General features: G+C 43.3%; 2 protein-coding genes across 4 annotated transcripts; one reads left to right on the top strand and one right to left on the bottom strand.

Moving 5' to 3' along the window:
- Window positions 1-13,132: 13,132 nt before the first annotated feature.
- On the bottom strand, window positions 13,133-18,450 carry LOC112232237 (NEDD8-activating enzyme E1 regulatory subunit). Of its 2 annotated transcripts, none has more exons than XM_024399062.2 (20): window positions 18,270-18,450; window positions 17,691-17,794; window positions 17,509-17,569; window positions 17,367-17,397; window positions 17,193-17,264; window positions 16,786-16,865; window positions 16,520-16,629; window positions 16,290-16,399; window positions 16,121-16,183; window positions 15,966-16,029; window positions 15,735-15,826; window positions 15,538-15,597; window positions 15,289-15,422; window positions 14,891-14,966; window positions 14,633-14,672; window positions 14,327-14,413; window positions 14,104-14,196; window positions 13,837-13,960; window positions 13,562-13,611; window positions 13,133-13,427 (listed from the first exon to the last, which is right to left on the bottom strand). In XM_024399062.2, exons 1-20 carry the CDS (start codon window positions 18,317-18,319, stop codon window positions 13,318-13,320), a joined length of 1,611 nt encoding a protein of 536 aa, XP_024254830.1. In that variant the 5' UTR covers window positions 18,320-18,450; the 3' UTR covers window positions 13,133-13,317. The 2 variants fall into 2 exon arrangements, with proteins under 2 accessions (XP_024254830.1, XP_024254831.1); XM_024399063.2 differs by having other exon boundaries at window positions 13,846-13,960; window positions 18,270-18,446.
- Window positions 18,451-19,175: 725 nt separating this feature from the next.
- LOC112232238 (carbonic anhydrase 7-like) lies at window positions 19,176-56,957 on the top strand. 2 transcript variants are annotated; one of them, XM_024399064.2, is made up of 8 exons: window positions 19,176-19,456; window positions 19,815-20,012; window positions 24,340-24,458; window positions 29,107-29,202; window positions 29,969-30,031; window positions 30,167-30,322; window positions 32,326-32,427; window positions 55,973-56,957. In XM_024399064.2, the coding sequence occupies exons 1-8, from the start codon at window positions 19,420-19,422 to the stop codon at window positions 56,036-56,038; spliced, it is 837 nt and encodes a 278-aa protein (XP_024254832.1). In that variant the 5' UTR covers window positions 19,176-19,419; the 3' UTR covers window positions 56,039-56,957. The 2 variants fall into 2 exon arrangements, with proteins under 2 accessions (XP_024254832.1, XP_024254834.1); XM_024399066.2 differs by lacking the exon at window positions 55,973-56,957 and having other exon boundaries at window positions 19,179-19,456; window positions 32,326-34,164.
- The last annotated feature ends 15,132 nt before the right edge of the window (window positions 56,958-72,089 follow it).

Below are 72,089 nucleotides of genomic sequence, written 5' to 3'. Positions count from 1 at the left end.
AAGGCCTGACCCCTAACACTGTTTTTTTGCTGCATTATCTTAATAATGGTGCAGAGGAATATTTTATCTGAGGGGCGGAGTTGCAACCAGTATGCAAAACAAGTCTGTTGAAAACCAAGTCCATATGGGAGAAGAGCATTATAGGAGAATTATGGGAGCATTATGCCCCCAAATTCCTCGCACTAGTTTAGTTGAGTAAATCTGACTGAAAAGAGAAAGGACATCATGAATATTCATGAAAGCTTGTGACAATGATGAATGTTTGAAGGTGTTAAATAGCTAATCCTGCTATGCAAAATCTATTCCTGGCATGCAATCATAGATCAATGTCATTAGGGAATTGTGTACCTACAATATCTTCGTCTTAGGTGACCATTTCCCTGTCATGTGAAATATTCGGTGGTTGTTTTAGAAGAGCAAAACGGCACTAGAAAGAATAGATAATCATTTGGCTGTGATGTTCTGTCTTCCTCCTGTGATGTTCTGTCTTCCTCCTGTGATGTTCTGTCTTCCTCCTGGTAATCATTAGCACAGAGAGATACTGACTGAATCCAAGGTGTTCGGAGTCACACGACATGAACTAATATGATGATTTTGCATTTGTAGAGAGTGGAGACATAGAACTGAGAGAAGATGAGGACTTCATCTGTTTTTAGTTTTTTTATTGTGGAGAGTACCGCCCACCATGTTGTCACATGTCCAGAGGCAATTTGTTTAGCATAGTTTCATCCCATGTCGTACAAGGAATGCTATGTGGAGAGAGAGCAATCACTCATTTTATTTGAATGCTTTTCACAGCCTCTTAGGAGGGGGGAAAAAGCACAAAGCCAAAGCAAAAACAATTCCACAGTCATTGAAATAATGTATTTGAAGCTAAACAGTGCCCTATCCGTGCAGTTAAAATGAGAGCTGGGTTGTGAGAGGACTGAAGGCTCCGACTGAGGGCATGAGACGAGGGTATAACAAAAAGGACAGGGAGATGAGAGTGAGAGGGGGATAGAGGATAACAGAGGATAACAGAGGAAAGAGAGTTAGGCAGCCATTCGCTACCTTGTCCTTGGCTACCGTCTCTCTGACCTACACTGATCGGGAGAGACATGGTGGCTGAAAGCACTTTGGTAGTCTAGACAGAGAAGAAACACCACTCTGTCAGTGACCCCAGCACCTCCCTACAGCATTACAGATCATGCGCACTATTACATGTCCCTGCAGTAGGAGAGAGGGAAGACAGAGGGGAGGCACAGGGCAACAACGTGAGTTCAGGGGCTGAGTATCTCCCACCCACCAATAAGGGGAACTAGACCGACGGGTCCTTCTCTCTAACACAGGGATGTGCAACTCTCGTCCTCGGGGGGCCTGATTGGTGTCACACTTTTGCCCCAGTCCCAGCTAACACACCTGACTCCAATAATCAACTAATCATGATCTTCAGTTAAAAATGCAATTACTTTAAATCAGCTGTGTTTGCTAGGGATGGGGGGAAAGTGTGACACTAATCATGCCCCAGAGGACTGGAATTGCCCAGGCCTGCACAGGTAGAACCAGCATGACTCAGCTCTCTCTGGGACCTAACCCAAATTCACAGCTCAAACTCCAATGTAAAACTGTCAAGGAAACGAGGTCAGAACCCGTCTCTCGGCACCGCTCTCTGAAACATTTGTGACATTTGGGAGGAAGGAAAAAAAAACAGGCTCTCTGAGAGACTGGCTCTAGATGTAACTCTACAGAAAGCCATCTCAGCTGGTGTCTGGGACCGGGGTTACGTCTCTGCAGACTGAACCACCCGACTCCCAGTCAGATACACAATAACAGTCTTTCCTAACAATAACACAACTTATCCCTCAGAACTTTGCAATAATAGCTGTCTCGACTGGCTGACTTTACCCTGACCTCTGGTTGAGACTTTTGAGGGAAGGCGAGAGGGTTAGAATGATTTAAAGGGATACTTTGGGATTTTGGCAATGAGGCCTTTCATCTACATCCCCAGAGTCAGGAGAACTCGTGGATACCATTTTTATGTCTCTGTGTCCATTTCGAAGGAACTTTGACATAGTTTCGTGAGCCAATGCTGTCTAAAGTTAGCTCAATGACTGGAAGTCAAAGGGTATCTGCTAGCATGCTATCCACAAGTTCATCTGACTCTGGGGAAGTTGATAAAGGGCCTCGTTGCCAAAATCGCAAAGTATCCCTTAAATTGTGGGCTTTACTTTCAAATCACAGTGAAATGAGCTTACAAATCATTAGCGCCTTCTTAGCTGCTCGTAACAAGGCCTCGTTACGTTCCGTTAAACTATTCATTCACATGCCATCATTTTGCAAGGTGAAGACTGCCAGCTACATGGAATGCAATACATGCTGTAGTGATGAGACATCCTGTGTTTTTCTTCAAAGGGCCCCTGTGAGAAGGAGAGGGAAGGGGGTGGGAAGCAAAGGGGAGTGGAGAGAGAGAGAGAGAGCGACAGAGAGAATACCTGCATAACAGGGTAACTGTTGCATCAGCAAATCTTCTCAGGTTGCCCTGGTTGGTGTGTGTGTGTGTGTGTGTGTGGGTTCCTCAGTCTCTAGGAATCGTACTCATGTATGTGAAATGTTCTCTCTCTCTCTATAGCTGCCCCAGTAGCGATGGTCCACAGAGATGCTAACCAGACATCATCCAAGCTCTTGCTTATGAGATGGTACCAGGGTGCAACCTCTGCTCACATTGCTTTGGACTCCCCCTTGTGGTTAGAGGGTGGACATGAATGTTTAGCACGTGAACCCCTTACAGAGAATGTTCCCTTCCTACATCATACCACCTCCCGCTCTCTCTCTCCATCTCTCGCCAACATCTCCAGCCCCTCCCCCTACTCTGTCACGCTGACTGCTGCATTGTGGGTTTCTGCAGCTTTCAGCTAGCTAGCATGGTGTATCATCTTGGCTGATGCTGAAACACACGCACACACGCAAAGCACAAAGACATAGACCATGACAAACACACAATACAACCCACAAAAGCACAAAACATTCACATAATGCTTTGGGTTAATGCTTTGTGTTCCACATAAGTGATGTGCTTTAGAGTGGCTGTAGGGCAGGGAGTGGGAAGGCCCTCTGCCATAAGACTCTCATTACCACCCCCTCATAAGGATTTCACTCCACATCTTTTCCTCTCCCTGACTTAACAGTACATATGAATCTGATGAAACTGACCATTCTTCCTGTTTCTGAGCAACACAAATAAAGCTCAATATAAAAGTGCCAATTGAATTACACGGAAGAATGCTTGGAATGCTGGGATGTGAGCTTGAGGACCCCGAGGCAAATTCGAGGGAGCTGATTTACTCTATGTGAGGGAAGGAGGGCATGGGGCCAGGCAGATAGAGAGCTAAACAGTTGTGTCACGTGGGGTTTGACCCTCACCCTGCAGTCAGAGTTTCGTCTCGGTTCTTGTTGAGATTTTGGCGTTCCTATGGCCCCTTAGAATGGACATGGCCAATATCACCGATCTGTTCTGAATCAGGTTCTGATTGGCTAATCTCGGTTTCTGATTGGTTCATCCTAGTCCCATCCCTACACTCCTATTAGCCTCAGACCCCTCTGTTTACTCTTGCTCTGTCCTAACCTTATCCCTCTCTCTCCACAGATACACAAACATCTCTTTCTGACTGTGCATCCACGGCTGTCAGCCTTTTGTCTCCTGTGCCTCCTTCCCTAACCTCGTGGAGCACCAGCCATGTCACTCATCTATGGAATTCTCTGTGCCCCTCTCATTAACACCTTGTGGAGCTAGCCCTTGGCCAAAACAGGCCCTGACCTCAAAGGCCATCTGCTCTAAGTTAGACAAAGAATTTCAGCACAACTTCCATTTGTTCTCACATTGTCAGAGAGGCTCATCTGGACGGCTTATAGAGAGGGGGAGACCAGTTAAAGGACATTGTTTCCGAAGTGCTCTGAAACAATGCCTGTTGTTCACCTCGGGACATGCCACAAATAATTCCCCCTGGGAGTTCTTTAAATGGCTCGCATTGGTGAGATGTTTTTTTAATTCTTTGTGTTTTGAATGTTGCAGTAAAAAAGAATAGGTGTTACACAGAGAAACAAGTCTTGTTTTGTGTAAGGAATGGAGGGGGTGAGGAGAGAGGGAGTGAGCGACCCATTTGCGGCACACAGATGGGAGCGTATGAGAGCGGTGCTGTTCGTACTGCTGGTCAGCTTGGCCTTGGCTGTGTGGAGGAGACTGAGCTTCCCCTGTAGCAGCCTCTCTCCTGCCTACCTGCTGGCCTGGGTCCCCCAGCTGCTCAGGCCTCTTCTGAGGCTCTCTCCCTCGCAGGCCTCCGGAAATTTTCCACATAGCAGGTTAGACGCAGCCTTGCTCCCGGGGTCGCCGTGTTCGCCCCAAGAGGAGTTGTGGTGTGCACCCCCCGACTGCCTCCGAGCCAGAGCCGCCTTGGAGTTCATAGAAAAATACACAAATTTGTCAGTCACCTTTGAGCTCTTCTGAAAAGGGTAAATGATTTGTATACCAGTGGGTGCTGTTCATTAACATTCGATACACCACTTCTGTTTTACTGTGTTTTTTCTTTCAAATGGAGTTCCGAGCCGTCACCGGGAGATCTTTGTGATGGAGGATGAAGTCCATGCCAGAGAGTGGAGACTAGACTGGCACCTTATAATAAACAACTGTCTAGGACATAGCAACAAGCTCTCGATTCAAACGGTTCAACTCTTTACAGGCAACTGCATGGCCGTAGCCTACGGCAAATAAATCCGTACACGATCGCCAACAGTTATCACCCGTGCCCAGCCCCCCGCTGTTCGACTGACCATTAGGACGCCTGGCACCGAAACATTCCAGGCATTCCTTTGATGGGCAAACAGCAGGGGGATTGGCCTGATGGACTTCACAAAACCTAGATAACTTAGTAATGCACCAACACACAATAAGATAATGTTATAACTCACGCACGCATACCTGTCTATGAGGGTCGTTATAATATGGTTCCTGAGTTAATGACACGCTAGACACAGACAACACATGTCAACACTTGGAACGCCTTACAAAATACTTTTAAACTGGGAGAACTTGTCCCGATTGGTGTTTTTAAATCATTGATGAAGGATTTTGAGGCTGATTCGCTGACCTGTCAATGTTTTTAATTGGCTGTTTTATGATTTTGAAATACTCTTGTGAATTTTTTGTATTTTTTTTTTACTAGATTAGTTGTTGATGTTGTCTGTCTGTAATTGTGTAATGACTTGGTGCTGCCTATCTTGGCCAGGACGCTCTTGAAAAAGAGATTTCAAATCTCAATGAGCCCTTCCTGGTTAAATAAAGGTTAAAAAAATTAAAACATTTTTAACACTGGCATTTACACATATACATTAAACATTTACACATATACCGAAATAAACACAGCAGTAGAACACACACACACATCCCGTTGAGCAGTGCTCCAACCCACACAAACAAATCCCCCATACAAAGCAGGTGAGAGGAGAACTAGTTGTACTGTACTGTGTATATGTTCACCTGTACTTTATGCAGTTCCACAGTATACCATATATACATTACACCAACAGGATCAGGGCCTCTTACACCATGTCCTGTATATACAGTATGTATACATCAGAGGAGGCTGGTGGGAGGAGCTATAGGAGGACGGCTCATTGTAATGGCTGGAATGGAATGTATGTAACGGAGTCAAACGCATTGTTTTTTTTAACCCCATTTTCTCCCAAGTTGCTAATTCGCTGCAGCTCCTCAATGGGCTTGGGAGAGGCGAAGGTCGAGAAATGCGGCCTTCGAAACATGACCCGCCTAGCTGCCTACTTAACGCACTGCTCGCTTAACCCGGAGGTCATCCGCATCAATGTGTCAGAGGAAACACTGTTCAACTGGCTACCGAAGTCAGCTTTTCTATTTTTATTTATTTAACCTTTAACTAGGCAAGTCAGTTAAGAACAAATTCTTATTTTACAATGATGGCCTACCCTGGCCAAATTAGCCCAGCCCGGATGGCGCAACTTAGACCGCTGCGCCACTCGGGGCCCCTCATTCCATTCAATTGATTCTTATACCTCCTCCCACCGGCCTCCTCCGGTACAAATACACCACACCTCTGAGACTGTAACTGCGAGGCCTGGAAATAAAAAAATAAATGAACAGTCATTATGTAAGGCGACTGCAAATGGTAGACACAGTCTTACTTTAGAATGAGACACCTTCGAGGTATAGTGTGACAATCTGTAAACGATAGTACTGTTTTACAGGAGTTAAATTGGATATAAGTAATTTATGTTTAGAAAATGAAAATGTCCAAAACTGTAATCACATCTTTTAATATTATTAAAGGCATGTATCTCCTAAAACGTCTCTCTGTGATGTTACATACAGTATAGAACGTATCGCAAATGATATAAAACACTAAAGAACCTCAGGGACAAGATGATCTCTCTCAGATAAGAGGATCTCTGTTCGTCTCCACACTGTGGTTTTGTTTGAGAATAAATGTGATTAAAACTAAAGGAGTCATTCCAGTCATGTGCATAAGACATGTTGGTGGCACCAGGAGGAGATGAGAGAGCCCTGTGGATGGACTGTGTGTGTGTAACATGACCTGTGGGACTGATCCCAAAGATGAGACGACTGAGCCTGTCTGGAAGGCCCCTCTGAGGGTATGAACAGGGAGGAAGACCTGGGGCCTGTCTGAGCTCTACCTAGACAGACAGACAGACGGACGGACGGACGGACGGACGGACGGACGGACGGACGGACGGACGGACAGACAGACAGGAAGAGGCAGGAGACAGAAAGGCAGGAAGAAATCATGTTGCATACGACACAAACTAAGAATCCAAATTTAGTTTGCATCAGTCTGCTGTATTGTAGACACACCACTCACTAAATCAACACTCTCTTTCGATTCAAGGACAAGTTAACGCAGAGAGCAGAAATAAATCTGATGTAAGTGAAGGGTGCTCATTTTACGAGACCCCTTAGCGAAACAGAAATGAAGAGAAGTGGATGTTCAGCCAGTCTCTTCCTTTCCTTCCCCAGAGGTCGAGTGGTGAGAGTTAGTGTAGAGTACCTGCATGGGCTGGGCGATGTTGTGTGTTTTACTGTTTCACTACAGTCTAACGGTCTATCCTCATCACCACATCCTAGTAAGGGGGCAGGTGGACTGGGTGGGGGAGGGGGGGCTCACATGCTTTCCCACAATGTTAAAGGTGCATGAGCCCTGATTTGGCAGGCTAAACTCCTCCTGGGAGAGGGAGGCTCAACTGTGTGTTTCCACCATATAAAGCACGGGGCTACCATGGACAGTGCCTATCTTCATACTCACTTTCAGTATGGGCTCTAACGTACACACTGACGATCCCACCACAACATGTCTGGGAGCTACAGTATATGCTGAGCGTTGGGGTGAAATACAGCCTTAGAGTCATTAGAACCTTTTTGACGTTGATGGAACTTGTACCTCTTTGTGAATAAACGACACATCCACGTCTATCAGTCCACAGATTTCTTTCTGAACTCCCTGAAAGACTCATGTGAGGGTTAACACTTCCAAATCCCCCGCAGTCTTACAGTAAACAAACTGAGAGCTCTACTCAAACAGCCATGTTTTAAATACTGGCCCCAGGGAAGAGAGCACAGCGCTGGAGCAAAGCCAGACAAATATCCAAAATCCCAAGTTATAATAACCAGGGATCAGCAGAACAGAACCCCCCCCTTCTCTCTCTCTCTCTCGAATAAAATAATATAGCAAATCATCACTGGCATTGTAGCCTTTCTGCAGAGTCAATGTTTCTGATTCACAGATTGGTTTTTGAATTAACGACCAGACCACAGTAAAGCAGCGGACTCCTCTATTGTCCGGCCTCACCTGTGACGGGAGATAAAGCGGCTCTCAGGATGGGATGCTGGAGCCTTGATAAAGCGTGAATGGAATAGACAGACTGTACAAGGCCAGATGGGTGTGGGTGTATAGTGTGTGTGTGTGTGTGTGTGTGAGCGAGGGTGTGTGTGCATAGTGCATGCAAAAAGAAAGAGGGTGGGAGGGTGAGTAGGATGGTGAGTGAGCGGGTGGGTGGGTGGCTGTTCGTGTCACCAGACAGGCAGAGGATGGAACAGAGTCTCAGTCTCAGAGATGCGGCCTCACCCTCCGAATACCTTCTCAACATTTCACCTCTGAAGGAGGATCAATCTATGGGAAACGTGCCAGAGGTTATGTGTCTATTTAATCAGTACAGCTACATAGGATGTGCATGTGTTCTACAGGAAGCATCAGAGCATACACAACTCCATTAAAGGGATTCTCTGGTACTTTTGTATACTTTTTAGCAAGAAGTTCTGAAAGTAGCGGTCGTGAGCCAAAAATGGTCATTGAAAATCGCGTAATACATATGTGCAGATATGCGCACCACGTCATTGCTCTCTATCTCTGCTCTGCTGTGGGTGCATGATGTGCATCTTGCAAGCTGTCACTCATTGGCGAGGGGCTGAAGCTCATTGGTTAAACTCAAATTGCAAGGAGGCTGGCCCACTTGGGGGAAAATGTAGTGGAAATGGCGCAGCATAGCTTCCAGAAAAACAGTTGCTTTCAAACTAGGGTTTCCGTGGCTGAAACAGTAAGATTATAGATTATGCATGTATGAACTAGACGTTGACACATCCAGCCCATTAAAAAAGACTTAGTAGTTGCCAAAGTTACGGAGCACGTCTTTATGAACATCGCCCCGTAGCACTCACATCTGTAGCCACGAAATGCTTTGAAAGGCTGGTCATGGTTCACATCAACACCATCATCCCAGACACCCTGGACCCACTCCGATTTGAATACTGCCCCAACAAATCCACCGATGACACAATCTTTATAGCACTCCACACTGCCCTCAGTCACCTGAACAAGAGGAACACCTACGTGAGAATGCTGTTCATTAACTACAGCTCAGCGTTCAACAACCAAATGCCATACAGGACCCTGAGACTAAACACCTTCCTCTACAACTGGATCCTGGACTTCCTAACGGGCCACCCCCAGGTGGTGAGAGTAGGCAACAACACATCTGCCACACTGACTCTCAACATGGGGGCCCATAAGGGGTGCGTGCTTGGTCCCCTCCTGTACTCCCTGTTCACCCACGACTGCGTGGCCGCGCACAACTCCAACACCATCATTACGTTTGACACTACTGTGGTAGGCCTGATCACCGATGACAATGCAACAGCCTATAGGGAGGTGGTCAGACACCTGGCAGTGTGGTGCCAGGACAACAACCTCTCCCTTAATGTCAACAAGACAAAGGAACTGATCGTGGACAACAGGAAACAGAGGACCGAGCATGCCCCCATTCACATCGACGGTGCTGTAGTGGAGCGGGTCAAAAGCTTCAAGTTCCTCGGTGTCCACATCATTATGGACCGATTATGGTCCACACACACCAACACAGTTGTGAAGAGGCCACAACAACGCCTTTTCCCTCTCAGGAGGTTGAAAAGATTTGGCATGGGCCATCAGATCCTCAAAATGTTATACAGCTGCACCTTTGAGAGCATCTTGACTGGCGGGCATCACTGCTTGGGATTACAACTGCTTGGCATCCGACTGCAAGGTGCTACAGAGGGTAATGCGTACAGCCCAGTACATCACTGGGGCCGAGCTCCCTGCCTTCCAGGACCTCTATACCAGGCGGTGTCAGAGGAAGGCCCTAAAAATGTTCAAAGACTCTAGCCACCCAAGTCATTGACTGTTCTCTCTGCAAGTGGTACTGATTCACTAGGTCTGGAGCCAACAGGACCCTGAAAAGCTTCGACCCCCAAGCCATAAGACTGTTAAATAGTTAACCAAACAGCTACCCGGACTATCTGCATCGACCCTTTTTTCACTAACGTTTTTGACTCATCACATGCTCTGCTGCTACTGTTTACTATGTGTCACTTTACAGTTATATGTACATATCTACAATTTCCACATACCCCTACACATTGATTCGGTACTGGTACCTCTAAGTTATTGTTACTCATTGTGTATTTATTATTACGTGTTTAATTTTTCTATTATTTCTCTATTTTCTTTCTCTCACATTGTTGGGAAGGGCATTTCACTGTCAATCTACACCTGTTGTTTGCGAAGCATGCGACGAACACCATTTTATTTTAAGGGAACTAGTCATAAAATTGGCATTACCTTCATCCTACCACCTGTTTCTACCGCTGATATAATTCCCAGTTCCCACAGTTTCATGGTAGAATGTTTGTTTGGATGGTTAGCCACAGCAGTGATATGGAGTTACTGTCTCTTTAAACTGTAAATCCAGTGTATTATTATGCAATGGTCTGTTGAAGATCATAAAAACACTTTGACCCAGTCCATTTGTCGTCAACTGGGTCACACTGGTCTGACTGGAGTTAAGATTTCTCGAGCCTTTTAGTCTGGATTCCCTTAGTTTGTGTCAGATAAGAAAGCTCTGCGTCTGAGGGAGGGGTTTGGTAGTTTTGTCCTCTGTGTAACTGTGTCCTGAGAGCTATTGTGTACGGTCATCCATATTAATGAACACTAGCTGCTGTCCTGCAGTCGGATTCTATCCATGGGGAAGGTGGGAGACATGACTATTGCTCCATTGATGCCCTGTTCAGATAGAGCAATCCAAATGAAAAATAGAACATGCACCGCTCGATAAGGACAGTGGAGGGAAAACATGTTACTGTGTTTTAGTCATTTACCTGGCTTTTCCAAGTATTTCAATCTCTAAAATCAATTCATTCAATTGATATTAGTATGCTGATATGACAGTAGGATAAACATCGTATTAATCATGTCGTGTTCAAAGGCTATTTGGAACATGAATTGGCGTTTGGCAAGTAGGTACCCTCTGCAAAGTTTTAACATAACGCACAACCCTCAAACAAGACTTCTTACACTGCAGTTGCACATAGAGGAAAAATGCCGGAGACGTACACGGCTTCCCTTTGCCACCCATGGTGACAGTAAGACAGGACGATTAAATCAAGCACACATGTCACGTCACATAGTTACACAACAAAGACCAAATGTTTCACAATGGCACCATCTTGTACATGGATCTGGTCTGTGTTTAATTCTAGTACAGGCTGTCCCAATGCGCCAACCCATCAAGACACAAGCAACTGGCGGGCCCCGACAAAGGCCGCACAACGAGCATGAAAAAGGGAGTTGAAGCCATCTCTGTGTGTTTGAAATGGTCTCCACCGTCATGCGGGTGTGTTGACACAGCTGTGCAGAGCGCTGGACACACCAGTTAGGTTTGACTGATGTTCTCAACTGGGCTCATGTGGTCACCGGAGCTGGGAAACAGGTCCTTGAAGAGAGATAAACTGCCAGAGACATCACATCAGCGGCGTGGCAGATTATATAGCCGAGCTGCGTAGCCCGGGGAAGATTGGCAAGTGCCATGAAACCCGGGTGAGATGAAATAAAATAAATCATAAAATTGTACTCGAGACACATGGCCTTATGGGACAGGCGATTAGCAACTCAGATGAAGAGATGAGATAAAATCGCAACATTGAAATATCCCAAAATGTCAGGATTAGAAGAGACAAAAATGGTCTCTGGAGTTAGAGTTGGAGCCAAGCCATTTTACAAACAGTCTGTCCCATCCACAGATGGAGCGGTGAAGGTCAGAGAGTAACCATTAGTGATCCTGCTTCCTGCCGAGAGCCCATGCAGTCCAACCCCAACTGTGCGTGTAGATTAGATTCAGGCCTGGTTAAATAAAACTGGAATTCCAAACACAATCATCTTAGAAGATGAATTTTTCTGTTTGGGAAATGGCCTAAGTACATTTTGGCAGGCCGCTCGAACACCGTGATCTGCACCGTCCTCCTCGGGAAGGAGGCGGGGGTCGTACAAGGAAAAAAATCTGCAGAGGGCAAATTTCCACTCAGCTAAATCCTGCAGGCAAAAACACAACAAATGAAAAACATGTCAGTGCCCTCTAAGCAACCAACCAACCAACGCATACTCAAAAGCAGCCCACAATTATGTAACAGTGGCCTTCAGTATACAAACTCTCTCGTTATAGGGCCTTGGCTGGCTGCAACACAAATCAGATCATATGTAGGCAATGAAGTGGCCATAATTATTCTCAATGTTACTGAGCAGCAGCAATGTTTCCAAAGACTGGAACATTGAACAAGAACAGTGACTAATCAACATAACTGGTTGAGGCAGGCTTCTCATTAACGTCTTATAGCTAATGATGTCTGGTACAGCGTGAGCTATATAGTCAGCATTCAGGAATTATTCACTCAACACAATAATCCTGAGTGTGCCTACCCGAACATGTTCACCCTGCAAACATGGGAAAGAGCACCCTCTACTGAATGTAATCGGAATGATATTACACCAATGTCTCACTTTTTCATATCACGAACTATGCAGGCATTTATGTACTGCAACAAAATACAGAGCATTTTTATTTATTAGGGGGGAACAGCCGTAGTCCAAGACATCTTTATGGTGAGTTTCTGGTCCAAGTGTGGAGTCAGTAGAGTGCCTGCTCACCACAGAACACACACTACATTGTGATCAACACCACTCCACACACTCTATAGTCTGAACTGGGAGAGGAACCAAACCAACAATATATATATATATATATATATATATTTTACATCTAGAGACACTTGTGTCATGTTGGGGTTATTCTACCAGTCAACAGGTACCGATTTTCTTTCACAGTTTATATCACCATCAGGCCATGAGGGCCAATGTCTTGGGAATTGTGCCCAATCATGGTCAAATTAAGGTGGCAATTTTGCTTGTTTATCATGAAGCTCACATGATAGTCAACTCATTTTGATTTGGACAGGCCCATGTGACCCCTACTGCTGGCAATATAAAATGACCATATCCAGACTCTTGCCCATCAGGACACAAGCTGTTGGAGCACAATAAGAGTTCCTTTGGGGGATCTAGGACCACATGTATTTACCTCAAAACTTCATTGTCTGTTTAGTGCAGGATATCTTTAGAGGAAATAATTCAAACCCCGGGACATTTCTTGAATGGTTTGAATTTGGCAGATAAAAAAATACAAATACATGTTTGATGTCCTAATAAGCACAACAACATGTGAGCAAACAGTAAAAACAGCCAGGACACGAACATTGAAAAGTAAATCGGAAACAGTCGTTCAGTTTATCACAACATAATAATATGTGGAAACGTACAGTACGAACAAAGTGCTCCATCTACCCAAACGTTCAGTTATCGCTGCTACTACACTGCAACATTCCATTCATATATTTTACAGAGGGGTTAAGTGCAGGTCATTGAGGAGGAAAATAGCTTTCTACAGCTGAAACGTGGCAGTTGTCTGGGACATGGCGTTGTAGACGAACGTGTTGTTGAAGGGAACAAACTGACGAGTGATGAGTTTGATGGCCTCTTGTGCAGCAGAACCTAAGGAAACGCATTGAGAGCATATTGAAGACGGTACATTTGCACCAACTCCCAAGAAAACAAAAATGTTTACCCACAACAGAATAGCATGAGGATCCTAGACCATAATAGGATCCAAGTCCTGTAGAACTCACCTCCCAAAAAAGATGCCACTGTGTGTGGCTCAGCAGCACCGTAGCGACAGCTGTCGAAGAGCAAAGTGAAATGACATGTAGATTATTAAATCATGTTCCTCTCCTTGATTGATAACCTCTTATAGTCATTTTACGGTTCATGGAAATACTGCGGCAAAATTACAACTATGAAACACAAAAAAACTGTAGTGAGGTTTTGCAGTGGGCTGTATGTCTCATGAATTGTTAAAATGACCATCGTCTCTGCACAGAACAGCTGACTGGACACTACGCACAAAACGTACAACTCGTGGATGTAGTCATCCTTCACACTGACGTTGAGGCCGTACTCCTGCAGAAGGCTGTTCACACACAGCTTCAACTTGCTAATGTCTTCTTCTACTTGGTAATTGTAGACACCTTCAACAAAAAAAAAAGAGGAAAAAAAACATATCACCTGTCTGGAGATGGGCAGGTTAACATGGCAGAACACCATTTCGTTCTGCTGTGGTGTGACAAAACAGTTGTGTTGAGGGGGCAGAGCTACGCCAGCCGAGCCATACCTGGGTAGCGGGAGTGCTGCTGATAGAAACGGTCCACAGAGCGCAACATAAGGTACAACACCATCTCCCCATCTGCACCGTCCATGGAGCAGGCTGGAGAGAGAGAGCAGCATCTTAGTACACACTACCAACACACATTATTATTATTTTTTTTTAAAGGGACGCAAAAGCGAAACAAAAAAAGGCCAAATCAAGGAGGGAGTCTGTACGGTGTTGGACTTACTGATCGCATCTTTATTGACCGTCTCCACGCTGTATTCTTCAGCCAGAGACCTGCAGCGCACCACCCTCAGGAAGGCAGCGTTCTTGCCTGCAGACCGAAACACACAGCACAGCCACGAGGGCTCAACCTACTGCAGTGTTCCCTTTCATCATGGGTTCATCAAAGTGCAGCCACACTATTGTATGGCAAACATGACGCTTTGAGTTATTGTTCAATGAGTTAAGAGTATTCAATTTACATTCCTGCCATATTATACGTCCTCTTCACGTTATATATGATTGCTTGTGTGCTCGTCAGAATACTCACAGAATAGTTTGATGTCCTGCTCAGATATGCTCCCTGAGGGCTTTGGCAAGGGGAAAAAAAGACAAAGAAATCAACCCCCATTTAGCTAGATAATATCAGGAATCAAACCTTATTTTACAATCTATCAAAAAGGTAATAAAATGTTGATACTAATGCAGCACTACTGCTACATAAGTATTACTGCAGGAGAGTTATTATGCGTTTTTGACATTACATGAGATGAAATATCCCCGAGACTGCAGAATAAGGTCCACATACCTTTCCAACAGACTGCAGGAGAGACTCTACATGCTTAGACACGACAGAAGCATCTTGCATTGCCTTCTCTCTATAACTGAAAACATATACCTGCATTAATGCCTAGGTCAGAACTATGATGATTATGCCAGCAAAAAGCATACCTCGTGGAAATAAGGTTAAGGCCCAGTCAATCGTAAACAGTGGGAATCGCAGCGTCATATGGTTTGGCACATACAATTCTACCATTTAGCTATGGACATTGGATTTTTATGCAATGACTGTCCTCTCCACGATATGCCCCAACTCAAAAGCACCTGTGCTCGCTATTAACCCAAAGCAAATCATTGACTTTTAAAATGAAAATCGGGGGCTGGCTACTTGCTATATACATGAATAATATAATCATGACTCCCTACACATTCTGGAGGTTGATGAACTTCTCTGAGTCCGCAATCATGTCTGGAATGGAGCCACGTACAGGTAGGTTTCCGCCGCCGTCGTTCTGCACAAACTCCCTCACTGCTCGCGTCATCACCCAGAAGGCTGGAGTCTGCGTATAGCAGAGAAAGACAGAACAACAGTCAGCCACGTATTAAACATACAAATAAATCCTTCACGGGATGCTTCAATCATGGCCTGAGTAGACGTGTCATGTTTTGAGTAACCTGTGATGTAATGGCATTGCATTGCTCTCCATTGAAGAGGTCGTCAACGCCGCTCGAAATCTACAAAGATGTGAGAGGAGTTAGAAAAGTTGACAGAGTAGCAACTTCCAGTGGTCTCATGCAACCAGCAACACGGATTAACATAATAAAGCTGAAAGGAGTGTGGGGGGGGGGGGGTGAGGTATGAGAAGAGCTACCTTGGTTGGGTTAAGGGCTGTGTTGACGTTCTTGATGGCCTCCTCAAAGTTCTCCTCAACCTCGGGAGTTCCCTTCTCATTCTTCAGGATTCCTAAAGAAACCAAGTATCATGAGAACACAAACCATTTACAGAGGCATAATCTGGATAAGATAGTGTCTGTAGACAACTAAAATGAGGTGAAAATGTAAATGACAAATTTAAGTCAAGAAAAATCTGTCAAGTGAAATACCTTGCCGAATAAGCTGTTTGAAGGCCTCCTTCTCTTTGTAGTTCTTCGGTAACTGAAAATTGTGCTAGAAAAAAAAATGTATTCTTTGTCAGCGCTCTTGTACATCATAGGGTGCTGTAGAATGTGCCTTTGATTGTTGGTCACAGAAGTATTACCTCACTGAACCACTTTTCTAGGTATTTGGCAACAATGATGATCCATGGTGTATGACCGTGATCCTGCAGAACACAAGAGCATAAGAAAATACATGAACCAGGGAGGACCAAATTGCAACAGTGGCCTAAAGAAAACGGCCAACAAACATGGACGACAGCCCAAACACACCTTCTTCCCCATTCCCTCCAAGTCGTAGGACTGGATGTGGCTCTTGAGTTCTGCAAAAGGTTGGTCAAGCCTCAGGTCTTCCAAGGCATTGTCTGGATGAGACTCAATCACTAGAGGGAGTGATCGCAAACAACTTGTTTGAGTGTTTGAGATTAACTGCAAGAGAACAGTGCTTGTCACCATTACTACAGATTCAGCAATACAAGCATGACTCACAAGGTGTACTATACCTGTGTGCTCCTTCACTACTAGCCTCATGTAACCGACGAGGCCATACGTTCTACACACCAGGAAAGGTACGTTTGCATTCCACAACACCGACCCCAGCCTCAAACAAGTGCTGTGAAAATAAAATGTAAAAAATAATTTACATGACAAGAGAATGTTTTCATACTTGATGTTACTTTGTATGACTATCATAAATATCAAATAAAAATCTTTGTATAGAAATGTATGTTGATAGATAAATGTGTAGGAATATGAGGATGAATCACACCTTTCTGGCAGCTGGACACCAATCACCAGGGTAAACCTGTGGAAGAACTCTGGGTCGTTGTCCAAGAGCTTGTCTGGGCTCTATAATGGAAAATGAAAGACCAGATCAAAATAAGACAAACAAACAAGACTTGTATCTGCTATAAGTGCCCTGCTTGTTATAGAACACTCAGCAATCAATACAATCAACGTGCACTTTGTGGACAGTGAGACATCAACAGCTACTGAACTGGTGCAGCGTTACAGTAAAGTCACACCTGGATTGGAATTAACACAGATCTAACTCAATACCCTGAGGATTCTGAAGTCAAATCTAGGCTTTTGTTTTTCTGACAATATGACAAAATCTGTGCCAGGGAAAGCCCTCTTCATGGAGAACTGCTGAACTGCTCATAGTTGAAAACAAACCTCCTCCACAAAGTTGCCAGATACATCAGTGTTCAGCTCCTGTAGCAGCTCTGTGGCAGCCTGGGCTCGATTCTGGAAAACCACATCATCTCAGATGACTTGTTATGACATTATGCATGCAGGTAGAGCTGAGATATTGATAGAGTAGAATATCATTAGGTTATAATCGCTTACCCTTCCTATGCTGTTGTTGCTAAGAAAAAAGCTGAGTAGAAAATAAACGTTAATTGAAGGTAAAGACAGTATATTGCAGAAAACATTTTAAGATCAAAAGGGCATCAATGAGGTGATAACACTAAGCCTATCACTTTCATACTTATTCCCGACGTCTTCCCCGGAGACTTTGTGTCCATCGACAATAGTGAATGCTCCAATGCCTGATGAAGAGAGCAACTAGCTTAGGTAGGCTAGCCTATCATGGATGGCGCATTCCCTTAGAGCAATGTTTTCCACTCCTGGTCATCGGTATTTTCTAGAATCAAATATTGAAATATTTACCTGGAAGCACAAGGTTCTTGAGTATTTCAGTCCCGGATGCAGTGGAATTGATCAGGCATACGTGTGCATTTTCAAGTTCTTCTTGGCCATGGTCTCCCCACAATCTGAAATGGATAACAGGCCATCATGTCAACGACCATGTTGTCAATCTCCAATGCCTTGTTATTTAGCTGTTATCTCATCTGGTATGGTAAATAGATGAGAACAAGGAAACCTTTTTGAGATTCAGTCAGTAAACGACACCAATCCTGGCTGGTGTTGTTGATAGTAAATGACGAGGCTAGAAGCTAACTAGCAGATAGCTACTAGCTGACTGTAATAGTACAGCTAGCTAGCTAGTATATCAGTGAAGACTAGCTACAGTAGCTAGCTATTATAATTGTAAAGCATGATAGTTCGCTAGCTGGCCGAGTTAACGTTAGCCCAAGAGAATAGACTATCAAGCATAAAGAGTTAACGTTACTGGACTTGCTACGTTAGCTAGCTGCAGTTTGTCAGTGGATATATATCTAACTCGTGCAACGATATACGTTTAACAAATAATTGTACAATTTACACATGATTTCTATCCTTACATACCTCAATTGTCTATCGTATTTCTGCTCTTTAGCAGTTTTAGTCGCTGCCATGGTCCGCTTGGAGAAGAATCCCACCAGTTAATTTGATAGCTCTATTCGCTGATTCGATAGAGAGACAAGTGGGTGAACGCAGTTGTAAATTCAAAGGTGCACTTTCGATTTAACGACAGTTGACCACCAGATGGAGTAATAGAGAGTATTCAATCGATTCAAACCTGCGCAAAATGTTATTAATTATTTCTGCCACAGTTGTCACCACCCATTCAAACGAATCAGGGAATTTGATTTACAACACTTTTATAATATGGATGCTGCACGGTGCCATCGTTTTTTGGCTGGTTTGGGAAAAACAATTATACCTTGACTTTGTTAATACATTTTGAATGACATGTTATAATAAGATGTTTTCTTTTAGATGCAACTTTTTAAAATCTTGGTTATATAATCATTATTATAAACTGGGTGGTTCGAGCCCTGAATGATGATTAGCTGACAGCTGTGGTATATCAGACATACCACGGGTATGACGATACATTTATTTCACTGCTCTAATTACGTTGGTTACCAGTTTATAATAGCGATAAGGAACCTCAGGAGTTTGAGGTATATTGCCAATATACCACGGCTAAGGGCTGTGCATTCCGCATTGTGTCGTGCGTAAAAAACAGCCAGGTATATTGGTCATATACCACACCCCCTCGCGCCTTATTGCTTACATATTAGGTATGCGTTTAAACTGGACATGCAAAACAACACTTTACCCATTGAATTATGTGCCATGCATTATCATTAAAACATGTGAAACATGTTACTTCGTTAGTCCAGAGGAAAGTGTATCTTAATTGGCTACTGTACTAGGTCTAATTATCATAAATAAGGGGGTCTTTCTTTAGATGTTTTGAAGTACAGTAACATAAATCAAGCAGTGGAATTTAAAAGAGGGCGTGGCAAGGAAGGATCATTACGATTGCCATTCGTCGCCACCTGATCATCCTTCCCAACCTCAACTCCCAGACTTCATTAATTAACACTGCTCACACGCCAGCACTTGTTCTTCGTCACGTCATTTATCCCATCAGTTCGTGCAGTCTGGACTGTGAGGCGGAGTTAGTCAGCATATCGATAAAGTGAATCTAAGCGGAATCATCGAAATGACAGGGCGTCACTGGGGATACGGAGAGGAGGACGGTAAGTAAACCTACCAACCTGGGAGAGCATCACTATGCACGCTACTGTAGAACACACCGCATCTCAGCGTTGACCTTGTTTGGGGACGCTCGTGCGCTGCGAGTGACAGGCATTCGGTCATTTTTCTCTGCAAGACTGAATGCATATTTGACTAAATACTTTTCTGATGGCAATAGGCTATAATCACATTCATGTTTTGAACTATGTCACTTTGACATTATTATTATGAAGCGACAGGTGACAGATTGGCTGATTTAAAAAAATAAAATAAAAGTTTTTGTAAAATGGTGAATGACTGGATCTCCTTTCTTACATTACATTTTTGTCATGTCCAGCTCTGACCATCTTTGTTTCTAAGGTCCAGATGCATGGCACAAAAACTATCCCATCGCCCATGGCAATCGCCAGTCTCCCATAGACATAGTTCCCGAGGACACTGTATACGATGCCAGCCTGCCTCCCATATTCGTCTCCTACGACCACTGCAACTCAATCAACATCTGCAACAACGGCCACTCTGTGACAGTGGAGTTTGATGACACCGATGACAAAACAGGTAACGGAAGATATCGCTATAGATCATATAGAATGCAAAGAGAAATACAAGAAGTGGTGGAAAAAGTACCCAATTGTCATACTTGAGTAAAAGTAAAGATACCTTTTTATAATAGAAAATGACTCAAGTAAATGTCACCTAGTAAAGTTCTACTTGAGTAAAAGGCTAAAAGTATTTGGTTTAAAATATACTTAAGTATCAAAAGTAAAAGTGTGAATCATTTCAAATTCTTATATTAAGCCAAACTACAACACTCAAACATAACTTACAAACGAAGCATGTGTGTTTCGTGAGTCTGCCAGATCAGAGGCAGTAGGGCTGACCAGGGATGTACTGTTGATAAGTGTGTAAATTGGATCATGTTCCTGTCCTGCTAAGCATTCCAAATGTAACCAGTACTTTTGGGTGTCAACTAAAATGTACGGAGTAAAAAGTACAATATTTTCTTAAGGAATGTAGTGAAGTAAAAGTAGTCAAAAATATAAATAGTAAAGTACAAACTACATAAGTAGTACTTTAAAATATTTTTTACTTAAGTACTTTACACCACTGAATACAAGCAATATTGAGATATAGTATTGTTTCAGATTCGATCATCAACCCTTTAACTTTGACTGAGTGTGAAAGTCAGCCAGCCCAGGTGTTTTTTTTAATCACTGATGTATATCATTGTGATGGGTGGGTGGTTGCTTCTGGACACCTCCATCACTCATGACTATGACATTAGCCAACACAACCACTGTATTGGTAAGGGGACACCATTATGGTACGGGTACTGTGTAGTAGTACGATCATGCTACAACCACCACCCTTGCATGCACATGTGACACTTATTTAGTGGATGCAATTCTACCTACGTGCAGTATGCGGATGAATCGTTTATTACAATGTCTAGCTTACACTTTGCATGGTCTTAGTCACTGTTGTTTATGCTTCAAAGTTCACTGACAGCAGAATTCTCCACCGTCGTCCATTCTGAGCAGTGTAGTAGTTTGTGGAAGCCTAATGCCCTAAATGACACAGCATTTTAGTTTTATTGCCAGGAAACTTCAAATGTTCAATGTTATCCATTGGAAATATGTTTTGGATTTGCAGACTTCATCACAACCGCCATCAAAATGTGGTTGATGGATAGACCACTTAAATGTGTATATCATTAAGGCCCCTCCTACTGGACTGTATGATTCAGTGAGATGTGTTTTTGTGGATATAGTGAAGCCAGTATTTAACTGTAGGAGTGTCTTTCTGCCAGACCAGACATCTGACCACATCAGGTAATCTTTATAGTTGCGTCATATCTGTTTTTAAACTGACAGTCCAAGTAAACAAAGTCATTGACAAATAAAACATGAGGAGAGCTGCTTTGCTTCTGTGGCATCAAAAGGTCATTGGAACCAAGGGTCTGAATAGAATGACAACCAAGTAAGTTGGGGCTTGTATTTTGAAAAGTGGTAATTGAACACCTACAACAAAAAGGTGTTCTAACTCTATGATCTCGTACCCCTGCACATCGACTTGGTACTGGTACCCTGTGTATATAGCCAAGTTATTGGAAACTCATTGTATTTTCTTCCTTATTCTTTTTCATGTTTTTCTCTCTCTACATTGTTAGGAAAGGCCTGTAAGTAAGCATTTTGCTGTTAGTCTACACCAGTTGTTTACAAAGCATGTGACAAATCCATTTGAAAAGGCCCTCCACAAAAGGAAAATACAAGCCACGACTGATTTTTCTCAGTCTTAACAAAGTGTGGCTTGTTTGGCTAAGGTGTAGATCACTATGAAAACGAATTCACAGAAACCAAACAAAGAAGTTCCATTCTGCATGACATGGTCTTATGATCGATAGACTTCCCTATACTTTCACCATCGGGCTGGTTGGAAGTTCCATCACCTATGCATGCCCATTTGTCCTGTTTCCCTTTTGTGGTTGTGTGATTTATGGTGTGTGTACCTTTTTTGTACATGCCTAGTGTATCAGTAACTCAGGAAACGTAGGAACATGCTCTAAAGCACACATTACCCAGGTGCCATTCTTATCCACCCAACCGTTTCATGCGGATGAATTATTAGACGCATTAATAAAGTCACGACCGGGCTAATGGAAACTGAAATGCAGGATCAATTTGATAAATGTCAATAGACAATTTGTCCGTTCGACATGGTGTGATCATTTTTTGGAAGTAAAATGTATTATGCGAGAAATGGCGGAAAGGTCTTTGTGCAAAATATTGATCTAATAACCATCATATTGAAGCAAACGTGGAGTCACGTGTGGTCCTCCCACAATGACTCTGGAAAGCATGCAGTTTGTTAGGCTACTGATGAAATAAGTTACGATGATCTTCACAGGGTGGTGAAGTGCACAGTGATGAGCTTGATCAGGGTTGCAAAGCTACCAAAGTTTACCGAAGTTACCGGAATCTTCAGTACTTTATTTATTTTTTATTTAACCTTTGTTTAACTAAACAAGTCAGTTAAGAACAAATTCTTATTTACAATGACTACCTACCAAAAGGCCTCCGACGGGGGCTGGAATTAAAAACAAAAATATAGGGCAAGGGCGAACACTCCATAAAAAGAGAGACCTAAGACAACAACATGCCACCAAGCTGCGTTGTCATGTGTTGCTGCCAACACAACATGGTAGCAGCACAAAACATTGTACAAACATTATTGGGCACAGACAACAGCACAAAAGGCAAGAATACCATTTTGTAAATAACAGAAAATATAGGCAAATCTATTTTTTTTTAGTTTTGGATATATATTTTGAATTACTATATATGCTTCCATATTGTCCATGAATTTCTAGTAGATGTACATATGGTTCAAGAGAAGAAAAAAAACATCTAATCAAGCAATGCCATTATTTTTTATGTACTCTGCAAGTGCAACAATTGACTTTCTTTTACAACTGCCACCAGTTTGACAAGAATTACATTGACAAGAAATACACACTGACATAGCAAAATAAATGAGTGATTTTTTTTTTTTTTTAAATAAAGGATATTTCCTGCTGAAACCCTCCTATTTAACACCAATGGTATTCACAAAGTTGATGGTTTATATTTAGGATGTTTTATTGCTCTGTAATTGTATGTTTAATTTGAACATCTTAATTATATCACATGTCAAATATATGAAAATGCCACACAGAGAGCCAGAGATAATTAGACACCACAAAAAAAATCAGAAGTATCTAAAATGGCCGCTAGATGTCTTGAGATAGATTACATCAAATCCTTGCAAGATACACGTTCTGGTAGTTTAATGGTAATATTACTTGCCTTTGCAACACTACGCTGGATGATCCTTTCCAATAAATATCGAGGGTCTTATTTTGGTGACATGGTGGTCGACGTTTGGCTGCCCTTGGACAAATAAAAATAATCTTGCTCTTATCCATAATAATCTCATGTAGGTAGACTGCCAGAACTGTGTCTGCCAGCTGTTGGCTAGAGCACACGTGACAAGATCAGAGTGGGCACATTTGCTATATAATGCAACAGTTTTTGTGACAAAACAATCAGTAGAGTTGAAAATGCGATGGAAACCAATTTAACTTGTTTTATTTTATTAGGTACATGTCAATTTCACTCTAAAAGTTATTTCAATGTGCACCATGTCATCACACACACAATATGTCTATTTGATGGAAACCCATCTCTGGTGGGAAAATGATTTCAGAATATTAGCATAACAAAAATCTGTCACCAATTAGATGGAAGGAAACCTAGTTTGTGACATTCCGATCTCTGGCATTCTCTTCATCTGCCATCACAAAGATCGTGTGTGTGTGTGTACTGTGTGTGCTTTGCATGGCTTGGCTCCAGTGGTATCAGACAGAATTAGTCACTTACTGCCCTGTCCTACACTGTCACTAACTGAGCCCAGCCCTGACAATGTCTATCCTGGGGCCCTTATCCCCAGCACCACCCCAATTAGACCAGTTCGTTACAGGACAAATCCTAGGCATATCAGGACGCATGCTCACAATACACTCTCATTTGTTTTATGTCAGGTGAAGTAAGGCCTTCATGAGGACATAGTTGTTGTAATAAATTACCGATTTAGCCAAATTAGGAGGAGTAGTAAACCGTGTGGTTGCGGGGGAAGGTGCCTTTTGTGTCTGTCAGAGTGTCATTGATCTGTATCAGCTTAGCGAGAGTGATTTAGTGAGCAGTGGCAGGTGTAGCCAGGTTGAGTCGCTCTTCCAGGCCTGGTATGTGGTGTTTCCTGCCTGCCTGTCTAGTGTGTTGTGCCAGGCATAGGCGCATAGAGGCATGGCAGTGGCTGGCTGGCTGACTCTCGTCCTCTGCCCTGACAGTAATCAGGGCAGGCCCCCTTGACAACGCCTACCGGCTGAAACAGTTCCACTTCCACTGGGGCGGGAAGGGCAGCCAAGGCTCCGAGCACACCGTCCGAGGGAAGACCTACGCTTCAGAGGTGAGCGTTTTCCCCCTCCTAATCACCCAGACGGAGCCTAGGTAACCACATCTTCCCCGACATGCAGTGCATTCAGAAAGTATTCAGACCCCTTGACTTTCTCCACATTTTGTTACGTTGCAGCCGTATTCTAAAATGGATGTAAAAAATAATAATAATCACGTTTTTACCCTCATCAATCTACACATAATTTCCCATAGCAAAAACATGTCTTGACATGAGAAAAAGGAATATCAAATTACGTAAATATTCAGACCCGTTACTCAGTACTTTGTTGAAGCACCTTTGGCAGCGATTACAGCCTTGAGTCTTCTTGGGTATGACATTACAAGCTTGGCACACCTGTATTTGCTGAGTTTCTCCCATTCTTCTCTGCAGATCCTCTCAAGCGCTGTCAGGTTGGATGAGGAGTGTTGCTGCACAGCTATTTTCAGGTCTCTCCAGAGATGCTTGATCGGGTTCAAGTCCAGCTCTGGTTGGGCCACTCAAGGACATTCAGAGACTTGTCCTGAAGCCACTCCTGCGTTGTCTTGGCTGTGTGTTTAGGGTCGTTGTCCTGTTGGAAGGTTAACCTTCGCCCCAGTCTGAGGTCCTGAGTGCTCTGGAGCAGGTTTTCATCAAGGATCCTTTTGTACTTTGCCCCATTCATCTTTCCCTCGATTCTTACTAGCCTCCCAGTCCCTGCTGCTGAAAAACATCCCCACAGCATGATGCTTCACCATAGGGATTGGTGCCAGGTTTCCTCCAGACGTGCCGCTTGGCATGGCGTGAGAGTCCTTCAGGTGCCTTTTGGCAAACTTCAAGCGGGCTGTCATGTGCCTTTTACTGAGGAGTGGCTTCCATCTGGCTGCAGAGATGGTTGTCCTTCTGGAAGGTTCTCCCATCTCCACAGAGGAACTCTGGAGCTCTGTTAGAGTAACCATCAAGTTCTTGGTTACCTCCCTGACCATGGCCCTTCTCCCCCGATTGCTCAGTTAGGCCTGGTGGCCAGCTCTAGGAAGAGTCTTGGTGTTTCCAAACTTCTTCCATTTCAGAATTGTGGGGACCTGGGGACCTTCAATGCTGCAGACATTTTTTTGTACCCTTCCCCAGATCTGTGCCTCCGACACAATCCTGTCTTGGAGCTCTACGGACAATTCCTTCAACCTCATGGTTTGGTTTTTGCTCTGATATACACTGTCAACTGTGGGACCTTATATAGACAGGTGTGTGCCTTTCCAAGTCATCTCCAATCAATTGAATTTACCACAGGTGTACTCAAATTAAGTTGTAGAAACATCTCAAGGATGATCAATGGATACAGGGAGAACCTCAAGTCTCCTAGCAAAGGGTCTGAATGCTTACAGTACCAGTCACACCTACTACGCCTACTCATTCAAGGGGTTTTCTTTTCTTTTTTTTACTATTTTCTACATTGTAGAATAATAGTAAAGACATAAAAACTATGAAATAACACATATGGAAACATGTAGTAACCAAAAAAGTGTTAAACAAATCAAAATATATTTTCGATTTTTCAAAGTAGCCACCCTTTGCCATGATGACAGCTTTGCACACTCTTGGCATTCTCTCAACCAGCTTCATGAGGTAGTCACCTGGAATGCATTTCAATTAACAAGTGTGTCTTAAGTTCATTTGTGGAATTTCTTTCCTTAATGCGTTTGAGCCAATCAGTTGTGTTGTGATAAGGGATGGGTGGTATACAGAAGAGAGCCCTATTTGATAAAAGACCAAGTACATATTATAGCAAGACCAGCTCAAATAAGCAAAGAGAAGCGACAGTCTATTTTTACTTTAAGACATGAAGGTCAGTCAAACCGGAAAATTCAGTCGCAATCGCAAGAAAACATCAAGCTCTATATGATGAAACTGGCTCTCATGAGGACTGCCACAGGAAAGGAAGACCCAAAGTTACCTCTGCTGCAGAGGATAAGTTCATTAGAGTTACCAGCCTCAGAAATTGCAGCCCAAATAAATGCTTTACAGAGTTCGAGTAATAAGACACATCTCAACATCAACTGTTCAGAGGAGACTGCGTGAATCAGGCCTTTATGGTCGCATTTCTGCAAATAACCCACTACTGAAGGACACCAATAAGAAGAGACTTGCTTGGGCCAAGAAACACGAGCAATAGACATTAGACCGGATCTGTCCTTTTGTCTGAGTCCAAATTTGAGATTTTTGGTTCCAACGGCTGTGTCTTTTTGAGATGCAGAGTAGGTGAACGGATTATCTCTGCATTTGTGGTTCCCACCATGAAGCATGGAGGTGTGGGGGTGCTTTGCTGATGACACTCAGTGATTTATTTAGAATTCAAGGCACACTTAACCAGCATGGCTACCACAGTCTGCAGCAATATGCCATCCCATCTGGTTTGCGCTAAGTCCCACTAACATTTGTTTTTTAACAGGACAATGACCCAACACACCTCCAGGCTGTGTAAGGGCTATTTGACCAAGAAGGAGAGTGATGGAGTGCTGCAGCAGATAACCTGGCCTTCACAATTACCGACCTCAACTCATTTGAGATGGTTTGGGATGAGTTGGACTGCAGAGTGAAGGAAAAGCAACCAACAAGTGCTCAACATATGTGGGAACTCCTTCAAGACTGTTGGAAAAGCATTCCAGGTGAAGGTGGTTGAGAGAATGCAAAGCTGTCATCAAGGAAAAAGATGGCAATCTCAAATATAAAATATATTTTGATTTGTTTAACACGTTTGGTTACTACATGATTCCATGTGTTCATAGTTTTGATGTCTTCACTATTATTCTACAACATGGAAAATAGTAAAAATATAAATTAAATAAAAACCTTGAATGAGTAGGTGTCAAAGCTTTTGACTGGTACTGAATGTAAACAAGGTAAACTCCAAATTCAAATAACTTCACAGATCTTCATTGTGAAGGGTTTTAACACTGTTTCCCATGCTTGTTCATTGAACCATAAACGGTTAATGAACATGCATTTGTGGAACTGTTGTTAAGACACTAACAGCTTACAGACTGTAGGCAATTAAGGTCACAGTTATGAAAACATAGGACACTAAAGAGGCCTTTCTACTGACTCAGAAAAATACCAAAAGAAAGATGCCCAGGGTCCCTGCTCATCTGCGTCAACGTTCCTTAGGCAAGCTGCACGGAGGCATGAGGACTGCAGATGAGGCCAGGGCTATAAATTGCAATGTCCGTACTGTGAGACGCCTAAGACAGCGCTACAGGGAGACAGGACAGACAGCTGATCATCCTCGCAGTGGCAGACCACTTGTAACAACACCTGCACAGGATCGGTACATCCAAACATCACACCTGCAGGACAGGTACAGGATGGCAACAACAACTGCCCGAGTTACACTAGGAATGCACAGTCCCTCCATTTAGTGCTCAGACTGTCCGCAATAGGCTGAGAGAGGCTGGACTGAGGTCTTGTAGGCCTGTCGTAAGGCAGGTCCTCTCCAGACATCACCGGCAACAACGTCGCCTTTGGGCACAAACCCACCGTCGCAGTACCAGACAGGACTGGCAAAAAGTGCTCTTCACTGACCAGTCACGGTTTTGTTTCACCAGGGGTGATGGTCGGATTCGCATTTATCGTCGACGGAATGAGCGTTACACCGAGGCCTGTACTCTGGAGCAGGATCAATTTGGAGGTGGAGGGTCCGTCATGGTCTGCGGCGGTGTGTCATAGCATCATCGGACTGAACTTGTTGTTATTGCAAGCAATCTTAACGCTGTGCATTACAGGGAAGACATCCTCCTCCCTCATGTGGTACCCTTCCTGGAGGCTCATCCTGACATGACCCTCCAGCATGACAATGCCACCAGCCATACTGCTCGTTCTGGGCGTGATTTCCTGCAAGACAGGAATGTCAGTGTTCTGCCATGGCCAGTGAAGAGCCCGGATCCTAATCCCATTGAGCACGTCTGTGACCTGTTGGATCGGAAGGTGTGGGCTAGGGCCATTCCCCTCCAGAAATGTCCGGGAACTTGCAGATGCGTTGGTGGAAGAGTGGGGTAAACATCTCACAGCAAGAACTGGCAAATCTGGTGCAGTCCATGAGGAGGAGATGCACTGCAGTACTTAATGCAGCTGGTGGCCACACCAGACACTGACTTACTTTTGAGTTTGACCCCCCTTTGTTCAGGGACACATTATTCAATTTCTGTTAGTCACATGTCTGTGGAAGTTGTTCAGTTTATGTCTCAGTTGTTGAATCTTATGTTCATACAAATATTTACACATGTTAAGTTTGCTGAAAATAAATGCGGTTAACAGTGAGAGGACGTTTCTTTTTTTGCTGAGTTAATTTATGTTTTTGATTTTTAATACAATTGCAAAAATGTGCTTTATCGTTATGGGGTATTGTGTGTAGATTGATGGGGGAAAAAATTATTTAACAATTTTTTAGAATAGGGCTGTAACGTAACAAAATGTGGAAAAAGTCAAGAGGTCTGAATAATTTCAGACTGCACTGTACATCTGCATCTATATTTGCCAAGAAGTAGTTTTCCCTTCTCTGGTTCGGTTGACCTCTGTACTAGGCAACTGGTTTGTTTAGTACCTGAGACAAAGCTGTGTTTCCCTGAATGTGGGTGCTTGGTACAGGCTTGTCCCTAACCCTGCTGCCCCTCCTCCCTGTTTCCTCCTGCAGCTTCATCTGGTGCACTGGAACGCAGACAAGTACAAGACATTTGGGGAGGCAGCGGCAGCCCCCGATGGCCTGGCTGTCCTTGGCATCTTTTTAGAGGTGAGAGGATCTCCCCTGGGGTACCCCGCTTACCAACTCCCCCCCGCATCAGCCAGCAGCTGTTTATCTGTCAGCCAGTAAATTGCTTTGGAATTGAATCTCTTTCTGCTTCACCAAGTTCTGTTTTAACAGGGATTAGACTGAAGATCAGCAATCACTGAAGGAACAATGTAAAAACGGGTTACGATTTTGGTCTGAACAGAGTGGACGAAAACATTTTACGCGTGTTTGTGTTGAAAATTGTTCAGTCATACCAGTACCATGTGGAACATATGTGGCACACTTTTGTAGACAATGTATTGACATAACACAAAGTATAAAATGTATGTGTCTATGAAATATCTTACTCATAACAACATTGACAGACAGACTGACCAGGTGAAAGACATTGTCACTTGTTAAATCAGTGTAGATGAAGGGGAGGAGACAGGTTAAATAGATTTTTAAGCCCTTGTGAAAATTGAGACGTGAATTGTGTATGTGTGCGATTGACGGTGAAAGGGCGAGACAAAATATTTTAAGTGTCTTTGAATGAGGTTTGGCAGTGGGTGCCAGGAAGCAAAAGGGGGTGCAACTCAATATTAGGAAGGTGTTCCTGTACACTCAGAGTACGCATACAGTGCATGATGGTAAAAAACAACATTTGTAATATACTGTAATATATTTAGATGGTTTACGGAAAGCATCCTATTTTCTCAGATATGACAATCTGTTTGGGCAAATGTTTGAATGTTGAGCTAAAAAAGGGGAGGTGTTTTGTTTACAGATCGGAGGTGAACACAGAGGGTTACACAAGATAACAGATGCTTTATACAAGGTGAAGTTTAAGGTAAGTCATAATGCAAAAGAATGATTCACCTAACTAGTGTCTCGGAGGATTCAACAGGGCATTTGATAAAAGACAAATCTTAAGTGTGGCATAATCCACTTTTCTCATCCTATTCTTTGTTCTATTTGCACCCAGGGAAGCGTTGCAGATTTCAAAGGTTTCAATCCCAAGTGCCTCCTACCGAACAGCCTCCACTTCTGGACCTACCCGGGTTCACTGACCACGCCGCCTCTTCACGAGAGTGTCACCTGGATCGTTCTGAAGGAGCCAATCGTAGTTTCAGAGAAACAGGTGGGAGCCCTCGCCATCTGATAGGGGTGAATCGGTACTACCAATATGGAGATGTCTCTGCTTATGGAAATGTGGGGTCTCCGCTTAGGGAAACCACAGTGAACCACTGCTTTTGTCGTGATGTAAATGATGAACCATTTGAATGACTGCCATCTGCCCTGACGGTGGGTGCTCTGCCCTTCCTCTGCCCTTCCTCCAAAAGTTCAAGAAAGAAAAAGGCACTGAGGTTTTTACACTGATTTATGTGGGAGTGTCATTAGTCTGAAACACTGAAATTGACAAGTAAAAGTATGTCAAGGTTCACTTTGATGGCCCACTTGCAACACTATGGCTGCGTTGTGACAGCCCAATTGTGATATTTTTTTCCCACTAATTGGTCTTTTGACCAATCACATCAGATATTTTCAGATCAGCTCTGAAAAAGATCTGATAGCTCAAAATATCAATTAGTGATAAAAAAAAAATTAGACTTCAGCTGCCCTGTGTAAACGAACCCTATCTGTTTTTACAATATACCAATTCATTTCTCCCCTCACCTCATGGTTAATGATTTGAAACATCAATGTGAAGGCTTTATGACCACCAGTGACTGAGCTGGGGCTGTCCTTGAGCCATCTTTGATGTTACTGTGGCTGGGCTTTCTCCAGACGGAGGGCTTTGATTGGAGGATGCCAGGGCAGTAGGCTCAGCCATGGCTTTGAGTGGATTACTGCATGTGTGGTTTGGATGCCATGCAGTCCCTCTGTGTGAGGGGACTCAAAGGAGGGCTGCAGCAGTGGCCTGCTGTAATCCTAGTGGGAACCCTAGATTTGAAAGAACTCTTTGTGGATCCAGGTGTCACAAGTCACAGGTTAAGCTCCATTCAAACAGTGGTCATTACCCCGGAGCTCGTGACAGTCACGCACACACCCAGATTCTTTACTATGTAGCTGTGCAGTGCATGTTCTCTGAATTACTGTAGGCTAGATTCTCCCTTTGCAGGTGCTCATATAGCTTGAAAAAAAGATTAGAGAAGATAATAGACTCAATGGAGTAGTTGGCTAATATACCATTTCATTCATTTTAAAATATTTACAATGCACTTAGTAGTTCTAATTATACATTGGTGGGAAAAGTACCCAACCGTCATACTTGAGTAAAAGTAAAGATACCTTAATAGAAAATGATTCAAGTAAAAGTCACCCAGTAAAATACTACTTGAGTGGAAGTCTAAAAGTATTTGGTTTTAAATATACTTAAGTATCAAAAGTAAATCTAATTGCTAAAATATACTTAAGTATAAATCATTTCAAATTCCTTATTTAGCAAACCAGATGGCATTGTTTTTTAAATGTATGGAAAGCCAGGGGCACACTGCAACATTGACATCATTTGCAAGCGAAGCATGCACGTTTAGTGAGTCCGCCAGATCAGAGGTAGTATGGATGACCAGGGACGTTCTGTTGATAAGTGTGCATTTGTGCTTTTGGGTGTCAAAGAAAATGTAAAAAAATATAAATACTAAAGGACAGATACCCCCAAAAAACAACTTAAGTAAAAATACTTTAAAGTACTACTTAATACTTTATGCCACTGCCATTATAACAGGCTGTTTACCAGGGAGGTGACTGCATGCCTTCCAGGTCCCCTCCTGGGCTGACCCTGTTTTGTGTTCTCAGCTTTTTTGCAATGGCACTGGGAAAAGTAATTAAAGTCAGCTTTGGCCCATCGGCATGTGGTCTGCATACCTCTGTTCCTGGCCTGGCTGACTGGGCCTGGGAGCACGGGCCTGCTCCCTCGCCCTTAGTGTAGGACTCCAGGGGCACAATCCTTTGATCCCTGAGGCTGATTAACATGATGGATGGAAACGTTTTGGCCTTTTTTTAATTGTGAAATTCTTTGGGGATACTCAGCAGGGAAAAGCCCTTCTTACGTAAGAAGCTATTATTATGTTTTTCCTCCCTCAGACACTGCAGCCAGGGGCTATAAGGTGTTTTTTTCTGTCTCCAAACATCTCTCCGCAGATGGGAAAGTTCAGGATGCTGCTCTTCAGCGGAGAGGAGGAAGAGGGCAGGAAACGCATGGAGAACAACTTCCGACCCCCTCAACCCCTGAAAGGCAGGAAGGTGCTAGCATCCTTTGACTAACGTGACTGCAAATAACCTCTAGGTGGCATAGACCACATGTCCTCTATTATATGCCAGAGTGAATGTCTGAGTAGCGTTTATTCTCAACTTTGAATATCCTGGTCTGAGTTTTTTACTACTGCTGATGAACATAGAACCAGTGGTGTGAAACATCACATCTCCCTCTACTGGTCAATTGTTTTCAACCGCACTTTAATTGAATGCCAGAAGCAGATATCAACGTTTGAATCAGTCATTATGACTACTATGTGCCCTCTGCACAGCTCTATATTTTTAAACATAGTAGTCATCTGTAACATTTTTATGAAGTGAACGATATTGCTCACAAAGCTATCCAGGCATTTCCTTGACCGAACAGCGTAATGTATGTAACTCTGTAGCGAATTATTGATCTGATTGAATTTTGTTTGAAGATGTACGACGTGACCTCAAATGGGTGTAGTGAAAAGCGTTTAACAGTCCCCCTCCACACACACACACACACACACACAACATTTTCTGTCCATCCAGTGGATTGTTGTTGTTGAGGCTGCTAGTGTCTCTATGCAAGGTGCTATGTCTTCTTCCCAGGGGTTTAGCCACACCATTGGAAGACGACGCCAGTGCTCTGTAACATGTCGTCTGAATCCTGGTGGTAACCTATGTTGATCCATGTTTAGCTTGGCTATTTCAACTGGATCCACCTTGTCCTAGTTGCCGTAGATCCTTTAACCCAACCCTCACAAATGTGGGGGGAATTGGAGTAGCGAGCGGCTGCCAAATCTCAATTGCTCAACTCTAAATGGAAGAGTTTACGCCGTAATTTCCCCGTGCCCTGACAGCCCAGTGATTGAGGGAATGGCACTAGGGCGCTCTCTCAGCTGTATATCAGCTTTAAAGATGCCAAGTATACACTGAATAGAGGATTGTGCTCATGTTGGGTTAAAACTGTTCCTCTTTCGAGAAATGAAGGAGAGGGCGTACACACACAGCATATTCGGTATGTCAACGAGACACTTCTGTAATGGGTTTATGTCCATGTCTTTGTGCTGCTCATTTCTCCTGTGCCACAGAACAGCCCTCCTCCCCACAGTCCGTTCCTACACTACTGTACGATGTGTTGTTCCAAGCAGGGTGACGCTCCAATTCTTTTGCGATAATGGAAGGTCTCAGTGAGGGTCATAATCATTAATAGAGCCCCAGGTTAGAGGCAGCTGTAAGAGAAATTGCTCCTCTGTCCTCTTGGTGTGTTTTGAGTTATGGTTGTTTTACGTAAATGCTGTTCAATAGATAAAGGTGGACTTTACCAATATGGACAAACTGGTAGGGGGACATGCTCTGCCTTGTCCTACCCATGGGAATTAAGGCTTGGAACTGGCACTTGAGTTATCTATTTCAAACAATTGATATTATACAATATGATAAGCGTTATTTATGATATATTTACTATGTGAATCATTTTGCATGAACTGGTAACTCTTTAATTTAATAATTTTGTTTTTTTGTGTGAATTGTAGCTCTTAAAAATATTAGATTGATTCAGTACTGTTTGTTTCAGAAACAAAAGCTGTGATGAAAGAATGTATCAAACCTTTTGTTACCATTAAAAGGCGTGTGTGGAGTATACAGATTAACTTAAGTAGTATGTATTGTTTTATGACTATTCTGGGTCCCAGAATTAGTTGTCACTGCTGCCACCATGTGGTCTAACAGAGAGCTGAGAAGTAAGTGTTCTGAGAAAGTTCCCAATGAGCTCCGAGCAAGTTCAAAATGCATTACAGTGGATAACTTTTAAACACCAACACGTATGGTTTTTGCTGTCCGTTCATGACTCCACGGAAACATGTCAGTCAGTCCACTGAAATCAGTAAACGTAACAGTACATATGATCACTGATTTTCTTGACAGCCATTGATTTATGAGGAAATTCAGTATGGAATGAACCTTGAACCGGGTACAAATGTATGTGAACGTGTTCAAAGATGACGCTTCTCAAGACTCTCCGTGCTTAAACTCGGTCTCGCTAATCAGAAGCTGTGCGGATACGTAAATGTAATCTGTGTGCTCCTCAGCCCAGGGGTGAGAGAACAGACACCGGTCAGCGATTGACGTGCTTGCTCACTGATATATCAAATCAAACTTTATTAGTCACATGCGCTGAATACAACAGGTGTAGACCTTACAGGGGAAATGCTTACTTACAAGCCCTTAACCAACAGTGCAGTTCAATAAATACTTAAGAAAATATTTGCCAAATAAACTAAATTAACAAAATAACGAAGCTATATACAGGAGGTACCAGTACCGAGTCCATGTGTGGGGGTAGAAGTTTGTCGAGGTAATTTGCACCTGTAGCTAGGGGTAAAGTGACTATGCATAGCTAATAAACAGCGAGTAGCAGCAGTGTAAAATCAAATATTGGGGGGGGGGGGTGGTGTCAATGTAAATAGTCCAGGTGGCCATTTGATTAATTGTTCAGCAGTCTTATGGCTTGGGGGTAGAAGCTGTTACGGAGTCTTTTGGTCCTTGTCTTGGTGCTCCGGTACTGCTTGCCGTGCGGTAGCAGAGAGAACTGTCTATGACTTGGGTGACTGGAGACGTTCCTCTGACCCCGCCTAGTATATAGGTCCTGGAAGGCAGGAAGCTTGGCCCCATGCACTGAGCCGTAAGCACCACCCTCTAGCGCCTTATGGTCAGATGCTAAGTAGTTGCCATACCAGGCGGTGATGCACAGCACACAGTTGTGATTTCTTGCTTAGCTCCAGGCTGGTAGAGCCATCTGGCCAAGAGCTTGCTCCTGAGTGATTGTGCTGTGTGAGGGCTATTCAAAACACTCAGGCCCTCCAGTTAGTAATCACCCCAAGGCTCATTTCATCTCTCCCAGACACCTGCTAATGAATGTACTGAGAGGACTCTTAACTGTTTGCCTTGAGCCAGGCTGCCACCTTCATTTCCATGACCAGTGTTGCACAACAACCATGGACCACTACTTCAGATGCACCAGGCTCAAGGCAGGACAGTGTATTTAACACGCCATAGGCCTCATTGCATTGCAGTGCTAGAGGCGTCCCTACAGACCCGAGTTCGATCTCGGGCTGTATCACAACCAGCCGTGATCGGGAGTCCCATAGGGCTGCGCACAATTGGCCTAGCGTCATCCAGGTTAGGGGAGGGTTTCGCTGGGAGGGCTTTACTTGGCTCATTGCGCTCTAGAAACTCCTTGTGGCGGGCAAGGCGCCTGCAGGCTAACCTCTGTCGTCCAGGTGAATGTTGTTTCCTCTGACACATTGGTGTGGCTGGCTTCCAGGCTAAGCTGGCGGGTGTTAAGAAGCACGATTTGGCGGGTCAGATTTCAGAGGATGCATAACTCGACCTTCGCCTCCCCAGCCTGTTGGGGAGTTGCAGCGACAAGATAACAATAGATATATGTTTCCTGGGGAAAGGAGTGTCCATGTACCTTTTTTAAAAGGCATCTGCAATGGTCTGTGTGGACTGCAGGGGTGCACTGATAATGATCATGGTGCAGGGTGCCTCTTGCATCTATCTGTCCTGTTACTATGTTATGACCATGGTGACACCACTCCCGACTTACATCCAGTTATCAGTAGAAGCTGCAATGGGAACCTAATATCTGGAATCGCAGACTTAGGACAACCACACTAGTATGCTGAAACATTGGTGACATTGTGGGAGGCAATCCGTGGAACCCAGCAGCCTACCACTACATCTGTATTCAACTTAAAGATGTCCACAAGGTGGCAGCATTTACCATCACATACAACAGGAGTGCGCCAACAAGACTTTGAGACTGATTCGATTTGAAGAGCCTGTGATGCCATGTTGAGCTTTATACTAAGAGACCATATTTAACCTCAGGTTTCACTGCATCATGAACATGTCTTATACCCCAGTATTGGAAACCGTGACAACTGTCTGAAATAAATGGACCACAAATAAACTGTAATAAACGGCCTCACAATCTGCATTGCTTGCTGTTTGGGGTTTTAGGCTGGGTTTCTGTATAGCACTTTGTGACATCGGCTGATGTAAAAAGGGCTTTATAAATACATTTCATTGATGGATAGTATGTAGTCTGTTGCTAGAACTGACATGCTTTAGTACAGTATTTTCTGTAGGGGCTATTACTTGACCAAGGTCAAACTATTTGGTAGTGGTAGTACTTCTCTAAATCGACATGTCTTTGTCTAAGTAGGCTATATTGGATTCATTTCACATAAAGAATGGCCGGACAGTCATTTTGTTGATTTGAAGAATTTTAATACTGTCCAGTGTTTCTTAACTGGTCTCACTTGTCACCTGAGCAGTAACATCTATGGGAAATTATTTTGTTTGCAGGTACCTGAATAATGAATGAAACCGGGTGCGTAGTGTATATTTAACATATCTTTTGACATAACCCTCCAAAGATGGTGTCCAATGAGCTTCCTTAAGCCTGAGGATACCTGAGCAAGCGTGTCATTGATGAGCGCAATCAATGTGCCGTGTAATTGAAACTGCATTTTAGTCTTCCAAAATAGATCCTGTCAGATCTATTTTTGGCATCAGGATGTCTGTTATTCCTACTGATGATTCTCTGACACAGCAGCATCTGACCAGCCTTAATTAATAGATTGATTTTTGGGGTTCATATTTCTATCTGTAGGACAATGCGCCTTTTGTGTTTGAGCACACGGCCAGGTTGTCTTTTTATTGACCATTTAGGCAACACTTTACATTAAGTTGCTTGTATACTTGTGTGGTGCCGCTGTAATTATATAGTAACACCATGACATAGTTCTTTGGTAATTGCTTTGACTGCATAGTAATGTAGTTTAGCAGTTTAGTTAAGACTTTTCCTTCGCTACACATTGGACTAATGTCGTTTCATTTTTGTTTGTTTGTACAAGGGCACGGTCTTATCGCAGATGTCTTTATTAATACAGCCCTTATAGTGAGTACTACACAGACTACATTTTGTTTGTTTTATCTGATTTCATTCTCAAATGACATCAGCAAAGTGGAAAAGGGTTCTAAATCACGTTTTGTTACTCAATGTCGGGCCTGGAAGACTGTCTTAGACAATAATAGGCACTAGCTTTATCGCTTCTTCATCAGTTGACGTGCTGCAGTTACCATGGCGACAAAAAAACACAACACAAGCCCCGTCTTGTATCTCCCCCACTTGCCTCTGAACAAGTGATCTGTCGCTGTCACGCGCCAGAAAAGAAAGGATGCCGTCCCAAAATATCTCACGCCTGCCTCCCAAAATACTTGGTAACGCTGCTTCGACGCCTCCTAAAATACACGTGTTTTACAGTATGTGTTTGTATCTATATTTAGCGGTGTGTAGGCGTCGATGTGTGGTGCTCAGTGTAGGGTTCCTATAGAAGTGCAGCTCCACTGACTCCAGGGTCTCTCATATCATAACCTTGAGACCGGCCCTGTGGCTCAGCCACCACAGCTCCATCCCCACTAGGGTGTCCTAATGGGACACTGCAGTCAGGTGATCACAATATCAAAATACGCTTTATGCACAAAGTAGTGTAAAGCACATGGTGAGTACCCTCTTCACACAACCTACGCTGAACGTCATACCGGCCCTGGTAGCAGACATAAAAGAACTTACAGGAAGATATATGGACAATTGTTCTCCCCCCAAAAAAATATCTTAATTGGAAAATGGTCTAATACACAACAATTATTTGTGTCTGTGTCCCTGTCCCATCATGGATAGATTGGCAAAATGGAGCACATGCACTTTACCTTGGTCTCTATGGTTCATTCACCTACCCATCATGTGACACCACTGGTGTGAGGTCACAAACGGCTTATGCAGGCTGGCAGAAACTACACAGACACCCTTCAGGGAACCACCGGAAACAGGGAGACGGAGTGACCTCAAATGCACACTGATTCAGTGCATGGGGATCTGCTTCCATAGTGTTGCTACAACAGTACTGGTAACAGAACATGAGTAGCCTACTCCTCATTGTCCACGTCTGCTCTTTGCTATGCTGAGCTAGTCCTGACTGGGAGCACTGACATGTGAAATAGTGCCAAGGTTGAGTGAGATGTTTAGCCAGATGCCTTCCACATGATTAGTTTAAGAGAGATGACATGCTCACGGGGCTGATGCTGGAAATTGGCTTTCCCCTCTCCTTCCCAGAGAGAATAACCAAAAGCCCTGAGGGATGTACAGAAACAGCTTTTCTTCCATGCCCCACCCCCAACGTGAATACCATCCAGAGAAATGTTAAACTGCCGTGGGATGTTGGTTGTTTATTGTCACGAGTCTTGTCCTGGATGTAGAACTGAGCAATTTTAGTTCATATAACGAACTAAAATATAAATACAATATGCAACAACATATAAGGAAATCAGTCAATTGAAATATTCATTAGGCCCTAATCTATGGATTTCACATGACTGGGAATACCGATACCTTTTTAAAAAGGTAGGGGCTTGGATCAGAAACCCAATCAGTATCTGGTGTGACCACCATTTGACTCAGGCTGAGCGGCACATCTCCTTCACATAGAGTTGATCAGGCTGTTGATTGTGACCTGTGGAATGTTGTCCCACTCCTATTCAATGGCTGTGCGACGTTTCTGGATATTGGCGGAAACTGGAACACGCTGTCATACACGTCGATCCAGAGCATCCCACACATGCTCAACAGATGACATGTCTGGTGAATATGCAGGCCATGGAAGAACTGGGACATTTTCAACTTCCAGGAATGTGTACAGATCCTTGCGACATGGGGCCATGCAATATCATGCTGAAACATGAGGTGATGGTGGTGGATGAATAGCACAACAATGGTCCTTAGGATATTGTCACGGTATCTCTGTGCATTATGGCTACCCATACCATAACCCCACCGCCACCACGGGGCACTCTGTTCACAACGATGACATCAGCAAACCGCTCGCCCACACAACGCCCACCATACACGTGGTCTGCGGTTGTGAGGCCGGTTGGACGTACTGCCAAATTCTCTAAAACGACGTTGGAGATGACTCATTTTGCGTTTTTATAATTATGTTCAGTACAATTTAAGGTTAGGGGTAGGCATTAATTAGGGTTAGATGTGAGGTTAAGGTTAGGGTCTGGTTTAAAATCAGATTATATGAATATGCCAGCTAGTGACCACCACAGAGCTGCCTCTTTTATTTTTATGAGAACAGAATTCCCGAACTCCATACACATTTTTATGACATTATAGGAGTAGAAGCGAGAGACAGAGTAGAGGGCAAAGAAAACCATAGGGCTCATGCAGGGATTGAACAGGTTCCAGAGGCAGGAGTGTTACCCACTCGACCAGACTCCAGTCTGGACAGAAATGCTTGTCCTTGGTCTGTGTTCTACAGTATGACAAAGGATCCCTCTTGAACATGCCAATATGTTGACCCATGACCCTAGCAATAACAACAGGATTGCATAACTCAGCAATTAGCCTGAAATATTACCGCATGTTGAGAGTTTCAATTAGTAAACCTCTCACTCCTTCACTCCACATGAACCTAGTCACCTCCTCTCTAATACAGTTGAAGTCTAATATATAGGTTGGAGTCATTAAAACTTGTTTTTCAACCACTCCACAAATTTCTTGTTAAACAAACTATAGTTTTAGCAAGTCAGTTAGGACATCTACTTTGTGCATGACACAAGTAATTTTTCCAACAATTGTTTGCAGACAGATTATTTCACTTATTCACTGTATCACAATTCCAGTGGATCAGAAGTTTACATACACTAAGTTGACTGTGCCTTTTAAACAACTTTGAAAATTCCAGAAAATTATGTCATGACTTTAGAAGCTTCTGATGGGTTAATTGTCATCATTTGAGTCAATTGGAGGTGTACCTGTGGATGCCTACCTTCAAACACAGTGCCTCTTTCCTTGACATCATGGGAAAATGAAAATAAATCAGCCACATCAGAAAATAATATTGTAGACCTCCACAAGTCTGGTTCATCCTCGGGAGCAATTTCCAAACGTCTGAAGGTACCACGTTCAGCTGTACAAACAATAGTACGCAAGTATAAACACCATGGGACCACGCAGCCGTCACACTGCTCAGGAAGGAGACGCATTATGTCTCCTAGAGATGAACGTACTGTGGTGCAAAGTCCCTTGTGAAGATGCTGGAGGAAACGGGTACAAACGTATCTATATGCACAGTAAAACGAGTCCTATATCCTCATAACCTGAAAGGCCGCTCAGCAAGGAGGAAGCAACTGTTCCAAAACCGCCATAAAACAGCCAGGCTATGGTTTGCAACTGCACATGGGGACAAAGATTGTACTTTTTGGAGAAATGTCCTCTGGTCTGATGAAACAAAAATAGAACTGTCTGGCCATAAGAACCATTGTTATGTTTGGAGGAAAAAAGATGAGGCTTGCAAGTCGAAGAACACCATCCTAACCTTGAGGCACGGGGGTGGCAGTACCATGTTGTGGGGGTGCTTTCCTGCAGGATGGACTGGTGCACTTCACAAAATAGATGGCATCATGAGGCAGGGAAATTATGTGGATATACTGAAGCAACATCTCAAGACATTAGTCAGGAAGTTAAAGCTTGGTCGCAAATGGGTCTTCCAAATGGACAATGACCCCAAGCTTACTTCCAAGTTGTGGCAAAATGGCTTAAGGACAACAAAGTCAAGGTATTGGAGTGGCCATCACAAAGCTTTGACCTCAATCCTATAGAAAATTTGTGGGCAGAACTGAAAAAATGTGTGCGTACAAGGAGGCCAACACACCTGACTCAGTTACACCAGCTCTGTCAGGAGGAATGGGCCAAAATTCACCCAACTTATTGTGGGAAGCTTATGAAAGGCTACGCGAAACATTTGGCCCAAGTTAAACAATTTAAAGGCAATGCTACCAAATACTAATTGAGTGTATGTAAACTTCTGACCCACTGGGAATGTGATGAAAGAAATAAAAGCTGAAATAAATCGTTCTCTCTACTATTATTCTGACATTTCACATTCTTAAAATAAAGTGGTGATCCTAACTGACCTAAGACAGGGAATTCTTACTAGGATTAAACATCAGGAATGAAAAACTGAGTTTAAATGTATTTGGCTAAGGTGTATGTAAACATCCGACTTCAACTGTATGTGACCATCAGACAATGTGGCCTGCCTCTGGGTTCAAAGAAAGTCATCAAATGGAGAAGCAACAATATATCCTACTGCATGGACTCCAACCAACATGGTTCAACATGGCTCGTCACTCGCCACACCTGCTGTCTCCTGAATCCACCACGCTTAGGTGGGGTCAATCACGCACCCAGAGATCATTCTAAATTTTCCAAGACCCAGGTTCTAAAATAGTCCCCATCACCTTTTATAAATCAAAGTTTGTCTATAAAAAGCTTTGGCTGACCAGCAGCCACATTGCCTTATCTTTAGCTTTATTTATGTCCTGCTGTTGACAGCACCACTTGCAAGCTTTCCAGTCACTGTTCAATAGGTCACATGTCGGTAAGCCCTTGTTGCTGAAAGCACCGTCTATTGAAAACAGGCCAGCCGGGCTGCCTTACAGCAATACTGCCTGCAGCAAAAGCTCTCATCATTATTACACGAGCAATATTCTTGTTCTCAACTTCTTTCCACCGACATGCCTTTTTTAGGGTACTTTATTGATGAGAGATAAGCACCTCCTCTGTCATAAAAACATGTTTGACAGTGTTATGGTTATCGTGTATACGATACTGAACAAAAATATGAACGCAACATGTTTCATGAGCAGAAATGAAAGATCCCAGAAGTTTTCCATGCACACAAAAAGTTTATTTTTCTCATGTTGTGCATACTTTTATTTATATCCCTGTTTAGTGAGCATTTCTACTTTGCCAATATACTCCATCCACCTGACAGGGGTGGCATATCAAAAAGCTTTTTAAACAGCATGAGCATTACACAGGTGCACCTTATGCTGGGGACAAAAGGCCCCTCTAAAATGTGCAGTTTTGTCACACAACACAATGTCACAGATGTCTCAAGTTTTGAGGGAGCCTGCAATTGGCATGCTGACTGCAGGAATGGCCACCAGAGCTGTTGCCAGATAATTTAATGTTAATTTCTCTACCATAAGCCGCATCCAATGTTGTTTTTGAGCATTTGTCAGTAAGTCCAACCGGACTCACAACCGCAGACCACATGTATCCATGCCAGCCCAGGACCTCCACATCCGGCTTCTTCACCTGCGAGATCGTCTAAAACCAGCCACCCGGACAGCTGATGAAACTGAGGGGTATTTCTGCATCCCTGCCCAGTCATGTGAAATCCATAGATTAGATCCTAACTCATTAATTTCAATTGACTGATTTCCTTATGAGTTGTAACTCAGTAAAGTTGTTGGAATTGTTGCATGTTGCGTTTTATATTTTTGTTCAGTATATTTTAAATAAAGGCTATAAAATCCCTCCATAGGTGATTTACCATGACTATACAACTTTGTGTATACGTTGTCTGATATCTATTACTCTAAATATGCTAATTTAATGTGAACGGCCCAATGCATCTGTTTTTTTTTTTTCACAATATCAAATCATTTCTGGGTAACAAGTAAGTACCTTACCGTGATTGTTTTCAATCAAAATGGTCATAAATAAATAAATAAAAAGCTTTTTAGCAAGAGTAATTTCTCAAACAATAATTTAGCTAGAACTGTCTGTGTGGTCTGAGTGGGGAGGGGGAAAACAAAAACTAGCTGTTATTGGCAGAGAGATTTGGAACTCTCTTTGTTATTAGTCAGCTAACAAATTTACTGTCCGGTAGGTCAAAACTCCATCTAACCAAAACAGATTGAAATTCCAGGCTGTCTTTTCAAATAGATCTTACACTAAAAGAGCATTATCATTAATTTCACAATATTATTCCAACCTCATAGTGTGGAAATATATATAAAAACACAGGTAAATCACGTGTTTGACTGGACTATGACTTTATGGAGAAGCAATGTCCCGAAGAAAGGATTGCCATGACTCCATTACAGTCAAAACAAGGTCAAACAAAATAAAGCCCTGAACTTCCCCTCTGAGTGCTTTGTGCTCAGTGAGTGAAACGACTGAAGCCTTTGGCTGGCCTTGCGGAGTGCACCGAGGACTGGCACCAATGACTGCCTAACACTCACCCAGGAGCCTTGACAGGCCTGTTTACCTGAGGACAGGGATGTAAAGTCCCTCTTCAAGTTTCCAGGACACATACTTGATAAGGCGACAGCAGCAGGCTCGTTTTGGAGTAGCAATTCAGTGACTGTACTAATGTGAGAGACATCTATCCGCCATCACTAAGTGGAGAAAGTGGAGACTCGGAGCACTGGACGTGACAACTGTGTTAATTAACGCCATAGAGTCGATTTGATATGTTGCGTTGGTGCTTCGTAGCCATGGCAACAAAAGGAGTCGTCAGCTGACCTGAGGTTGTAGAGGCTAAGCCCCACCGCAGCCAGGATGACAGGAGGCCAGGTGTTGGAATTCCTGAATGGAACCCAGTACGGGTGTGGATGATTGGTTAATCCTGAGAGATCCACAGGGCCCAGCCGACACACTGAAGCTGCTTGATGTAGTTAGTGTAGTAGTGTTTAAACTTGATGATCAGACACCAGCAGCACCCTGGGTAGTGTGTTATATCACGTCCACATTACGGCCTATATAGCATTTCAGATCAGTTCACAAGAAATGGAATAGGGTTATATGCATGTTACAACAATGTTTGTCTATTAGGCCATTTTAGGGCGGCTGCCAATATATTTAAGCACTTTACTCACCCTAAAGAGTCATGGACAATACTGTCTGAGATCACAGAACTATAAAGGCACCCGCATTCTAGGTTCGGTTTGCTCTGCTAGGCGAAGCGAACGCCTGTGCCTCGCATACTCCCTTAAAAGACCTTTAATTGAAAAACTAGAAAAAAATCGTCAATTTTACTGTTTGTCCCTTCTGAGACGCTGAAGCAACAACATACCCAGTAACACATCCTCAAAATAGTCATAATTAATCTAAAATCAATCTATAAATCTGTCATTTTGACATTTTAGCAAAGGAGGCCTTAGTCACGTAATTTGACATATAACTAAAATGTTTGCAGTATTTCTTGAGTGAAAACAAATGTGCATGCAAACTAGTTGTCTCTCGGTGAATGACAACAAACACTTCATTGAAGAATTCCATCCATAGTTCCCACTCCTACTTGGAGTAGTACTGTTGGCCAATCACCGACAATGGGGGCGTAGACTTCTGCTACTGAACTTCGATTTGCCTCAAAAAAAATGCTTTGTGTGGGTGAACAGCCGGGGGGGAACCTGCCGAACACCAAAACGAACAAAAACGTCACAAAATATCATCCTAATATATGCGCAAAATGTTTCCGACTGGGATCCATATGACAGGCTTTAAGAGTGCTTTTGGCTTTGCTGCCCCATCATCTTGGAACACGTTGCAGAAGGACTTAAAAATGAGATCATTTCCTTCTGAATGATGATTTTTAAATCCTGGATTGGAGGGCTGCTGACGACTGACTGCACGTGTTTTTAAACCTGCTCTTTTAAGCTCTCCTATGCACTTTGCACTGTTTTAACTTCCATTTAATTGTTACCTTTTATGTGTTGTTGTATCTATTGTGTAAATACATGTATGCTGCTCTCTTGGCCCGGGGCTCACTTGAAAAAGAGATGGAGATCTCAAATGTGACTTCTCTGGTTAAATAAAGGAGAACATTTAAAGCAAAGCAGCTTTGTGGACATGTAACCCGACACTGGCTACTCTAGGTGACATCTCGCTCGTTGTAATAGTTTTATTTTGTGTAGCCTTCAGCTTTGTTTTGTCTCCGTTTCATTTTGTTGTTGTCATTATTGGTCTGTCTGCTCTTCAGTTGTTTTAAAAGCCTTCGTCATAGTCATGTATAGTACATCCAACTCCGTCAACGTCTGTAGGTGCGTGTGCTCATCTCTGTGTGTGTAAAGTTGCATTTGGGCATAATATTTTTGGGATGTGCACAGGCTCTGTGGCCCACAGGGCTCTGTGAAGGGAGAGGTTCTGTCAGGACCGGCGTAGCTCCATGATGTCAGCAGAGGAGAGGGAGAAAGATTTGCAGGAGTTCTGAGCAGCGGCAGCCTTTACAATTGCCAGGCTCAACTTTTAATGGAGCTATCTGTGCCTCTGTTGTTACTGGGACAGAACCGTCAGATTAGAACCATTGATAGTCCCCTCACCGTGGGAGGTACTATGAAGCTTGGTGTTTCAAATTAAAGAGCCGTTGGAAAGAGGGTCAGAGGGTGAGGGGGCGATGAGTTTAAAGAGGGGGCTTGTGTAAATGGAAAAAGTGGGTTCAAGACCTGCATTTGTCATTTCAAATGACGCCACTATAGTAGGTTCTGTCTCTCGCTCATATTCCAAAACAAACAGATGAGTAAGGAATTCTTAGCGCTTTGCTTTTAATATTCTTTAGACAGTCTAGTAATGATTGTCTTTTAATTTCACCAATTTAAAATCAAAATGCTCTCTTCTCTGTTGGCGTCGTTGATTTGATTTAAAACAGACTGACCTACTATAGCTCCCATTCTGATGATATCGAGCAATATCATATTCATGTAGCCAGGCGTATTGTTTAAAGTGTATACGTTGATTGCACGCATACTAAGGTGCTGATAAACATGTACCTTGAAGACTTATGCCTGGTCTATCTTGAATTTCCCTTGCAGTAGGAGATGAAATATCACACAGACTGCCTGTGCCTTGTTCTGAGTGGAATCGCCCACACAGAGACAGAGGATCACATCCCACACAACTCAAGGCTTCTTCTGCTGGTGACCTTACACGTTGGCACTCCACTACACACTCCACAGACTCAGACAGTGGGCGAATAATGTGGGATACTACTGTATGTCAGTGTGACTGTGGAGCAGCTTAGTTCGAGGTGTTACTCTTCCACTATCGCATACTCAACGAGTGAGCTGGAAGTGCTGGGAAGAGTGGGCGGCCATGTTGGATAAAGTGAGCAACTCTTGCTCTTTTGCGGTGTGGCTGAGTTGAGTCGAGCCATCAGTAAGCCTTGAGAGGAGATGTGAGTGACTGTGGAGGCTGACTGTGTGTGTGACAGTGCACTGCAAAGGAGTATGCGTGGGAGTAGGAGAGAGGGGTTTGTGTAGGCAGGTTGTGTAGGCAGCAAGTGACTGTTCGGGGTGTTTGTAGTGTTTGAAGTCAATTTATGTGCTGTGTTTTGTTGTTTCGTTGTTGGCAATTATCGATGACGGGTGACAAATTGGTCATTTGGGTTATGGCACTTACATGGGAATTATATGTCAAAAGAAAAAGAGTAATTAACATGGTTATTCATAATTGGAGACAAAAAAAGCATTATGAGTGAGGTGGGACAATTATAGGTTTTGTTCAGTGTTGTAAAAGAACAGCAGCAGGCCATGCAGAGTGTAGCATTTTATGAGTAATAGTGCACAGGTACATCTGTTGTGTTCCCACAGCATGCTCTCGTTATGATGAATTGTACTGACTGCTTTCCTTTCTGGTGAAGTCCAAACCTCTGTCAGTTACTATAGGAGCAGATGGGAGGAATCTAAAATGGAGTTTCTGTTTTACTGGGGATTGTTTCACTAAATTACGATTCTTTCTTGACAGACAGCAACATTGAGTAGATGGCCAGACCAGTGCACATGCTATATGGTTCTGGGTGCAGAGATCACTAAATGACAGACCGTAAATATCTTACTATAAGAGAAAAATCATACAGATACTGCATGTTGTGCTGTATGTGGTATGTGTTGGACGTGCCGGCAAAAGCCAGCGATGCAGAGGTCCTCTCATGCTCCTGATTCTTTTCATAGCACCTATTCAGAAGCATCTTTCTGGCTTCCCAAAGAAAGCTGCTTAGCTCTCAATGTCCCCCATCTTAATGTGAGCCATTTGATGTAATGAAACCATTGTCCCTGAACAACCTTCCCTCTCTCCACAGTCATCCTCTCCTCTTCTCTCTCCACCTAGCTGTGAATCACACGGGTAGGCCTACTTTCTTCCCTCCCTGCCATGTAATCACACCGCTCTTTTGTGAAGTGAAAATGTCACGCATTCAAAGAAGAATGATGAATGATACTCTTCTTGGAGTTATGTAGTAGTCGACTGAGGAGAAAAAGGCTTGCCGTGTCATACAATTGAGGCATAGGGCAATCTTCAGGAGGGTTACAATAATCAAACAACAAACCAAAAATCTCTCCATGTTTTCATCCCTCCTGTAATTATGGGTCACGATTATCTGCGACCTTTTACAGTTGAAGTCGGAAGTTTACCTACACTTAGGTTGGAGTCGTTAAAACTCAACCACTCCACAAATTTCTTGTTAACAAACTATAGTTTTGGCAAGTTGGTTAGGACATCTACTGTATGCATGACACAAGTAATTTTTTCAACAATTGTTTACATACAGATTATATCAAATCAAATGTATTTATATAGCCCTTCTTACATCAGCTGATATCTCAAAGTGCTGTACAGAAACCCAGCCTAAAACCCCAAACAGCAAGCAATGCGGTGTAGAAGCACGGTGGCTAAGAATAACTCCCTAGAAAGACCAAAACCTAGGAAGAAACCTAGAGAGGAACCAGGCTATGAGGGGTGGCCAGTCCTCTTCTGGCTGTGCCGGGTAGAGATTTCGACAGAACATGGCCAAGATGTTCAAATGTTCATAAATGACCAGCATGGTCAAATAATAATAATCACAGTAGTTGTCGAGGGTGCAACAGGTCAGCACCTCAGGAGTAAATGTCAGTTGGCTTTTCATAGCCGATCATTAAGAGTATCTCTACCACTCCTGCTGTCTCCAGAGAGTTGAAAACAGCAGGTCTGGGACAGGTAGCATGTCCGGTGAACAGGTCAGGGTTCCATAGCCGCAGGCAGAACAGTTGAAACTGGATCAGCAGCACGGCCAGGTGGACTGGGGACAGCAAGGAGTCATCATGCCAGGTAGCCCTGAGGCATGGTCCTAGGGCTCAGGTCCTCCGAGAGAGAGAAAGAAAGAGAGAATTAGAGAGAGCATACTTAAATTCACACAGGACACCGGATAAGACAGAAAAATACTCCTGATATAACCGACTGACCCTAGCCCCCCGACACATAAACACACTTATAATTATAATTCACTGTATCACAATTCCAGTGGGTCAGAAGTTCACATACACTAAGTTGACTGTGCCTTTAAACAGCTTGGAAAATTCCTCAATTGTTTAAGCTGAAATAAATCATTCTCTCTACTATTATTCTGACATTTCACATTCTTAAAATAAAGTGGTGATCCTAACTGACCTAAGACAGGGGATTTTTAACAGGATTAAATGTCCGGAATTGTTAAAAAACTGAGTATAAATGTATTTGGCTAAGGTGTCTGTAAGCTTCCGAGTTCAACTGTACCTATGACGATATTATAGTGTATTTTGTGACATATTGTTGGTAGCCCGTCAGTGGCTTTTGCCATGTTCTACTATTCATCTGACTGAGGACAAAAAGAAGTGCTAGACCAAAAGCTAAGCTAATTGTATTAGCAAAGCCAAGCGGTAGCATTCTCACAGGGCAGCCAATACTGATTGCCTTGATGCAATTAAACAAAGGTCTATTCCAAAGCCCATGCCTGTAACACTACTTTGATAGGGAAGATGCAGAGCCCATTAGCTGCTATGTGAATTTAAACGTCAGTGCCTCTGTGAATGATTGTGTACTACGTCACAAGGCTTCAAGGTCCAAATGAATTAAGAGCACCATCCACATCTCGCCCACAGCATCGCCATCCAGCAGATAGCATGAGTGACGCACAGACCTGGTCCAACTTGCTGCTTACTTACAGTATCAAACATCCAAAAGGGGTTATTTTTCACACAAAAAAGAGTGACACGAAATCAGATGGACTCAGACATAAAGCTGTTCCTAAGTGTTGTTCAGCAGTCTAACAGGCAGTAATGTACTTCTCTCTTTTCAAAGGACTTTCTGCTCATACTCTGTTGCTTGGCAAACAATGCCTGAAGTGGGTCTGGAGACTGGAGAGTGCCTTTTATTTAGCTGCCTACTTTACACACCTCTGTGCTTTGATGAAGTGATGACCTTGCCCTGCTGGAGCACAATGCAAATGCCACATGTGATGTTACGTGAACATGTACCGTGGAAACGACTGTAAAAATCATTATGAAATACAAATTCATCATTTGTAGTGTACACGTTCTTGTAGTATACATATTATTTAGCCTGTTGTTTTCTTCAGAAGTGGTGATATCAATGGTTGTAGGCTACTATTTTCTATTGATGTGTGAGGGCAGGACACGAGTGCTGAGAATGCTCTCCTGTAGTTCTAGGACGTGATGGCTATAGTAAACACGGGATTTAACGCCACTCAGCGTAGCCAGTGGAGCGACACCGTTTCTGAAATAAACCCCTCCCACGTCTGTGCCAGCCCCCTTCGGCAGGATCTGTTTCTGTCACTAAATGGGACCTTATTGGAGCCAAACCATGCCTTTCTCTTTCTGGGAAGGCTATGACGTCACGAGGAGCAGCTGGGGACAGTTGGATATACATAGTTCCATGTAGCACAGTTAGGCTACCACAGAGCAGAGGCAGCCAGCTGGAGCATGGGGTTCATTGTCATGCAATACCAATGCCTCAGTCACTTTTTCAACGTTTCCTGTCACTGAGTCTGCTTACAAGTTCATCTGGAAAGAGCTTGAATAGCCAGGGCTTTTCATAGGTAGGACACTAATAGGAATAAGAAAATAATCAATTATACCTATGTGTTTTGTCAGCGAATCCAAGCATGTTGTAATCAAAATGCTCAATTCAGACACCCTGTTTCTTGATTTGAACTTGATTCAAGTAAGACTCTGCATTTTAATTTTTTAATTTCAGACGAGGGTAATGTAGACAGATGCAGACACATTTGAAGGAGAGAAGTCATTTTCGGCAGACCTATTCTGTGTGTCGCAGAGCAGACCCAAATCACACCCCCAAAATTGGATTTCATGCTTGTCCCTTTCCCAAACCCACAGGCGATAGAAATGCTCGATATGATTAAATATACTTCAGATCAGGGAAATGACAGGTTTCCTGGTAGAGAGAGGAAGGCTTTTCCAATTTTCTGTCTTCTAACCTTCAGTCGACTTCTGTAATCTTGCCCGTTGTAAACAGGCCGGTGCAATGGAGGTAGGTTGAGAGTGACTAAGTGGCCAAAGCCCTATTAAATTAATCAAGGCAGTGAAACGGCCCTCTCTTTCTGAGATATTAAGTGGGTTTATAAATAGGCGGTGGAGGTGATGGTAAATTCTTTCCAAGTGTGTAACTTTCTATCTGCCCAGAGTTTTGTCCGTATTGGCAGTGGTGAGAGCAGCTAATTTTCACACTGCTGCCAAGGCTGGCATGGCATCAATTTAAGGTCATTCACTTCCTGCCCTTACCAGCTGCAGATAGACAGTAGAAGTGGGTCCCCCACTCACGGTCAAGCCCAGCAGAGGTACCCCAGGGATTCCCTAACGAAACATTCAGTATGGCCGCTTTTAAACTGTCTCAGGAACTCCTGCTAGGTTCTAAAATGGTTACTGTGATGTCAAACTTTCCCCGTGCTTGACTTGGTGTGAAATAGGTTCCGGGGACTCATTTTGGGCTACGATAGTGTTTATATTTAGGTGCAAGAGCTCCACAATACTTTGAGCTAATATTCGATAAGAGAAACAGGAGCTCAAGCAGTAGAACATTATGAGGGACCGGTACTCCACCTCCGGTGAGCTCCTGCCCGAGTCAAGCACTGAACTTCCCCACATGCTGCTGATATACAGATAACCCCCATTACAGATGAGCACATGATCATGATTGGCCAAAGTCAAATTGCTCACTGAGAGAATTCAAAATATGCTTTTTCAGAGGAGAAAACACACAACAATGTTAAGTGACCCAGCAATGGAAACAGTACGGAACGCAAGCAAAGTCACAGAGCATCCATATGTGGTATATTACCTCTCGTTTTCCTTGAGCCAGTTGGCGGGGACAGGGTCGAAAATGTCTCCTTCATACGTGTCCCTGCCCCATAGCCAGCTGAACTACTCTGGTCCACAGAGACACACAATATGGGCCCAGAAAGGCTAAATATAGAGCAACAGTCCCTCACAGCCATACTAATGCTTGACCCTATGTCAAAAGCAGGCTCGTTGGGCCTTTTCTACGGGGCCTTTGCGGTTATTCTGCTTCCGAAGTACGTAAGCATATGCTGTTTTTAGCTGGGTCACGTGTGTATTAGTTCCAGTGTAATTCCCTTGTGTATGATTCCATGCACATGTACTGTTGGCTACTATTAGAAGACGACATGGAGGAAGGAGCAACTTGCCTGCCCTTTCTATATATAGTATACTGGATTTAAATGTTATTTTTATACATCCTAATGCTTCCTGTTGTTGTTATTATTATTGTGTTCTTCCTAGTACAGCCTAGTACGCTTGTGGAACACGGCTGAGCGGAGCGTCTGTGGATGTGAACTCCTTTCTGCTTTGATACACCACAGCCCATTTAACCCTGCATGGGAGATGACATCGCTAACCCATCTGCTAACCTGCACACAGATGTATACATGAATAGCTATAATCTCAGCAATAACATAAACCAGATGCATGAAAGGGTATAATGTGGCTGCTGGTCTTTGTTTATAGGGCCGCCAATGGAGCTAGGGCCAATTCCTCCAAGGGTAAATGTACCATTAGAAAACCAGAATGCATGAACTTGGCTAAACATAATTTTTAAAATAAATTTGTTTTGGTTTGCCGCTGGGCGTCATTCAGAGGACCTTGAGCATTGTGCTATTTATGGCATCCCCTGGGTGTATATATAGCCCAGCACGCTTGTCAGGTCATCAAGGTCACTTAAGCTATTGTCATCATCCTGTAAATTGGAGGCACATTGCTAAATGTGATTAAGACTGCTCTCTGGATAATCCTGCCTGTCCTATTACATGTACAACCATTTTGAGGTGGTTATTATAGATCCACAAGGGATGGAATGATAAAAGGCCTGGCAGTGCAGTCAAAAACGTGATTTCCTGTATTTTATATACATTTCAACACTATGAGGTTGGAAAAATACTGTGAAATTGTGAAAATTATGATAATGACATTTTAGAGGTTTCTAGAGCTGTTTAAAAAGGCCCCCTGAAATTTCAGCCTGTTTTGATGGGATGGACCTTTGGCCTGCCTGCTGACATCACCAGGCGGTGAATTAGATAATAGACCAATAAGAAAGAGAATTCTAAACGTCTCTGCCAATAATAGCTAGTTTTCAGTTTTCCCCTCCCCACTCAGACCACTCCCAGACAGCCCTAGCAAAATTCTTGCTTGAGAAATTGCTTTACTAAGAAGCTATTTCTGTTATTTTATACAGTTTTATTAGAAAACCATAAAAGTAAAGGTACGTACAGGGTATTAAACCTGGGATTGCTTTAACAATATATCAACCTCGATGTGGTTAAGCCTCCTAAAAAGCATTGTGAATTAACAGTAGGCTTCTCTTTTCAGTAGATTTACAGTGGCTTGCGTAAGTATTCACCCCCTTGGCATTTTTACTATTTTGTTGCCTTACAACCTGGAATTAAAATAGATTTTTGGGGGGTTTGTATCATTTGATTTACACAACATACCTACCACTTTGAAGATGCAAAATATGTTTTATTGTGAAACAAACAAGAAATAAGACAAAAAACTGAAAACTTGAGTGTGGTTAACTATTCACCCCCCCAAAGTCAATACTTTGTAGAGCCACCTTTACTCTCTTGGGGTATGTCTCTATAAGCTTGGCACATCTAGCCACTGGGATTTCTGCCCATTCTTCAAGGCAAAACTGCTCCAGCTCCTTCAAGTTGGATGGGTTCCGCTGGTGTACAGCAGTCTTTAAATCATACCAGAGATTCTCAATTGGATTGAGGTCTGGACTTTGACAAGGCCATTCCAAGACATTTAAATGTTTCCCCGTAAACAACTTGAGTGTTGCTTTAGCAGTATGCTTAGGGTCATTGTTCTGCTGGAAGGTGAACCTCCGTCCCAGTCTCAAATTTCTGGAAGACTGAAACAGGTGCTTCACTGTGGGGATGCTGTTCTCGGGGTGATGAGAGGTGTTGGGTTTGCGCCAGACATAGCATTCTCCTTGATGGCCACATGCCTCCCACATGCCTTTTGGCAAACACCAAACGTGTTTTCTTATTTTTTCTTTAAGCAATGACTTTTTTCTGGCTACTCTTCTGTAAAGCCCAGCTCTGTGGAGTGTAAAGTAGTCCTATGGACAGATACTCCCATCTCCGCTGTGGAGCTTTGCAGCTCCTTCACAGGTTATCTTTGGTCTCATTCTTGCCTGTCTGATTAATGCCCTCCTTGCCTGGTCCGTGAGTTTTGGTGGGCAACCCTCTCTTGGTAGGTTTGTTGTCGTGCCATATTCTTTCAATTTTTTAAATAATGGATTTAATAGGGCTCCATGGGATGTTCAAAGTTTCTGATGTTTTTTTATAACCCAACCCTGATCTGCACTTCTCCATAACTTTGCGTCTGACCTGTTTGGAGAGCTCCTTGGCCTTCATGGTGCCGCTTGCTTGGTGGTGCCCCTTGCCTAGTGGTGTTGCAGACTCTGGGGCCTTTAAAAGGCCTCTGGGGCCTTTATATACAGGTGTATATATACTGAGATCATGTGACACTTAGATTGCACACAGGTGGACTTTATTTAACTAATTATGTGACTTCTGAAGGTAATTGGTTGCACCATATCTTATTTAGGGGCTTCATAGCAAAGGGGGTGAATACATTTGCTTTGCACACACCACTTTTCCGTTTTGAATTTTTTGAAGCAAGCTATTTTTTTTTATTTCACTTCACAAAAATACATTTACATTACAGGTTGTAATGCAACAAAATAGGAAAAACGCCAAGGGGGATGAATACTTTTGCAAGGCACTGTATTACAATGTGAAATGTAATCAGTTGAATGATATGGTGCAAAGAATAGATTCAATTTGTCATTGTGCATTTAATTACCAGGTTTAAAATCAACATTAAACAGGAAAAACCTACAGATTCTTACAAATCATTACTTGTCAATATTTTAAATAGCTACATGCTAAAATAAATAAATAATAAATAAATGTAACATAATGCATAGCAGTATGATGCAATATTAATGATAATATTGTAATTGCGAGAACAACTAAGTATTGTGTGTGTCACAAACTATGACAGATACTATAACTAAAACTCTACAAATGTGTCATATATTCTGTAGATAAGCAATGTCAAAAGTCTACAACTAGGGTGGTTCTTGAATTGAGGTGGCATTTAAAACCATGAAAAACACTTTAAAATTACAAATAGTTACATTTCAAACATGTTTTTGTCAATGATCAAATATAATACATGCCATTTATACTGCCTTATGTTTATGCATTATTTAAAGTATTTAGGGATTTAAAATGGCCTTGTCCTAGTTGTGACCCAGCAGAATTGTAGTCAGAGCCATATATTACGAGAGTTCAGCCAGGTTTTTATAATGGACGCCATGTTGGTTTCAAGATTTCTTAGTCGTATGTACGGGATACGCATGTTATACATAATATGCATTGTCCAACAAAATACATGTTAGCACCTTTATTCACAATGTTTTGTTGATGTAACTATACGAGAGTGTCTCCCGACAATTCCCTATGAAATGACCCACCCCTCATGACAAAGTACTACTGAATTACTACACAAAACCTATGTGTGTAGTAGGGAGTGTGTAGTGAACGTGTAGATTATGCACTACTCAAGATACACAAGTAGAGTTTTGTAGTATTCCGTAGGAAAACAACAGTATTTCCGTGAGTAATCATGTAGAGATTACTACTACTTATTGTTGGTACTAAATAAGTAGTCAAAACACGACAGCTTTACTACACAGGCTTGTCTATAGCAGTCAAGTAGAGTTTTTACTACTTGATGTTGGTAGTAAATAAGCATCACAACACTACAGCCAGACTACCCCGGTTTTTCGCAACCTCAGAAGAAGGCAAAACAGGAAGTCGTAGCGACTGTTTTTGACAATTCCGAATGTAATCCTCTCCCATCCTTCGTCATTCTGTTTTTCATAGCACTTATACTGGCACCGCTTTTATATTTTATTTTTATTTATATGTTCATGCCGTTGCTTAGCCATTTTCTAGAACTTTTTACTACATCAAAAAGATTGCTAACCAAAACGGTATTAGCTGATAGCCGTTGTCATAGAGCTGTATTGAGTTTAGCTTAGCTGTTTGCTAGCCACATGGAAATGTAGATATGTAGCCTGTTTATGTCATGCTAGTTAATCAGTGTGTGGGTTTGTATGCAAATGTTGGGTATGTTCATATCGGTATATTTACTCATTCTACTTACCTCTTTTCACATAAGAAGAATGCTTTTCTGTGCTGTCTTATGTGACCTCTGTTAGCAGATGATTGATAATGGCTTATTATTGGTCGTCTCTTCTGCTTCTCTTTATTTTCTAAAGGAGACGTGGTGGAGAAATGTGGCTGCAACAAAAAAAGAGGATCTGAAGAAATTGAGGCAAATCTGAATGAAGACAAGGCCTCAAATGGATTATCAAAACAAGTGTAAATGTGTAATTTAATATGTATTTCATCTAATACAAATAAAACATGTATATATCATTGTTTGATGACATAACAACAGTTATACAGTCGTGACACAGTAGTGAAACAAGATCTCAATAGTGATTTTGAATAGGCAAACAGAAATACATTTTTTTCAAAAGGGTTTATGTTGGAAATGAAAAAGGATCTGGAGCAATTCAGTAGTGACACAACACTACACACACAGATGGCAGTAGTAATTCAATAGGGATGGAGTAGGCATACAGTACAGCAGTAATGTAGTAGATACCCAAATGCTCAGTAGTTATACAGTGGTCATTAAGGGAGAATTATGTAGTGATTTGAGTAGGAAATCATTTGTGTTCACCAGTAGTGAAATGTCCCAATGTATCACTCATTACTACTTAAATTACTACATAAACCACTAGTAAGTTGTGTAGTAATTCAGTAGTACTTTTTCATGATGGGTCTGTAAAAATAATAAAATAATTAAAACATTTTTAAAAAATTAAAAATAATCCCAAATAAACATTACAACGTAGATGCGTCGATTATCACTTAGCAATGGCTATGGAGGAAAAAGTGGCACTCTCAGAACGTTCAGAAAGAGATCACATTGGCCAAACTCTATATACAGTATACTGTATGACTCTGGTTGTTTTCTGACATGTTTTTGAGGATTTAGAGATATCTATCTATTATATTTACTGCTTGAAAGTAAACAAAAGTATTAAACATACTGTATAGCTCTATAAAATCAAAGTATGCTATTAAAATACAAATGTATTTACCAATATAATGTGTCCCTCAGTTTTATGTCATTGGTGTTACCGTCTTGAAAATCATTGATTACATAATGGATGATTAACGATAGGCATGCGTTCTATGCAAAATAATAAACGACTTGGAAGGTGTGGTCCACGGCGCGCAAGCGGATTCCCTCCAGTGGCAAACTGTTAACGGGGGAGTGGTCTATTTTAAAACAATTACAAGCTAATCATACCCTTTTAGTATATCATACATTTGAGGATTTCATTGATAATTTGGTGTGTATCAATCCAAAGTGTCACTTGGTGTTACTCTATTTAAATGAAGGGAAATTACATTGGGAGCAGAATTATTAATCATATCACTTTAGTAAGGGATTTTTAAAGGGTTAATGACCTTTAGTATATGTGGCCTCCATTTCAGAAAATCCTCATTTGCCTAAAATGTATCATTGGTGTTATCATCATTGGTGTTACTACTCCTACTGGTGGTATAATGTTATCATAATTGTGAAAATTATTTAGTCAAGTCATTAAGCTGCCATTAGTTGATTTAGACTGAGAAGATGTACCCAAATACATTTACTGTAAATAAATAAAAGATCATCTAGAAAAATTAAGTTGATTTTTTTTCCCCAGATGCACTGCCTAAATACCACCACAATCCAAGAACTACCCACTAGGTAAATACTATGCACATTACTGAATAAACATTCTCACTATGTCATTGCTCTACTAAGGGCAAAGTCAGAGACATATGCAGGCAGTACCCTCACAGTGAGATCCTCAGGGGCTCTCTCTCCTGGTTGGTTTTGCACGGCGGTTTGGGGTTCTGGTAGGACAGCCTCACAAACACAACGATTAGAATGATTCCTGGGATAAATAATAAAGATAAAATCAAGCCCACCGTACTAAAATCTCCCATGACTCACTCAAGTGTAAGATCCTGACAAAAAGATCCTAAGTGAACTCAAATCATCATGACACAAAATTACACAAAGGACCATTTTGCTTCTCCTTTAGGCTCGGTTTCTGTACAAGCACTTTGTGACAACTGCTGATATAAAAGGGGCTTTAGAAATACATTTGATTGATTGATTAACCTTGCCATTTTAACTTGGTAGCTTAAAGGTGTTCAGTCTACAATCCAACAGCAGCTACTCTTAACTATGACCCCCAGGGTTCCCAGTAGGATGCCGACGGTGGACTGGACAGTTGGCATGCCTTGCTGCTGCTGCTTAACGGCGGTCCTGCAGTTTCCTTTCACATTGCACGGGCACACCGCCACTGTGATTTAAGACACAGTCAACACCACTCACACAGTACAGGGACATATTCAGCCCTCATCAGCAAATCACAGCTACCCTGAGCAGACCACAATGACAGGGAGAGAACGTCTCCATGCCCCTGAGGCCTCAGGGTTTTACTAAATCAGTTCAGTGTGCTGTAGAGGGAGGATCACCAGGCAGACTGGGCTGAGACCAGGCTGCGACAGGGTGAGAGGATGCACCTGCGGCTCAACCTGCCCTGAGACTGAGTCAGTCTGAACATAATGTCTCAGGATGACAAGTACTCTATTCCAACATGCTGCCATACATCAGGTGCATAAGGAAACAAATCGACAGGGATCTATGAGATGTCCTTTTCTATTTACAGAGCAGATGCTTTCGACAAGATTGAGTTGTGGAGATATTCTGAGGGGAGGGAGGGCCAGGAGAAAACACATGAACACAGACCCAGCATATGCCCAACCCAGTCCTATTTGCTTTCAGAGAAAGGACAGACATTACAGAGTAACTACTGCTCCAATGGCCCAGTGTGAAAGGAAAGCCCAGAAGTGACATTGATTGTAAACACTGCATGTTTCTCTTGATAGTTCAATAATCCATTGACATGACTGTAATAACAGCACAGCTACCAGAGCGAACAACGGTGGTGCTGACAGAAATGTATACTCTACTGAAAGGAATGGACAACAAACAATGGCCATCTATTATTGAGTCCTCGGTTGCAGGACTCACTGCCGAGTTCCAAACTGCCTCTGGAAGCAACATCAGCACAAGAACTGTTCGTCTGGAGCTTCATGAAATGGGTTTCCATAGCCTAACAGCCTCAGACAAGCCTAAGATCAACATGCGCAATGTCAAACGTCAGCAGGAATGGTGTAAAACACGCCGCCATTGGACTCTGGAGCAGTGGAAACACGTTCTCTGGAGTGATGAATCACACTTCACCATCTGGCAGTCCGACAGACGAATCTGGGTTTTGCAGATGCCAGGAGAACGCTACCTGCCCCCAATGCATAGTACCAACTGTACAGTTTTGTGGAGGAGGAATAATGGTCTGGGACTGTTTTTCATGGTTCGGGCTCGGCCCCTTAGTTCCAGTGAAGGGAAATCTTAATGCTATAGCATACAATGACATTCTAGACAATTCTGTGCTTCCAACTTTATGGCAACAGTTTGGGGAAGGCCCTTTACGGTTTCAGCATGACAATGCCCCTGTGCACAAATGTCCATGATTTTTGAATGAGATGTTCGACGAGCAGGTGTCCACATAAGTTTGATCCTGTAGTTTACTTATAAGACCAATTTGACTGACGATACACAGAGGTATCTAGTCCATTTTGGCTAGCGTCTAAAAGCAAAGTAAACATCAGAGGGAAATTCCAAAAGCTCCAGAGCCCGTGCGAGAACGAAAAACATTACCTCAGATATATTTTTAAACATCTGCTTGGACTCAGTAAAAAGTCCTTGGATACAGGCCAATTCATTGGAAATGTAATTCACAGCCATGTATAAATAACCACGGCTGATTGATTAACTAGGTTTTTGGAAAACACGAGTAAAATACTGACATGATCAACAGCCCACAGCAACATTATTCTAACAGAGGAAAGACCTAGGTCTGTTTATCATGTGTGAGGGACCCTGTCACTTGTGTGTGGTGGAGACTCTGTGACTCAAAACAAACAAACTGGCCAAAGGGTGACAAAGGTTGTTTTTTGGGGGGGGAGGGGGGTTCTAATGCAAATGCTCTGATTACTTTAACTAATCTATGAATGAATCCAAAATACAGCGGCATATTACAAAGTGGCAGGAGCTCCCGTCTCGTAAACAGAGGTTTACTATCAGACTGTTAGCTGTTATCTGGGGGTGCAAAAGCCCCTGGCTGGCCTCTGACACTGTTCCCTTCATGTGCCTCTGTTCTGAAAGCGATGGAGAGACTGTGACACACCTCTGGATCAACACAAAGAACATTCTTATCTTCTTCTAACTTCTACTATTATCACGACAGGTCCTCAGGTCTGACAGACATTATAGTATATTACACTTTACACAGCCTTACACAGTTTGACGTGTCATTATGTACCTACCGTATGTAATGTCAGATGCACAGTGCATTCGGAAAGTATTCATTCGGAAAGACTCCTTCCAATTCCCCACATTTTCTCATAAATCTACACACAATATCCCATAATGACAAAGCGAAAACAGGTTTTTGGAAATGTTTGCAAATGTATTACAAATAAAAAACAGAAATACCTTATTTACATAAGTATTCAGACCCTTTGCTATGAGACTCTAAATTGAGCTCAAGCGCATCCTGTTTGCATTGCTCACCCTTGAGATGTTCCTACAACTGGATTGGAGTCCACCTGTGATAAATTCAATAGATTGGACATGATTTGGAAAGGCACACACCTGTCTATATATGGTCCCACAGTTGAAAGTGCATGTCAGAGAAAAATCCAAAGCCATGAGGTCGAAGGAATTGTCTGTAGAGCTCCGAGACAGGATTGTGTTGAGGCACAGATCTGGGTAAGTGTACCAACAAAAAAGTCTGCAGCATTGAAGGTCCCCAAGAACACAGTGGCCTCCATCATTCTGAAATTGAAGAAGTTTGGAACCACCAAGACTCTTTCTAGAGCTGGCACCCGGCCAAACTGAGCAATCGGGGAGAAGTGTCTTGTTCAGGGAGGTGACCAAGAACCCAATGGTCACTCTGACAGAGCTCCAGAGAACCTTCCAGAAGGACAACCATCTCTGCAGCATTCCACCAATCATGCCTTTATGGTAGAGTGGCCAGACAGAAGCCACTCCTCAGTAAAAGGCACATGACAGTCCGCTTGGAGTTTTCCAAAAAACACCTAAAGGACAAACAGGATTCTCTGGTCTGATGGAACCAAGATTAAACTCTTTGGCCTGAATGCCAAGCGTCACGTCTGGAGGAAACCAGGCACCATCCTTATGGTGAAGCATGGTGGTGGCAGCGTCATGCCGTGGGGAACGGAGCAAAGTACAGAGAGATCCTTGATGAAATCCTGCTCCAGAGCGCACAGGGCCTCAGACTGGGGCAAGGTTAACCTTCCAACAGGACAATAACCCTAAGCACACAGCCAAGACAACGCAGCAGTGGCTTAGGGACAAGTTTCTGGATGTCCTTGAGTGGCCCGCCAGAGCCCAGACTTGAACCTGATCGAACATCTCTGGAGAGACCTGAAAATAGCTGTGTAGCGACGCTCACCATCGGACCTGACAGAGCTTGAGAGGATCTGCAGAGAAGAATGGGAGAATCTCCCCAAATACAGGTGTTCCATGCTTGTAGCGTCATATCCAAGAAGACTCAAGGCTGTAATCACTGCCAAAGGTGATTCAACAAAGTACAGAGTAAAGGGTCTGAATACTTATGTAAATTTTATATATATATATTTTTTTTTAATACATTTCCAACCATTTCTAAAAACCTGTTTTTTCTTTGTCATTAAGGGGTATTTTGTGTTGATTGATGAAGGGGGAAAAACAATTGAATCCGTTTTAGAATAAGGCTGTAAGGCAACAAAATGTGAAAATTCAAGGGGTCTGAATACTTTCCGAATGCACTGTATATCATCTTGTTAGGTAAGGTTGCAGCCGGCAGGCGTCAGTGACATAAATAGTAGAGGAGCCCTTGGTCTCAATGGTTCTTATTGGGACCTTTCTTTGACGTCATCATTGACAGGAATAGTATATGTGAGAGTGGGTTTTAAATATACCTGGTTTTATCACGGCCCAGGAATAATGGGAAATATAGAGGTAAATGATTGCTGTATGATTAATTATAATTGACTGACGGTTTGTTCTGTTCTGTTCTGTGGTGAACAGGAACAGTGGAATCTACTGGTACCCTCTCAGAACAAGCACGGCACAGATACTGCGTCACACCTCCGTCACTCTCTCCAGCCTCCCCAGTTGTCAGGGAGGAGGAGGGCGAAGCACCACAAAGGTGAGTTAAATAGGTGCGCCATGGCACGTCTGCAGCAGGTGTTATTAGGGACAAGTCTTGCAGCTGCTAGGCACTGATGGGAAAAATACACGTTTAGCATCTTAGCATTTCAGCCCAGCGGGCCCTAGCTGTGACATCACACAAATTAAAGGGGAAATATAATTACAGCCAGCCCCCGCCGCTTCCATTAATAACGCGTCAGAGAGTTTGGGCGGGAGGAAAAAAAAAGAGGAGAAAAGGTTGTCACGGTGAATCAATAGAGACTATGTCAGCACAGCAAAGTGGACAAGTCTGATTAATGTATGTCAGCCTGACACATTACAGACAAGTACAGCGACAGGAAGAGGGCCATTAGGCGTATTACTGACACTGCCTAGTCAGAGCGCCTCAGACGAAAGGATAGGGGCCATTTTTACTTCCACTGCCAGTCAGTATCTCAGTGCCACTCACTCCAATCCTCTCTACATGTGACTGTGGATCTACAGGTGGCCTGAATGGATCCCTGAATTACATCCTATCTGAATTACATCCTATCATCCTATCTATTTTGAAAACCATTTTATTGTCGGTGACGTCACCCGATACACGGGTAACCACAGTGAGTGTCAGGTCTAATATCCCCATGACGACTCAAATAGAATGGTCTAATTTGTCACTTTAATTTAGCTGCCTCGTAGTGGTTCTTACACAGACGTGACTCAACCAATACAACACCTCGATCTAGAATGGCACCGGAGAGGATTGCTGATGTTTTACGTGCTCCTGGTGTTGTTTGTAACTTATTTTTAAAAACTTATTTTGTACATAATGTTGCTGCTCCCATCTCTTATGACCGAGAATAACTTCTGGACATCAGAACAGCGATTACTCACCTCGAACTGGAAGAAGCTCCTTTAACGAGTCCGACGCGAAGGACATACGGCTTTCTCGGGAACAGGCCCAGATCCCCATCATTTGTGTGAAGAAAAGACGGAGAAAAAGAGGGCGGATGTTGAGCTGTCTCCTGAGAAATCATGGGCGAGCGAGTAAACTCCCACTGCCATCCTTTCTATTGGCCAATGTGTAATCATTGGAAAATAAAATTGATGACCTACAATCAAGATTATCCTACCAACGGGACATTAAAATCTGTAAAATTGTATGTTTCACCGAGTCGACACGGATAATATAGATCTGGCGGTATTTTCCATGCACCGGCAGGACAGAGAAGCTACATCTGGTAAGACGAAGGTAGGGGTGGGTGTCTATTTGTCAATAACAGCTGGTGTGCAATGTCTAATATTAAACAAGTCTCAAGGTATTGCTCGCCTGAGGTAGAGTACATTATGATAAGTTGTAGACCACACTATCTACCAAGAGAGTTCCCATCTATATTATTCATAGCCGTCTATTTACAACCACAATCCGATGCTGGCACTAAGAGCGCACTCAACCAACTCTATAAGGCCATAAGCAAACAAGAAATTGCTCATCCAGAAGCGGTGCTCCTAGTGGCCGGGGACTTTAATGCAGGCAAACTTAAATCCGTTAAATGTGCAACCAGAGGAAAGACAAATCTTAACCACTTTTACTCCACACACAGAGATGCATACAAAGCTCTCCCCTGACCTCCATTTGGTAAATCTGACCATAATTATATCCTCCTGATTTCTGCTTACAAGCAAAAACTAAAGCAGTAAGTGCCAGTGACTCGCTCAATATGGAAGTGGTCAGATGACGCGGATGCTATGCTACAGGACTGTTTTGCTAGCACAGACTGGAGTATGTTCCGGGATTCATCCAATGGCATTGAGGAGTATACCACCTCAGTCATTGGCTTCATCAATAAGTGCATCGACGAAGACGTCCCCACAGTGAACGTACATACATATCCCGACCAGAAGCCATTGATTACAGACAACATCCGCATCGAGATCAAGTCTAGAGCTGCCGATTTCAAGGAGTGGGACACCAATCCGGACGCTTATAAGAAATCCCACTATGCCCTCAGACGAACCATCAAACAAGCAAAACGTCAATACAGGATTAAGATTGAATCCCACTACACCGGCTTTGACGCTCGTTGGATGTGGCAACTATTAGGGATGACAAAGGGAAACCTAGACGCGAGCTGGCCTGTGACCCGAGCCTACCGGACAAGCTAAATGCCTTTTATGCTCGCTTCGAGGCAAGCAACACTGAAGCATGCACAAGAGCACCAGCTGTTCCGGACGACTGTGTGATACGCTCTCGGTAGCCAATGTGAGCAAGACCTTTAAGACAGGTCAACATTCACAAAGCCGCGGGGCCAGAAGGATTACCAGGACGTGTACTCAAAGCATGCACGGACCAACTGGCAAGTGTCTTCACTGATATTTTCAACCTCTCCCTGACCGAGTCTGTAATATCTACATGTTTCAAGCAAACCACCATAGTCCCTGAGCCCAATGAAGCAAAGGTAAACTGCCTAAATGATTACCGCCCCGTAGCACTCACGTCGGTAGCCATGAAGTGCTTTGAAAGGCTGGTCATGGCTCACATCATCCTCACGGATACCCTAGAACCACTCCAATTCGCATACCACCACAACAGATCCACAGATGACGCAATCTCAATCGCACTCCACACTACTCTTTCCCACCTGGACAAAAGGAACACCTATGTGAGAATGATGTTAATTGACTACAGCTTAGTGTTCAACACAATAGTGCCCACGAAGCTCATCACATAGCTAAGGACCCTGGGACTAAACACCTCCCTCTGCAACTGGATCCTGGACTTCCTGACGAGCCACCCCCAGGTGGTAAGGGTAGGCAACAACACGTCTGCCATGCTGATCCTCAACACTGGGGCCCCTCAGGGGTGTGAACTTAGTCCCCTCCTGTACTCCCTGTTCACCCATGACTGTGTGGCCAAACATGACTCCAACACCATCATTAAGTTTGCAGACAACACAACAGTGGTAGTCCTGATCACCGACTACGATGAGACAGCCTAAAGGGAGGAGGTCAGAGACCTCGCAGTGTGGTGCCAGGACAACAACCTCTCCCTCAATGTGAGCAAGACAAAGGAGCTGATCGTGGACTACAGGAAAAGGCGGGCCAAACAGGCCCCCATTAACATCGAAGAGGCTGTAGTGGTGCGGGTCGAGAGCTTCAAGTTCCTTGGTGTCCACATCAGCAACAAACAATCATGGTCCATACACACCAAGACAGTCGTGAAGAGGGCACTACAACACCTTTTCCCCCACAGGAGACTGAAAAGATTTGACATGGGTCCCCAGATCCTCAAAAGAGTCTAGAGCTGTACCATCGAGAGCATCCTGACCGGTTGCATCACCGCCTAGTATGGCAACTGCTCGGCATCTGATCGTAAGGCGCTACAGAGGGTAGTGCATACAGCCCAGTACATCACTGGGGCCAAGCTTCTTGCCATCCAGAACCTATATACTAGCCGGTGTCAGAGGAAAGCCCAAAAAATTGTCAGAGACTCCAGTCATCCAAGTCATAGACTGTTTTCTCTGCTACCGCACGGCAAGTGGTACCGGAGCGCCAAGTCTAGGACCAAAAGCCTTAACAGCTTCTACCCCCAAGCCATAAGACTGCTGAACAATTAATCAAATGGCCATCGGACTATTTACATTGACCCCCCGCCATCCCTTGCTGTTTATTAACTATTTTGCATAGTCACTTCACCCCTACCTACATGTACCCCCGCACATTGACTCGGTACCGGTACCCCCTGTATATAGCCTTCGTTATTTTTATTTTATTTTGCTACTTTTAAAAATGATTTTACTTTAGTTTATTTGGTCGATATTTAAGTCTTTCTCGAACTGCACTGTTGTTTAAGGACTTGTAAGTAAGTAGTTCACGCTAAGGTCTACGCTTGTTGTATTCGGCGAATGTGACAAATACCATTTGATTTGGTTTGATTTGATTGATCCTGCAGAGAGGTTAATGTTTCCGGGGTCCTACTTCCTACAGTGTGGTGCTAGCCTGCAATGTCATAGCGTTGGGTCACCCTGTCGCTACTACAGTGACTACACCTATTGTATTGTCATGGTAATACACACAACTCATTCCACTGCTGGATTGGTTACTAAAATATCTGATGGGCTAAGAGGTTGGTCTGAACTTGTGTTGATCTTTCTGTGGGTCAAGATAAAATAAAAAATGTCTTAGTGAAAAAACAGAAGGTGGATGATGAGGCAGACCATTGATGGTGGTGAGTTTACAGTTGCCGCGCACGGTGGCGTCACTGGGGAGGGACAAGTTGAGCCTGCCACCATGCTGGGGACCATCGCCGTCCCCGGGATGCCAGCACCAAGGACTGGTCCTCCCAGCGAGGGGTACACACCTACTTCCAGGAGTAGTCCCCCACCAAAACAGGACTGTTGTCATTCACATCCAGGACATGAACTATCACCAGGGTGGAGGAGGACAGAGAAGAGATCCCTGGGAGGCAAATAGTACAGTTTTAATTAACATTAGTACCCATTGAATCATTGTTAACAACAGTCCTCATGGTGTACTGGGTGATGGCGTATTGGGTGATGATGGACTGGCTTTGACGAGCACAGAGAGGGACATTAGAAAGCACAACCTCTCTGAACGACAAAGCAGATTTTTTTACGTTTCTGATACCTGTACACTTCGATCCAACCAACATAATACAGTATCTCCACCAATTAACACCACTGTCCTCTCTAGCCTCTATAAGTGTGGACTCAAGATGTGAGTCAGAGCCCCCATTCTTCAGGTAATGGACCAGTCTGAAAAGATTTTTCACTCGATGTGATAATAAGTGCCTGCGAGGGATAAGGGCAGCGGGTAATTGGAGAGGTGCCGTGTGCAGCTCTCAGACCCTGCAAGTCTGTCTTCTGTTCGGTTCTGAGTCATGCCTATCTAGTGTGGGGGAGGATTGGATTGGAGTTTTCTATACAACATAAACCCCCTCCTCACTTCCCACTCTACACCCAGCAGCTAGCTAGCGACACACTGGCTGTCACTTCGCATGACTCACTCCCTGCTTATTACTTTGTCACTGAATACTGTCTGGTCTTGAATTGTCAATGGAAGTATTGCTTTAGCCTTGCCTTATTAAATTTGACACCCACTGGGACAAACAGAAGGCCGAGGTCTAAGCTGCCCTGAAGCCTCTGTCTGGAAACATAGAAATATACATTATTCTCAGAAAACCATCTTACGTCCATCTTAACCATGGTCTCCATGGTGTAGGTACTGTTTTCCTCTCTGTCCAAGGCCTAGATGGTCTTCAGCTCACCTGAGTACTTCCCATTAGAGAAATACCTATTTGTGTCTCCTCTGAGCGAGTATCTGGACAAAAGTATAGGCTGGGTGGGATAACACCCTGATTAATGCCTTTAAACTGTGAATTCAAATGTTTTCATTATTTCCAATGAATGATGTTTCACCTGATTGGGTGTGAGTCTGGGTCATATCCAAGAATACTGACAATAACCCGTCCTGGTTCCTCCCCCTCTCTGACGGTGACCTTGTAGTGGTTCTGGGACAGGATGGGGCCCTTGTTGGCATCGTCCACATAGATGGAGACGGTTGCCGTGAATGCTGGCCCATACCTCCCTCAGACCAGGGCCACCGGATATTGAGCACTAAGGAGCAGGATGTACTCGCTCTCCCGCTCGAAGTCCAGCACCTACATGCACACAGGTTGCCATATAAATGCTGTTCATATGGAAGTGCATGCACTAACATACAGTTGAAGTCGGAAGTTTACATACATCTTAGCCAAGTACGCTTTTTCACAATTCTTTACATTTAATCCTAGTAAAATGTACCTGTTTTACATCAGATAGAATCACCACTTTATTTTAAGAATGTGAAATGTCAGAATAATAGTAGAGAGAATTATTTATTTCAGCTTTGATTTCTTTCATCACATTCCCAGTGGGTCAGAAGTTTAGATACACTCAATTAGTATTTGGTAGCTTTGCCTTTAAATTGTTTAACATGGGCCAAATGTTTTGCGTAGCCTTTCATAAGTTTCCCACAATAAGTTGGGTGAATTTTGACCCATTCCTCCTGACAGAGCTAGTGTAACTGAGTCAGGTTTGTAGGACTCCTTGATCACACACACGCTTTTTCAGTTCTGCCCACAAATCTTCTATAGGATTGAGGTCAGGAATTTGTGATGGCCACTCCAATACCTTGACTTTGTTGTCCTTAAGCCATTTTGCCACAACTTTGGAAGTATGCTTGGGGTCATTGTCCATTTGGAAGACCCATTTGCGACCAAGCTTTAACTTCCCGACTGATGTCTTGAGATGTTGCTTCAAAATATCCACATAATTTCCCTGCCTCATGATGCCATCTATTTTGTGAAGTGCACCAGTCCCTCCTGCAGCAATGAACCCCAACAAGATGATGCTGCCACCCCTGTGCTTCATGGTTGGGATGGTGTTCTTCGACTTGCAAGCCTCCCCCTTTTTCCTCCAAACATAACAATGGTTCTTATGGACAAACAGTTCCTTTTTTGTTTCATCAGACCAGAGGACATTTCTCCAAAAAGTACGATCTTTGTCCCCATGTGCAGTTGCAAACCGTAGTCTGGTTTTTTTAAGGTGGTTTTTGAGCAGTGGCTTCTTCCTTGCTGAGCGGCCTTTCAGGTTATGTCGACATAGGACTTGTTTTTACTGTGGATATAGATACTTTTGTACCTGTTTCCTCCAGCATCTTCACAAGGTCCTTTGCTGTTGTTCTGTGATTGATTTGTAATTTTCGCACCAAAGTACGTTCATCTCTAGGAGACAGAACGCGTCTCCTTCCTGAGGGGTATGATGGCTGCATGGTGTTTATACTTGCATACTATTGTTCGTACATATGAACGTGGTACCTTCAGGCATTTGAAAACTGTTCCCAAGGATGAACCAGACTTGTCGAGGTCTACATTTTCTTTTCTGAGGTCTTGGCTGATTTCTTTTGATTTTCTCATGATGTCAAGCAAAGGGGCACTGAGTTTGAAGGTAGGCCTTGAAATACATCCACAGTTACACCTCCAATTGACTCAAATTATGTCAATTAGCCTATCAGAAGCTTCTAAAGCCATGAAATCATTTATCTGGAATTTTCCAAGCTGTTTAAAAGGCACAATCAACTTAGTGTATGTAAACTTCTGACCCACCGGAATTGTGATACAGTGAATTATAAGTGAAATAATCTGTCTGTAAACAATTGTTGGAAAAATCACTTGTGTCATACACAAAGTAGATGTCCTAACCGACTTGCCAAAAGTACAGTGCCTTGCGAAAGTATTCGGCCCCCTTGAACTTTGCGACCTTTTGCCACATTTCAGGCTTCAAACATAAAGATATAAAACTGTATTTTTTTGTGAAGAATCAACAACAAGTGGGACACAATCATGAAGTGGAACGACATTTATTGGATATTTCAAACTTTTTTAACAAATCAAAAACTGAAAAATTGGGCGTGCAAAATTATTCAGCCCCTTTACTTTCAGTGCAGCAAACTCTCTCCAGATATTATATTTATATGTATATATATTTAACTGTATATGTAGTGTTCTAATAGCTGTAAAACATGGGAACATAGTGTTCAACGGTGCAAGAATGAACACCAGGAAAATAATCATGGGAGGGCTTTACTAACATTTCCCAGAAAACAGCAGATTTTATCTAAAAAGCCAAAAAAGCAATCAATGAATCTGTTGCGAATGTGCCATTTCATCACTCCATGAGACACACAGGCTGCTCATTTAGACTGAGCAAAATATCGAACTGCCCCCTCCAACAGAGGCATGGGATTGTATTACGCTCATGGAGCAAACACAGGAGGTCAGAAAGAGCCTGTATATATCTGCTGGGAATCAGCATGTTCCACAGATTTACAGGCTGATCCTACTGGAAAGGAAAGGGTTGTGGAACAATACACAGTGACTCTAAACAAGGCCTCTATAATACCGTCACCTGCATGATACCGCCAGACAAGTTGATTTATCGGCAGAGAGGAGTTTTATTCCCACCGTAAAATGGAAACTGGAATGACAGGGACGGCCATTTGATTCAAGTGTCACCTGACATGAATCCTGAGTGTGATGGAGAATCCCGTTAGTGGACAGCCGTTGCTATGCTTACTCTGTGAGGTCATAGCCCAGGATTGTATCCCCTGTGTTGTCTACGTTCTGGTGAAATGAAGTGATTGCTGTTGCTCATAACATGTCGATTGGCCCAAATAGCTACCTCTGTTGCTAGAGAAAAAACACAGACGTTGATCAGTGTTGGAGTGACTCATGGTGCTGACTGGAAGTGAAGTGCAGGTTTGTATCAGGCAACAACCAGAAGAATCCAAACACCCCTCAGCTGCCGTTGCTGGCCTTAAGTTGCTGTGTGGAGGGCGTCCCACTAGGTTAAATGGGGACACTTGAAGCATGAGAGTCTCCAGCTCAATGGGTTTAAAAAGAAGGAGACGATTTCTAGTGATCCCCTCTTTTATATCAAGATTGTAATAAGATCAAAGAAGTAGTCCTGTGTGTGTGTGTGTGTGTGTGTGTGTGTGTGTGTGTGTGTGTGTGTGTGTGTGTGTGCGTGCGCGTGTGTGCGTGCGTGCATGTGTATGGCATGTGTAGTGCGTGTGTGTGTGTGTGTGTGTGTGTGTGTGTGTGTGTGTGTGTGCGTGCGCGTGTGTGCGTGCGTGCATGTGTATGGCATGTGTAGTGCGTGTGTATGTGTGTGTGTGTGTGTGTGTGTGTGTGTGTGTGTGTGTGTGTGTGTGTGTGTGTGTGTGTGTGTGCGTGTGTGTGTGCGTGTGTATGGCATGTGTAGTGCGTGTGTATGTGTGTGTGTGTGTGTGTGTGTGTGTGTGCGTGCGTGCGTGCGTGTGTGTGTGTGTGTGTGTGTGTGTGTGTGTGTGTGTGTGTGTGTGTGTGCGTGCGTGCGTGTGTATTGCATGTGTAGTGCGTGTGTGTGTGTGTGTTCATCTGTAATCTCTATTCTTCCCTTCTGAAAATGATTGAATCAGCTATGTGCACCTGCCACCTAGCACACGGCCACCGACCACACATTTTTCGACGCCATCCTCTCTCATTCACCATTCATGACGGCAGGTACTGTATGTACGCGTGTAGGAGGCATCTGAACAGAACACATGCTTGACATGGGCCTGGTAGAAAAAGGCCCGGAGTTTTTCCTGACCAGGTCACGTGGATTAGCATGCTACACCCAACCTCAGACACATCCGCCTACAGCACAGCAGGAGCTGAATACTCTCATTGATATTATCCTCACGCTATCGAAACAACCGTAGCACAGCACCAGAGAGACAGATTAGCTAGTGTTTAGTTAGCGGTGCCCTTGTCTGTGTGGTAAACAGGTAATTACTTTCCACAGACTAATGGCACTGTGTCATTATTCAGTTAGACGTCGTGCAAGCTGCTGTTATTGAGACAACGGGACTACCCTCTGGGTTGTCTCAGTCTCGCCACAAGGCAACATGTTAGTGAGCGTGCTCCGATGTGCTAACAAGCTATTTTATCAGACGGATGGTCGTTGGCTTTAAGCCTGTAACTCCTACACTAAATATACACTGTATGTGGTGCTTCAAAATTGGCTACAGTAGGCTTATGTCAGAGCCTTATACAGCATATCATTACTGTATGGCAGGGTTCATCAGAGACAATGCAAAGGGGTTGTGCTCCAGTCCTGTATCAGTTTAGACAATACCGGAAGCAACTCCTGGTTTACCTCTGCGGAATATAGTTAACAGTCCTCTACTCCCATAGAGCGGTAGAATGTAGTTGCCCCACTTCCAGAGAATGGGTACACAAACAATGACAAACACTCCCTCTTTCTCTCCAAAGCCCTCCTGTCCAGGCCAGGGGAGAGAGCTGAGGCAGGGCGGTGCTGGGGCGGGGCTGGGAGCGTGGAGGGGATTACAGGAGACCAGGGAAGAGCCAGAGAGACACCCCAGGGATGGGCTCAGATTATTTGGGGATAAACTATTGTTTG

The sequence above is a fragment of the Oncorhynchus tshawytscha genome, linkage group LG12, assembly GCF_018296145.1.
Source record: "Oncorhynchus tshawytscha isolate Ot180627B linkage group LG12, Otsh_v2.0, whole genome shotgun sequence".
Classification (NCBI taxonomy): Eukaryota; Metazoa; Chordata; class Actinopteri; order Salmoniformes; family Salmonidae; genus Oncorhynchus; species Oncorhynchus tshawytscha.
Note: the sequence above shows the minus strand (reverse complement) of the source record. Positions and strands in the feature narration are given on the sequence as shown.

Bases quoted from the DNA above. Each gene is read 5' to 3' on its own strand.
- LOC112232237 (XM_024399062.2), bottom strand. From the start codon at position 18,319: ATGGCAGCGACTAAAACTGCTAAAGAGCAGAAATACGATAGACAATTG. The intron at 16,030-16,120 runs GTAATACTTCTG...TTTTTTTTCTAG, and splicing joins TAGAAAAGTGGTTCAGTGAG to CACAATTTTCAGTTACCGAA. The intron at 14,673-14,890 runs GTATGTGGACCT...CCCTTGCCAAAG, and splicing joins TCCTGCAGTCTGTTGGAAAG to CCCTCAGGGAGCATATCTGA.
- LOC112232238 (XM_024399064.2), top strand. From the start codon at position 19,420: ATGACAGGGCGTCACTGGGGATACGGAGAGGAGGACG. The intron at 30,323-32,325 runs GTGGGAGCCCTC...ATCTCTCCGCAG, and splicing joins TCGTAGTTTCAGAGAAACAG to ATGGGAAAGTTCAGGATGCT. The intron at 32,428-55,972 runs GTGCTAGCATCC...TATTTTCTAAAG, and splicing joins AACCCCTGAAAGGCAGGAAG to GAGACGTGGTGGAGAAATGT.